Genomic DNA, 72,089 nt, shown 5'->3' with positions numbered 1-72,089 from the left:
CCTTTTATATAAATGAATATCATTATTATTATATATATAATGATGTGTGATAATTATTTTTAAAATTATTTAAATATTAAAATAAATTCATTATTATAAAAAGATATTTAACTTTAATAGCTCACATGTGACACTATTTGTTAATATCCAAAATTTTGTTAATATCATTAATTAACAATTAATTAACCATAATAAATAATTATTTAACTTTAATTAAAAAATTAAGTCATAATAACCATTCATATTAATTATTATTCACTTTAATTACAATAATTAAGTATTAAATTAAAATAGTTCATTTTAATACTATTCATTTATTTATTATAATTAATATTGTATTTAAATATTTTCGGATTAATTATTATTTAATTATTATAAGAGATTATTTAGATTAATAGATTTATAATTAAAAAAAGTAAAAAGGGTAAATGGGTAAATTCTACCCATCATAACCCTCATTCCTCCCACTCCTCAAAAATGAGAGGCATGGAAACTCCCCATGCCTCTCTCACTCGCCTACGCCTCCCACTCCCATTACACCATATCCAAACAAGGGGCTTTTCAATATAAGTAATGATTCTCATTCCTTTCCTTCAAACCAAACACCCCCTAAGTCCTCCTGCCCGCCACTAAAATAAAAATATTTATATCTTAAAGTGTTATTTTAAAATTTAAAAGTTAGTTAAGATTATATAACATTGACTAAATATTAAATTAAAAGTCTTTAAAAATTTTGAATTTTTAAAATTATTATTAAAAAAATTTAAAAATTAGATCTTAAAAAATTGGGGGCCCATAGAAGTGAGACCAAAATATATATTTCCCAAACATCAATTTTCATAAAAGCAAATATATTTCCCTTCGTTAAATTAAAAATACCTATCCAAACAAGAGAAGGGATCACTCTGACCTTCCAAAACCCTCATTTTGCTTTACTTTCCTTCGCCGGCCCTCAATCCAAACATAGCATAAAGCTTTTTTTTTTTATAATGTAGTACTGGTAATTATGTTTCATCTAAAAATTTTGTCTCATTCTAAGTTCAATCAAATTTTAGTTTCACGAGTATTTTGAAAATTTTGCTAATTTACTGCATTGTTTACCAATAACGAGCCGAGCCGAGCCGAGCTTTGCCTTGTTCAAGCTTGGCTCGTTACTATTTAATCGAGCTTGAACTCGAGCCGAGCTTTCTTCGAGCTTCATTTTTTATGTTCAAGCTTGGCTCGTTACTATTTTAACCGAGCTCGAGCTCTAATCGAGCTTCTTTCGAGCATCATGCTCGAGCTCAACTTGTTAAGAAAATTAGAAGCTTAGACTTAGCTAGCTAACTTGATTAAAGCTTGACTATTTTTTTTATATTTTATTTTTTTATTTAGTAAACTTATTTAATGAATCATTATCAAGTGTGACTCAACTCGATTTGAGTTTGATTATATTAATGATTGTTACAAATAAAATTGTAAATGATACTATAAACGAGCTTTTAATTATACAATAAACGAGTTCTTCACAAGATTTAATGAGGCGAGTTTGGTGGTGTTCAAACTTGGCTCGTTTATCGTATGAGCTCATTTAACTTAATGAACTAGTTGACCTGAGCTTTTAATGAGCTAGCCTTCAAATAGTAGTTTATAGCCCTATATGTGTAACTCAAATTGACAACAATGACATAGTCACATATACACCTTAATATACATATACATATACATATATATAATGTAATATATATATATATATATAAACGAGCTTGTTCATGAGCTTGGTCACGAGCTGTGTTCGCGAGCCAAAACGAGCCGAGCTTTTGGATGTTCAAGCTTGGCTCGTTTATTAATCAAGCTTGAAAATGATGTTCAAGCTTGGCTCGTTTACAATATGAGCTAAACACGAACGAGCCTTTATCGAGCAGTACACCGAGCTACTCACGAACGGCTCGGCTCAAATACATCCCTATTTACCATGACCAACTAAACGTAATAACAAAATATGTTAAATAATACAAATTCCCAATTAAACATGACTATGCATCTAACATACTGTGTAAATCTCATTATTACAGTAAAGCAAAAATCTCGTAGCCAAATAGCCTTTTGGGTTTTGATGAGTTTGCTTTTGTTTTGTATGTTTAAAATTAGTAATTTTAACTGAATCCAATGTTTATTTAATTATATTATTATTTATTGTAAGCATGTAATTTAATTTTGAAATCATGATTTCATTAACATCAAAAATTAGTTGTTTTTATTTTATAAATACTTGAACAAGAGAGTGAAACAATAACTAGAAAATAAAAACAAATAGATAGAAAAATGTTTTTATTTTATTGGAAGAGAACCAAAACGGGCTCTAATTTTTTATCACAAAAAAAAAAGGCTCTAATGTGGAAAGAGTTGCATAATTATATTTCAATCAATTATAGATTGCAATCCCTAAATGCGAAAAAAAAATAATAATATCAATCTTGTCAAATCTGGCTAAGACCAAATTTTTAATCCACGAAATTGGACATCCACATAAAATGTTGTATTTACAATACTCCTCCTTTGATGTCCCATTGATAGCTACTGTGCCTCTTTAAAGCCTTAATGAGGAAAACCATGTGGGAAAAAAGTCTTGGTGAAAGAAAACGAGTAAATATCTTATAATATGCATAGTAGTTTACTTCATTAAAAACTTTATTAATAAAACCCAGTGGAACAAAGCCTTGCTTAAAGGAAAATTGTCATGGTATTACTTAATATCTCTGAGTTGACTCATTCCAATCTCTCTGGCGGAAAATTTACCAAATAGGGCTAATAAATATATATATGTTTTGTAGTTAGGGATGTAAATGGGGCGGAGAATCCCTCGTTTCCCGCGGGGATCCGCCCCGATGGGGTGGGGATTTCCGAAATAACCACCCCACGGGGCGGGGAACAGGGGAAAATCCCTCCCCGCTTCGTGGGATGGGAGGCGGGAAGGGCATTCCCTGCCTCGCGGGATCCCCTCCCAGCTCCCCGATTTTTAATAATATATATATATATATATAGAAAATAACTTATATGATTATTTATATATTTTTTTAAAAAAATTCAATATGAATATAAGATTATAAGGACCAAATATTTGGATTTTAAAAAAAAATATATTTTTGGTATTTATTAATAATGTTTTAGACTTTTACTAATACTAGTGTTACTCCCGTGTCATGTACAAATATAATTATATGAAATTTTTTTTACAAAATTTAATAAATTTTTTTATTTTTATTAAAAATTAAGATAAAATTAAGATTAGATAAAATAAGATATTTATCAACTTTAAATATATAATATTTTTAAAAAATTAATTTTATTATATATTATGAGATAAAATAATAAAAATTAGTTTAAAATAATATAATTTAGTATTATGTTATAAATATTTTAATGTTATTAAAATAATATTGGTAAAATTTTTATGAAAAATTGACAAGTGTAAAATAGGTCTTCTATTTTAATATAAATATATATATTGATACATAGTATTATTAGAATTTTATGTAATAAAAAAAATTGGTTGGGGACGGGGAATCCCGGACTCCGCAAGGGAGTGAGTGGGGAGAATTTTTCCCCCTGCAGGGAATTTGGAGGTTGGGAATCCCGACCCATGGGAAGCGGGGATGGGGACGGGGATCCATTCTCCGTCCCGCCCGCCCCGCCCCATTTACATCCCTATTTGTAGTTCAAACAATATAAAAAAAATCTATTGAAATCCACCCTAATTAAAAAAATTCGTTGAAAAATTTATATTTGAAAAAGTATCTTAAATGATTGAAAATAGAAATTAATTTTAAAGTTCAATCAAATTTTTTTGATGTAGCGTGAAAGGTGAGTAGAAAATTTTAATATTTTAATTTTTAAATTAAAAAGATTGACATTGCATGGTGATTTTCTTGGTCTGCTTGAACAAAAAAATTAGGAAGATAACTAAGAAATATTAAAAATGAATAAGACAAAATGTAGATTTAGTTTTAAATTTTCTAAAATTGTCAAAGAAAACAAAAACACAACGAAATAAATGCAGATGTTAGAATGTGTCTTTTAAAACTTTTAATATTTGTATAATGGTTCACATGCTTCTCATAAATTTTTTTGAATATTATATATTTTTTAAATTTACTTGGGCCAATTTAATAATTTTCTCATATATATATATATATATATATATAATTCTAATCAATATTTTTACAATATTTGTGGGGACAATTAAACATGTAGCTCCACCCTGTTAATCTTATATACCAGTTTCTCAAATATTATAATAGGCATTATTTAAGTGAACATATCTCTGCTAAGTTATCAATTGAATCAATTTGTTTAACATCTGTATCACTATTCTTTTGAAGAAATCATATATATGAAAAAAAGTTTAGTGGAATGTGTTTCATTTTCCCCTTTAATCTATACTCCTTTCAGTTAACTTATGCATATAATATTGTTTTCGTATAATATTGTTAGAATTTTTTTTTAAAGCAAATTACACATTTCTAGAATTTATTGGATCATCAATCTTAATTAAACTCATTCTCAACTTACTTTATAATTGTAATTATTTCTGTATGATTTTAAAGAATAGCAACAATAGTTAATTTTGTTGAATATCATGAACTATACTTTATTTGTGAATAAATTATTTATTTGAGAGTAAGCTTTATGTAAATCAAATAGACAAAATACAAATTTGAGACAAAAATTTTAAAATGGTAAATATTTACTCAAATCCAAAAGATGGAAAGAGTAATAGAATAATCTTAGTAAATTACAAATCCCAATCCCAGGCAAAAATCTGATATCAAACTCATTAAATATAGTTAAAATCAAATTTTCAATCTCCTCAGATTTAGCAATCCACATAAAATATTTAATCTATAACAAATTTCATTGTTTTTTCATGACAAATACCTCTTTGTCCACTTGGTATTTAGCATTTCTTTCTCGTATTTTCAAATTTTAAATATTAATTTACCAAAAAAATTATATAATATCAAAATTGTACAATTAAATGCAAAATCTGTAAATTTGGACTTGTGATTTCTTTAACTAAATAAAAATAATTTTATAATACAAATTTTCAAATTCATGCCATTCTAATAATATATGGTTCAAAGTTTGTACTTTTATAATAAGCCCTAATAGACTATTTATCTTTGCATGATAATAATAGTTATAACTTTCAATGAACTAGTCATTTATTCATTTTATTTAAGAATATTAGCAGCTTATATGCATACATTTCTTTAATAATTTTTTTTATGGTGTAAACAAAGTTTATATTCATAAGTGTTTATAGTATGATCCAAATGCACTAACAGGTTTATCTAATAATAGATATGAATGATCTGTGTTTTCTTTTATAAATTTAGTCTTTTACATGGTTTATTAATTATATAATAATTTTATATTATAAAATAAATTTATATATTTATTTATTAGAAATTCTATGATGATAGAAGTGTAATTTTTGAATATCATAAGGGTTCATGAGGGTTTAATTTTTTGAATAATCACTAAAGTTTGGTAAAATTACAATTTGCTCACTCAAGTTTGATTTGTTTCTAAATAATCATCGAGATTCTTAATTATTTCAAATCTGCGATTCTGAACGATTATGAGAGCTCGTTAATTGACGTGGACACAATTTTTTAAATGTTGATTGAACTTTTTACAGTGTCCATATTAGCTAATGAAGCTGATAATCATTCGGGTGACTGGCATTTGAAATAATTAGTAAATTCAGTGATTATTTAGAAACAAATCAAACTTGAGTGAGCAATAATTAATACCTGAAATCAACATGGGCTTGACTAGATTGTCACTATAAAAGGGATTCTCTTAAATTGTTTAAATATTCAGTTGAAAAGCAACTGATAGAAATCAAAATCATGAATTTCCAGTGAATCAGTGACGTGACTAGAAACTTTCATATCCCAATTATTAACACATAAAGTTTTATATTAATGACATGTGAACTAATGCTAACAGAGATAAAAACATCACTCTTTTTTAAAATCTTAAACAGTTTATTTAATATTATTTTTTTAAAAAATAAATATGGACAAATTAGAAGATGAAACTTGTGTTGGAAAATAGAATTGAAATAATAACTCTACTGTTATAATAGTGGTTAAAACTCTCCGGTCAGTTTGACAAATTTGAATGCACTCATTTTTTTAATGTATAATTCATGAAAGTGATGTGGAAAATCCACTATTGATGGGTTGTATTCCACCATATGTCAAGTCATCCATTCAAACAATGGAAATATAGAACAGCCAATGCATAAAACAAGAAACTTGGTTGCATTTTGTGAAGGATTTTGATTGATTTTGATGGAAATGGAGGGGAATTCAAATGGGGCAAGTTTCATTATTTAGTCAGAGTTTGATGGGGTTCACTTACTCATTCACTCACTCTTTGCTTTTGTGATCATGATTATCCGGGGGCTCACAAAAGAAGTGTTTTTATGGTCATTAATAATTAGAGGGGGGCTTGTTGAAATATTGGAGTAGGATCTTTTCATGTCCTCTAAAATCATCCTGTAAATGAGGGTAGGACTTTGTCCTTTGAGCATGAACTGGCTCTCACATGACCCATGTGACTCATTCATTCCTTTCTTTGTGCAAGAACAGAGTTTACCTTCCATTTCAGAAGTTTTATTTATGCTTAAAAAAAAAATCCTTAAATAATTATTTAGTTTAACACATCTATATTCAATAAATAGTTTCTCAGGCTCTTGGCCACTTTGGAGAGCTATTCCCAGTGATTCAGGATGCAGACATGAAATGTTGAAATTTAACCACCAATTATTGTTTCTTGGTGCAATTTCTCCACTGAGACTTTATTGATGAAGGCTTGAGATCTCCATTGCTACCATCCTTCAAGAAAAACAGACTCAGCCATTTGAACATTAAATTTGGAAAGCAAATCGGTTGACTATCATGTGTTTATTTTGAAAAGTTTTTTGAAAGTAAAAGTCACTGACATTTGAATCAGTGTGTCCATGCAAATGTGAGTAATTACTCAAACTAAGAGGTATTTTCTTAACGCTTAAGTGACATGTTCAAGAGTTAAGATTAGTTAATGAATCAAAACATACAATTAAAATTCAAATGGAAGGGTGTCTGTAAAAAAGGCATTGTCCTATTTAATAGTTGTACTTCCACACTCTTTAATTAAATGGCTTGTACATACAATGAAGAGTTAAAAATTCTCAACCGCGAAAAGGTTCATAGCTCACAACATTAGTCCTTCTACAAAAAATATGGTATACATGAGATTTTCAAGTTTTCCGAATTTAAGTCCCATTAAACAAAATGGTGATAATAGGCCTCTGGTTGTGAGTTTGGGCTTGTGGATCATCCTTCCTTGCCGGGTAAGAGAGCGTAGACTAGACAATCAATTCCCAGCCCATGGATCCGCTCCTAACTAACTGCACTTATCTCATTTGTCAAAAAAAAAAAACAACAATTTTCCAATTACCAAAACTAATTGAACTTTTCCTTTAACTCGCTATAGAAAGTTAGAAAAAAGTAAATAAATTTGCAATTCATTGAGTTCAAGCTGCTAAATTCCATAAGCGTTGTACAAAATTCAATATTAACTTAATTGCATTGTGTCGGGCTTACCTATCACATGATTGTTTGCTTCATGGAATCTTATATTACTGTTGAGAATAGGACTATTAAGAATATGATTCCAAAGTCATGTTGTTAACTGGAATATGTGCAACTTTTTTGTTTAGTTGACAATGTAGTAATGTGGGTTGGAAATGTATCATTATAGAGTTTGATTAGTTGGAAATCTTTCATTACAAATTATCTTTTCACAAAGATACCCTTATTTAATTAGTGTAAAATATATCAAAGTTCATAATAATTTTGAAGTAAATATTAAAATTGTTTAAAAATAAATATTTATTATTATTAAAAAATAAATTTAAATTTTCATATCGTTAATTTTTAATAATAGTAATGGTTTAAAATGTAGCATTACTGTGTTTGGTTAGCTGGGAATCTTTTAATACAATTTTCTTTTTTACTAAAATACCATTATTTAATAAGTGTCAAATATATCAAATTTCATAATATTTTTGAAATAAATATCAAAATTGATTAATAATAAATATTTATTATTATTAAGAAATAAATTTTCATTTTCATATAGTTAATTTTTATTAATATTAATTAAGTCAAACTTACTTGTTTTAAAAAGAAGGAAGATAAGTTCAGAGGCTAAGGTTGGAAAGGTAAATTGTTTTATTTTTGAATTTTTTTAGAAAATTGATATTTTTGAGATTTTATTAAATTTGAAGGGTATAATAGGAAAACAATTCACATTCCTTTCGAAATGTGAGATTACCACCTATTGAGTTAATAATCACATTCCCAGTAATATTAGCCGAGTTATCACATTCCTGGATATGATATTCCCAGTCTATATAATCAAATGATGTAATATAAGATTACCTGATTCGCATTTCGAGTGTAATGTGATATTAACCCCAACCAAAAATAATTCTTAAAAAGTTACAACACACCTTGAAGACTTATGCAATAATAACGGTTTTTAAGGTTCGGTCTTTGCGCTTATAAAAGGTTGGGCAAACCTCACCTCCTTGAACAATAATAACAATAATAATAGCCTCAATCTGTATAATTTGAGGGTGTTTTTTATATTCTCATTGATTTTTTTTAGCTTAATCAAATCTTGGTTGATCTTTATGAACATGAATAGCTAAGCACACTTTGGTATTTGGATTTGATAAACTTTGAGTTATATCTTGAATCTTGACTTCATTTTCATCAATTTAATTGTCATTGATGTTGCAATCCAATTAATTGTGGTTTCTTGAATGCTATAAATTTAGGGGTCATTTGGCATTGTATCTAGTTTTTTGTTTTTGCTACCAATTTCAAATTTTGGGGAAAAAACGCATTTGACAAGATATTTTTGTTTCCAAAGATTTTATAAACCAACTCTGTGGTTTCAAAAAAAGTGGAAACAAACTTTTTATGTTTTCCAACTTTTTGAAAACATTTCCAAAACATTAGTTTTCTAATTTTAATCTGACACATCAGAGACTTTTGGACCACTATCTTTTTTTTTTGTCTGTAGACCATGAGTGCCCGATTGTCTAATAGACACTAGTCTTCGGAGATGAGGCAACCGACAATGATCGGCGGAGGTGAGCCGTTGGTGGCTAGTGGCGGGGATGGCATGTTGTTGAGCACCAGTGATTGGTCTGCTGGTGGTGACATGTCACTGGCTAATCGGAGGTGGCCAACAGCTAGTGGCAGTAGGCCTCAGTTACAAAGACAAGACAGATGGTGGTAGGCCATAGGTTGCAGGTGGCCTCATGCCACTGAGATGACAAGTTGTCGATGGGCTGAGGCGGCGAGCCGCCGATGGTTGGTGGGGGGCATCGGCGGGTCACTGGATGCCAATTATATATAGAATAATGGTATTTTTAACAAATAAATTTTCCGAATGACGTGGATGTCATGGGCATCCATGTCAGCATCCACGTCATTCCTTCTTTATCTCTTCTTTTTTTAAAAAAATAAATTTTTTTATTATCTAATTTCTAAATTTAAACATTTAATCTTAAAAGATAAAAACTTGTAAATGATAAACCGAAAAACCCCATGCAGGGGGGTTTGTGTTTTCTAGTTTAGGGTTTAGGGCATAGGATTTAGGGTTTAGGGCTTAGGATTTAAGGTTTAGTATTTATTATTTAGGGTTTAAGTTTTTAGATTTTTATGGTATAGATTTATGTAGTATTTGGGTTTAAGATTTTAAATATAATTTTATAGTTTTTTTAAATTTTAAGAATTTAAGGATTTTTAAGGTTTAAATATAAAATTTATATAAAAAAATAATGACGTGGATGAAGATGTGGATGACAAGTTGGGTGTGTGTGTAACTTTGTTTACTAATATAGCTTAATTTTGTTTACTAATAAAACTTTATAAAAAAATATAAAAATACAAATAAAAGATATGTCTTGGCTTTGAAACAAGATGCTAAAGTATTATAGAAGTAAGTAGACATTCCATCACCACTTTCGAAAAATGCAACCAATTTCTAGAAAGATAATATTTTTGACATTTTATTGAATTTGAAGGGTATAATGGGAAAAACATTCACATTCCACAAGGAATTTGATATTACCACCTATTGAGTTAATAATCATACTCTAAGTGATATTGGCCAAATTATCACATTCCGGGAATATAATATTCTCACTCTATATAAGCAAATGAGGTAATATAATATTACCTAGTCCATATTTCAGGGGTTATCTAATATTACTCCCAACCAAAACCGCACATAGAATGCGGACAATGCAATCTTACGTTATCTCGTTTAGTTAATTAGGGAGGGAATATCATAATTAGCAACATTATCCCGAATGTGATCACCATTTGACAACTATTAACTAAGGATGATTTTTAGTAAAATGATAATTAATAAGGTAAGATTCTCACCTAACCACACATAGTAATGCTACATTCCAACTAGATTACTATGTGTCAACTGAAACATAAGTTGGGCATATTTCTATCAAGCATGTCCAAAAGTCGGGCTACCTGCCCAAACCCAAAGATTCACCCAAAAAATGGGATGGTTTGACCAAAAATATTAGGCCCATTGTTTGCTCCTTGGACAAAGAAAAGAACCCGCTTAAAAAATGGGCCAGCCTCAGTTATGATGTTTTAGGACCGAACTTGACCCAGCCTGGGCTGATTTATGTAAAAATAAATTAATTTTTCTATTAAAATAAATCTAGATTTAATTTGTTACAAATTATTTTTATTTTAAAATATAATTTTTTTAATAAATTTTATTTTATTTTATTTTAAAAAATAAATATGGATGGATTTGTGCTAGCCATGGTCATATCTTTAGAAATATGGATGGGGCTTAGACAAAATATAGGCCCGAATAACTGGTTAGGCGGGCGTGGTCACCATTATTGTTAAGTCTAGGGTTGCCCAAACCAGCAATCACTTCCTCGTAATCCTATTCCAAGTGGTAACGTAAGATTCTGTTTGAACCAAACAATTATTCTTCATGCAAGGTTTTTGTTGGAAATTAGTCCCAAGGATTCGAACAATGTAATTTCTCTTGAGAACATGACTTGGAGAAGATACCAACGTTGTAAAATTAAAAAATAAAAAAAAAAAAGAAAAAATCTTCAAAATAGAATAAGGCCTCTTGGCCTCTTGATACTGGGTCCCTTGCATAGGATGTTCATTTTGAGGAGGACCCAAGATCAAATCGTAAGGCCTACACAAGGTGGGAGCACAAGTGTGTTAAGGTATTAACTCCAAGTCTGTGCTTGTCCCTGATTTCCCTCAAATGAGACTGCTTGTCACCTATTTGTCAAAAAAAAAAAACTTTTAGTTTTATAAAGGAAAGTAAGGTTTTCTCAAGGTTCACAATCATATTACAAAATCCAAGCTTCTTTAAAGACAAAAACAAAATTAATCATGTATCTTTTGAGAAAAATGGTGTTATTGACCTAATCAAGGGACATGTGGCATATGGGCCATTAGTGAGAAGAGAATAGGATTGTTAGGTTAAGGGGATGAAAGAAAAAATGGAGAAAAGGCAGAAGGGGGAGAATTTGGTGAATAGAGGATGACTTGAGAGAGTTCGGAGGAGACTGAAAGTTGAAGATTGATGTATATATCTTCTGTGGTGTTCTGCAGTAGAAGGTTATCATTTCTGATCTATCTCCTCTCTGCAATAGAGGCTATCTCTTACTGATAGCTAGTTTTCAAAATAAGCTGGGATCTTCACTGAAGGCTGGAAGTTGAAGATTGAGGTTTACCATTATCTCCTTCTTATTGTGTTGATCTTAGTATTTTCTTGTATTTGGAATTATGAATGAAGTTGTTGTGTGGGTTTACAGTATTTGAACTTCTATATTTTGGTGTTGGATATAATTGTATGAAGATATGTAAACTTCTTGGATCTTTACCTAATCAGAAACCTTATTACATTGAAGAGTAATTTCTTATCTTTTTGCTTGAATTTGTTAAATGCCTTTGATAAGTGTGTGAATGAACTTATAATGGTATTATATCATTTACATTTGGGATGTTTATTGTATTAAATGTTGCTAAATTGATACTTAGTTTGTTATTTTAATGAATCCAGGGCATGGACATATTGTATAATGCATGAGAGAGCAATATAAAGCAATTCAAGAGAAAAGGAGAACCCCTCGGCAACAGAACATGAAGATTCAGCCAAAGAGTAAGCCATCACCATCCACTTACGGCCAAGCTTATCACTGTAAGTCAGATAGAAGAGCTTGTGGGATGGGCTTACCCTCGTAAGTTAGAGCACAAGGGTGAGACAGAAGAGCTTATGGGTTAGGCTTACACTCGTAAGCTAGATCATAAGGGCTAGGCAAGGAACTCTATGGATTGAGTTTACACTCGTAATGGTGGTCACAAGTCCTAGACAGAAGACCTTATGGTCCAAGGCTTACGCTCGTAAGTTGGACAATAAGACCCGAACGGAAGACCTTACATGTAAGGCTTACACTTATAAGCTGCTCGTAAGTGTCGCGATCCTTCATCTCTAGTTACTTACAACCCAGGGTTACACTCGTAATATACCTTGTAAGCCAAAGAATATAAATATGTTTATTGAAGGTTTTGTGGGGGCTTTTGGCTAAGAAGTAAGAGGAGATGATGAAAAAGGATGGGAAGAGCTACTCTTCACCATTCCAAGTGGGAATCAAGAACACCAACTCCTTAGAGCTTCAAGGAAGCCATTAACAAACAATCTTGGCAGCATTTGTGGAATCTCATCCGTGGTTCTTCGTCATTCCAGAGGGAGAAAACCTTGAGAGAGTGTCTAATGTTTACTTTCATGTTTCTCTTTCCTCTAGATTGGATTATCATTCTCCAATAATGGAGAACTAATTTTCACAGTGTATGGATTAGAAGTGAATTGGAGTAAAAATAGACTAGTTATGGAAGCTCCTTGAATATACATTGGTTGAGCCAAACTTACATGCGAAAATTATGCAGTCATGTACTTTAACTCGACCACTGTGGCAACTTACATGCCCAAGTATTGTAGCAAAACTTAACAACAAATCTCTTGAGAGTTACACAACCCTTACTTAAACTACATGCTTGTGTTACTTTGGTTGTAACAACCCCTGCTCCCTTAAAATTACCCTAGGTATAAAATGCAGAGTTACAATTCAATGAGAGTCTTTTCAAGGATTTTTTGGGGATATTGAGCAATTAGTGTGCCACCCTATTGAAGAGCAAGAGCAAGGATTTGAAGGAGCCACCAGAGATGTTATATCATTCTCTTTTAGAGTTGCATGATAGGAGAGATTTATCCTTAAGAGGTCTATAAGCCACCATAATTGATCGTGCACCTTCGTATCTGCCTATCCTTTGACAGTGCTTGTCGCTTTCGTCAAAAAAAGTTAGGCAATATGAAAACCTTGAATAGCCTTGCACTATAGAATTTTTTTTTGAAAATAAAATTAGACACTATGAAATTCTATGACATGTCTTATGAACTTATTGAATTTCTAAAAATTTATAAAATAGTTACTTTTAAAAGTCCCTTAACGTATGAGTTTATGGAGTTATGAAATTATAGGTTTTCTGAATTTATTAGATTCTAGAATTTCGCAACTTTATTTATTTTTAAAATATGAAACAATGACTTTATGAGAAATAAAAATTTAATGAATATTAATGAATTATGAGAATAAGTCATTTTCTAAAATTTTTTTAAAAACAAGAATTTTGAAAATACATGCCATTTGAGATTTAGGTGTTGTTTGGGAAATTTTTGTAATATTCTATTTGATTTATCATTAAAGGTTGATTTTGACGTGAACGAAAAAGATTTAAATATTTTTTATGATCACTACTTAATTTAGGTAAAACATATTTTGATTTACATCAAATGACCCCATCTTTATATATATTAAAATGATAGACAGAAAATTGTTTACTTATAAATGATTTATTTCAATAAATACATGCTTGTTTGACTTTGATTAATTTTAAAATAATACATGCACATATACATGCATAATACATCTGCATAATGTATTTCTAGCATTTGAACTAAATGGAAAATTATGTTATAAGGATATACAAGTAATTAGGATTTTTATAACTATTTTAATGTAGATACTCCTTTTTGAAAATATGATGTTTAATCAAATGAGATTTTCCATATTTGAATTAGTAATTGTTCAATTTTTCTTTAACATAAGTATGAGTGATTCAATTTTTGCAATGGGTTTTTTAGTGAATTGTCAAGCATATGAATAATTTGTTGATTAATCCTCAGATCATAAATAGTGGTATGGGCTTACTAGTTGATGGACTTAAAAATTAGTTTATACCATATTTCATATTGTTTCGGAGACTTCTTTGTGCTTAAGTTTTATAAGTTAGATTGTATTTTGTTTAATGTTGGATTATTGAAGTTGTTTAACTCAAATAAGTCACTTGAAGATTGAACTTCCAGTTTAGAACATGATAGAACAATAATAATTTTAATCACATTACAGTAAATTCCATATATATGCTTCAGTCACCAAGTAACAGGCAAAGTTGAATGAACACATGCAACCAGAGATCAATTATAATTAGCATATGGAGTAAGTTCCCTTCATTCATAAATTAATAAATAATCCAATACAAAGTGAGATGCTACATGAAAAGGAAAACAAGCATTATTCTCGTAGTAGCAAACATTAAGATCAACAAACCACCATGCATGACGAATGTATATAAATGAGAAATGTTTCAGCCAAAGACGACAGCAATGGGGCTTCGGACCACATGGCCACCTGATGTTGATACCCACTCTAGTTTTCCTTCAGATATTGTGCCCTTGACAGGAGCTGGTTGCCCAATGGTTATCTTGACATTAAAACTTAATTGTTGGTTTTGAGCAGAGAATTGGAGTCTATTTGTAGAGAGGATCAAGTTTGCATTGGCTGGATGAAAAATTCTTGGTGTGTAATCAGAGTTGGCATTACCTACATTGGTCACTGTCCTCATAACAGTCTCATCTGGAGAGTTGGAACTCAAAGTTACCATGATGGAAGGGTAGTTTAGTTGGGATGGTTTGATCTTCTTCTCTTTGGAGCAATCCACTTTTCTACTATTGAAACGTTGCATATATGTGGGATTATAATTAAGAAAACACATGTAGCCAATGTAATCATTGAAGTTACGGTCGTAGACAAGGCCTGGATTCATTGCTTTAATGGGATTGATATGTCCTGCTCCTCGATCAAAGATGTTGGATGGCTTCCAGTTTTTCATGTGAATGAATGGATTTCCAGCGAGATCAACATCATCTGCAGTTGTTATTATTGCTGACTGGATGGCTGCTGGAGACCATGTTGGGTATTTCTTCTTGAGCAAAGCCATGACTCCTACTACATGAGGCGATGCCATGGATGTGCCAGTGTCGAACCTGATGTTTAAATAGAGTGATTAGTGATAGCCAGAAAGAGATGTAATTAATTAAAAAGAAATTTCTTAGGTTTGTAATACTTGAAATAGTTGTTGAAGGGGTTGTCTTTGTGAATAGATGCTCCAAGAATCTCATAGCCTGGCGCGATCACATCCGGCTTCAAAATGCCACCATTCGTTAGACTAGGACCACTAGACGAGTTGGTGGCAATTGTCGGAGCCGGGCGGCGACCGGACACCTGCCCATTAAATATGATGGTAGCATTGGGAGGTGATACTCCAAGCGAGGTATAGTATGCTAGGATCTTCCTTGCATCGTCGGAGTTGACATGGCATACTGGAAGAACATGTTGGTCGTTTCGAGTGGTCTTTATTGAACCCATAAGAATCATGGCAGCTCCACCGGCAGAGCGAACAACACTACCTTTGTTGATGTTTTTATCACCTGCCCAGCATAACACTATCTTATTCTTCACATCAATCCCATTCAGGGAACCACTCCAGCAACCTAAAGTTTCTTTTTTGTTGTTGGCTCCAGGGTATACAATTGGAAGAAAATTGGATGAGTTGAATTGAGTTGGCTGATAAAATCCAGTTTCTCCAATGAATTCATCCCCATTACCAAGCCGCACTGTCGCTGCAAGCCTTCTATCTGGCCAGCTTGCGCCCACCACCATGAGCCAAGGTGCTGAGTGACTTAGGGATTTTGGGGCTCCCCTGTTACCGGCGGAGACTGACACAGAGATACCTTTCTTGGTGGCCTTATAGCCAGAGAAGGCAGCAGTATCAAGGTAGAAGTTATCGGTTGGCTCGGCACTTATAGAGTAATTGATGATATTCACTCCGTCAATCATCGCCTGATCATAACTCTTCAAACTATCAGCACGAGATAAGTTTGTCTTGTAGATGGCCAGGTGAGCTCTGGGCGCCATCCCTGAGGCCGTGTACCTATACTTGCCAACAACCATGGCATCCTTCACAAAATTCCCTGTGGCTATGCTCGCCACATGGCTCCCATGTCCACCTGTGTCCACTGGTGGATCAGTCACTTTGCTGTTAATTCCATATGTCCCTCCGCCGATGATCTTCTTGTTACAAGTGAAGTTGGTGAAGTTGCAGTTTCCCTTCCAGTTGGCTGGTTTTGTAGGCATTTGATCATCAGAAAATGATGGGTGGTTCCGTGGGATACCTGAGTCTATCACTCCGATAACGATGCCTTCTCCCATGTTGGACTCAGTGTGCCATATTCCAGTTGATGGATCACTTAACCCTAAATACTTAGGAGTGTATGTGGTCTCGAGTAGATCTTTCTGAACATCCAGCTCTGCATGCAGGAAGCTATCCATGTGTTGCATGACTTGCACTTCATCAGGTGTTAATTTTGCTGCGAACCCAATCATCACTTCAAAGTAGGAGTACACTAGCCGGGGCTCACCCGAGTCCAATGTCAAGTTTGGAAGGAAAGACTTGTGCCAGCTCTCCAACTCTTTGTAGTCGAGTAACTTCCTGCTCTCAGACTTGGTCAAGTGAATGATGTATGTCTTCATCTCATTTGCATTGATGCTCTGACCAACCTCTGATGGTAGCTCAATATCACTTGTTTGTGAAGCATGACCACTGGTAACAAACAACAAGATGATTAAGGGGACTAAGATGAAACCCTTCATTATCATAAAGGTGGGAATTAATGAAGGACTGAGCTATACATGTAATAGGCTCTCTTTCTCCCCTTATATATATATATAGGTAATGAGAACAAATTATGTGGCCATTCCTTTTGAGGAAGCTAGAAAAGAGGGTATCAATGCCACAGTGGACACTTCAATAATTGATGGGTTAAAAAGTTGATATGACAAAAATAATAACAAGAAAACTACAAGAACTCCAATAATTGCTATTTTTTTTATAATTTTAACACTATGAATTGTGATAATGAAAAGGTGGGTATATGTACTTAACAAGAAACATATACCAAGAGAAAGCTCATAATAGAGTGAAGTATCTCCAAAGTGTTGCAAGAACTCCTTCAATAACTATGATATATGATTTTAGGAGAGAAATATCTATGATTTTTCTCCATCCATCAAAGCGCCAAACTCACCACAAAGAAAGCCTAGGATGCTTTCTAGGGAACCAACAAGAAACCACAATGGACAGATACACTCCAAAGTAGAATAAAGAGGACAAACTTATATGCAAACAAAATCAGTACAATCAGAGATGGATTTCAATTGAAGAACTCACAATTAAATTCTTATGGAATTAACATGGAATGACATGAATTTGGTTATTTTGGCTTTATAAAAATGACTTACTTCATCGTTTTATTCTTTTTATGACGAGCTAGTTTGCTAAAAGTTTTATAGCCAATTGGCACCAAAGATTTCTTGGTTCATAGGTGAGAGGGGAACTGATATTCATTGCTCAGTGACTATGTGTACTGTGGAGGGCTATTAGTTTGTCTATTCCAAGAAAAAAAACCATTTTTCGTTAAATTAACAATTACAAACAAATTTTGTATAATTAATTTAAATTCTCTATATATTTTCCACTGTTGTTGTTACAATTTAATTTAGATTGACAAATTATGTTATATATATATACATTATTGATTTTTGGATATTAAAGTTTTTTATTTTCTTATTTTTGTTGTAGCGAATAAGCATTCTTTTTAGTGCTATAAACTTGCCATTGAAAGTATAGTGTTTGTAAGGTGATATTAAGTTGCCATAAATATTTTGTGAGTACTTTTTTTTTTATGAAAAATTAATTCCTGTAATGGTTTCCTTGCAACTCCGCAATAAACGAGTTGGCACAACACAACATGTGCCTGAAGCTGCCAGGGCCTTGTGCATCCCACGGGCCAGCACGGCCAAATGGAAATTACATCGGGCAATCACAACACATCTGTACTTTGGGGTCGACCCAGCAGAGGACACAACCCAGATTGGTTGAACCGGTGCTGTGCGGAGTTGGTCGCCATGACTCTTTTTTTAATAAACACAGAAAATTTCAAAAAATCCTTGAAAATACTTCAAAAAATATAAAAACAAAACACGTACATAAGCAAATATACAATTATTTTAATGGAATAAAAATAACTTTCAAGACTTTTATATAACGAGAATTATATAAATAACTTTCAAGTATAAATTAAGTCTAAGAACCACATTTAAATATATATATATATATATATTGCAATATTTATAATTATTTAAAATAGAAAATATCCTCAAAAGTCTGTGATTTATTCAAAAGTATAAAAAGTAAGTGTTTCTTTCTAAAAAAAACATAAAAATATCGAATGGGACCTAACATTAGAAAAAAAAAAATAAGGAAAACTATTGAAAGGAACTATATACAAAATGAAATGAATGGAAAAAATAAAAAGCTTTCATTAAAATTTAATATGCAATATTGCAGGAAGACAAAAGTAATGACAAAACAACTTGAAAAAAATTGATATTGTATAATAGATTAATGTTGGAAAAAATAAAAAAAATAAAAAATAGAAATAAAACATTGTCATTTTTATGAACAGTACAAAGGGAGAAAACCCCCCAGATCTATCCCATAAATTTTCCAAAAAATTTCAACTTTGAAATCTTCATTTCTTAAAAGCTTGAAACCTTGAAGTTGTAGATTATGAAGACATGAAATTCTTGACTTAAATATAGCATCAGTGTATTTCTATATCACTATATGTTGAACCTTCGATTCATATAGCACCTTCCCCAGTATTATTGTCTATGCCATGTCCACTTTAGTCTTATAATTTTTCTTCTGTGTTTAACCAATCTTTCAAACATATTGACATTTGCACTGTTTGTTAGTTCAGTCAATTTTTTTTTATCGTCGAGTACTCTTTTCCTGTACTAAATCAAAACTCTAGTGTTAAAGTGGACATCAATGAGTTGTATATCACATGCCACCACAATTAGAATAGGATAAATATGCTCTTGTGCTTGCCATCATGAAAAAGATATTAAAATTATTAATTTACTCTTAATCAAGAAAATTATTTAAAATTATGAATTAAATCAAGATTTAATTCATGTAATAAAGATAAACTAGTACTAGCATTATTAGAAGAAAAAGAAGATGAAGCACCATTGGTAAATTTCCTTATAATCATATTTACAACATGTGCTACAGATTAAGATTAACGGATGAAAAGGGTATTTTCAATATTTGTAGTTTAATTAGAAGCTCATCTAATTACCATAAATTCCATCAAAATTGTAATATATTTCATAAAACAAACAACAATAATTATTTTTATAACAAGAATGGACAAGTCCCATATTTTCATTATAAAAATTAATTAAACAAAAAGTACCATCAATTTTAAAACATCAATCAAGAATCATAGATAAGTTATGAAGAGGTTAAATTTTTTCAAAATATTTTTTTAAATTTTTAGTTCCATGGGAGCAATAACGGGAACAAAATTAGGATGTCTATATATTTTAAAAAAATCTCACTAATAAAATATAATTTATTAATAATCATACAATTAGTATGATAAAAAAACATCTGAAAAATTAGTTGCACCATACAAAAGTTTCAAAAACCCCTTTATCATATTACTACTTTTCCAATCAAAACCATGTACCAAAAATAAAAATAAAAAAAAATAAAAAATAAAAAAAATCCAATCATAACTACTAATTTGAACTTCTGGAAAATGCTCATCACAAAATATTGAAATAGCATTTCTATTATCATAGACACAATCTAGCATTGCATAAGTTGAATTCCACCCATGCTCAACATTAATAATTAATTTCATAATTTTTACCATTTGAATATAATATTTTCCTAAATTTATGTCTTTTATGTGAAAATTTTGTACATATAAAATACATTACCCTAATTTTTCAAGATAGTAATCAAATTATTTTTAAACCATCTTTAACACATAAATTTAACACATGGCATGCACATTGAATATGAAATAAATTTCTAAAAATCATAGGGTTTAAATTCATTTTTAAGCTATCAACCACATTATTATTTGCTGAAACATTATCTAAAGTGATTGAAAATATAAATTTTAAATTTTATATACATAAATAGTACTCATGATATAGGCTACAATATTAATTACTTGTTGTTTGTCAGTGTTTTCAATTCAATAAAACTTAGAATAATTAGTTCTCAAATTGAGAAGTTGAAATAGCACAAATGAGAGCTATTCAAAATGAATTTTACATATTCCAAAAATTAAGCTTTCTTTATACTCATGATAAATAATAAGGCAGTATTTTCTTATAGTATTCTTTGAAAATGATTTAAAATTTTGATTTAAACCTCAAAGAAGTTATTTTATAAACGCTAAGGGGTCATTTGGCATTGTTGCTAAATTTTTATTTTTGTTGCAAATTCTAAATTTTGGAAACAAAACAAGAAAAACAGGTTTGGCAAGATATTTTTGTTTCAACATCCATGTTTACAAAAAGTGGAAACACAATTTTTATGTTTTCAACTATTGTACAAGAATTAATGATAGTATTAAATTATCTAAAATTTAACATAAAAATCAACCAAATTACTAAACTAACCATCTCTTGAAACCATGTATTTTTCTTGGGACTATTAATATTACTCTTTTCATTTATATAACTTAGGGAATTGAAGATGAGTAAAATTGGAAAATATAAATAAATATATATTGCCTTGATATTGTAAAATGACAACAATTTTGGAATAAATTTTTTTTTCATAAAACGACATGTATTTTGGAAGGGAGAGAATACTATATTTTTCTCATAAACATTAATGGCTTAGGCAAACGTTCTAAGATCTTCAACTCTCTTTTTCTTCATAATTTTTTTCTTGGTTTTTCCGATCTCAAAATTTATTTTCTCCTATCTTTTTTTTGAAAGATTTATCTGTAATTTTTTTAGATAATTAGGAAATTTAAGATAAAGATGGTTAGAGATTTGAGATTTTTAAAATCTCCTTTAGTTTTTTTTTTAAATCTTTCCTAATTATCACAAAAATCTATATATCATGTCTTCCTTTTTCACTAATTCAAATTTATAAAAAATTTGACATCTCATTATTTTTATATTTTTTTATAAAAATATATATAAAAAAAACCTTTGTTTACTAATACAATTTAATTTTGTGTATTAATATAAAAAAATTATAAAAATTATAAAAATATAAATTAAAAAAATAACACAAAATTTTAAAAAATACATATATATATATATATATATATATATTTTTGCTTTTGTACTTTTTGCTATCTCAAACATACAACTCTGGTATCTAAACATGTTTTTGTTTTCAAAAAATTGGTAACAAAATAAAAACAAAACAAAAACAAAAACAAAAACAATGCCAAAGGACCCCTAAATTTTCAATAAGGTAAAAAGTTTGTTCATCTTAAATAATAAATGGCATGAAAAATTCTCATTGCATAAGTATCTTTGATGTTTGGCAAGAAAATTTTGTTTTAAATTTTTTTACAAATTACATAAGTATCTTTATTTGGAAATTCAATAGTATCATAAAATTATCATACTTCAGAAGTTCATTTTCTTGAGCTTGTTGAGCCTCGCCGGTAGGTAGTCCCATATTAGGGGATCCAATAATAGGTTTAGCATTAGAATTTGCAAAACTCGTGGGGATTACTCTCATGAAGATAAAATAAAGCAATATCATAAGGAAAGTTGGAAGAACCTAGTTTCCCAACTACTTTAAAAATAATTGAAGAAGTCGTTAGATTGAGTACCCAATTTCCTTTAAATGCAATTGAGGAATTGATAAAGAACTTGGAGCTGAAACTTGCAAATTTTAAATTTTGAACTTGAAGAGGTTGAGAGCTAAGAGTTTTAATGCTTGAGAATTAGAGTAAGAGTAAGTAGTTTGGTGTGGGAGAAATTGTTGGTGTTTGTGGGTATTTATAGTTTTGTTTCAAAAATTTTCTATTCCCAAAATTCACTCATCAACTAGCCATTTATAGTTGTTGGCAAGAGTAAAAAATTCATTTTACCCCTAAAGACTAAAATATCCTGAAGATTAAGTGTTTTATAGTTGCTAGAATGGTTAAAAATGGCATTTTAACCATTTAAATAGAGTAAAAAAAAAACCTTGGCTAGCCGAGATGGTTGTTAATTTATTTTTGCTAGTCGTGCTAATTAAGGCGAGCACGTATGGCCATGCTATGTTGGCATGCATGATGCATACTTAGGCCTACATGGTATGCGAGCTACAAAAATCAAGCCTAGCACAGCTGGGCATAGTCCATGTCATGTTGAGTTGTATCATGCCAAGGCTGACACGGTTCAGTTGACACCTCAAAGGAAACCTAATTCATTTTACATAGCCACCTTTTTTATGTTCTATAAATCATGCACTCATCATAAATCAAAAGCTTTAAAATCAGTTTTTTTAACAAAATCTTAACCAATATCTAAGAGATGTAACTACAATCAAGGTAAATATAAACAACAACTAGCATAGAAGTGTAATTAATAGCCAAAGAAGGTTAGAATAGGACAAGACACTAAGGTTTATATGGAAAACCATTCATGCAGCACTAACAAGCAAGAATTTTGCTAACTCGCCAAGAAATAACATGATCTAAACCTTTTGTTGATGCTTTAATTAAGAAGCAAACTTGTTTTCTTGAAGGAAAAGACCAAAGAACCCCACTTGATTAAGGCTTCAGACAACAGCGTAATGTAGGCTCCTCTTGATGTAGAGGAAAATCAACCTTCCCTCTTCCTTTGATCTACCCCTGTAAACTCCCAAATAGCTCATAAATCCCCTCTTAGACAATCTCTTTCTTGCTCATAAGAGGAGAACATGGTTACCTAAGAATGCCTTTTTTAAAATCATTAGATTCACTCTCTCTCAACTTTTCTTAAAATTTTGTGCAAACATATCTATGAGAGACATAAGAGTGTTAGTCTCAATGGCCTAGTTATGTGACTTTATATACTAAAAAAAATTGTCATTTGCTAACATTTATCTATAGTGGCTAAAATTCCATAGCTATAAACAGTCTATACCAATGGAATTTTATAACTATCAAAATAAATCATACATTTACTGATGGATATTCATCTATTGATATAAATATTGTCATATATTGACGCTTCTTTATAGTGACGATCAAATTTCATAGCTATAGATTGTTTATACTAGTAAAACTTTATAACTATAAAAATAAATGAGACATTTATTGATGTATATTCTTTTGTTGGTATAAATATTATTACATACCGATGTTTATCTATAGTAGCTGATGAGTGCATGAAATATGTATTTTTTATATTATAAACACATGCATTTAGGTTGTCATTTAACATGAATTTCTCTATTTTTGTGCACTATTAGGTATTTTGTGTTTATTGAACATAAAATTAGGTATCAAAGACAAAAGGAAGGAAAATTAGAGTGAATCGGAGTGAAACAAGCAATAAAACACATTTCCAAAGAAGAGCACAAGCATGTTTAGGGTGTACAGACCACTGTTGCGGAGAAATTGAAAAGCATGAGTGGCTCAAACATGGTTGTCTTGCACCGAGCACAATCGTGGTTAGAAGAGCATGAGCGTACTCCTTGGTCATGCTTATTACTGGAATTCTAAATTCATGAAGATTTGAGTCTTGGGTGCTACCAATAAAGAACATGGGTCAATCACACCTTTAATACAAGCATGGATTATCTTTTTACATGTAGTATAAAGCCCGACAACAAGGTTTTTTTTGGGGACTTTTAGCAAAAGCTTAATTGGAGATTAGGGTTTCAAACTAAGATCAAAGGAGGCTAATCAGGGAAAAGTTGGTGCCACTCCTTCGGCTCGTTAGGTACTAGATTGGATTATAACAACTTTGATTAGGGAGATTCCATCATCAACTAAAGAGAAGAATTGAGGAAGTTTTTTATATGTTTTCATTAATGTCTCTAGATTTGAATTTCATTATAATTTCTTGTAATATGAGAGGCCAAACCTTTATTGGTGCCTTAGACCATTTGACCTTGAGATGATTTATAGTTGATTTCCTAATTTAATCATATTGGTTATTTGAGATATTCTTGAGAATCCTCCATGTCATTTTATGATTGTATTTGCTAGTGCGGAAACCCTAAAGACATATCAAATATGTATGATTAGGATTAAGAAGTCAATCATATATAGATCACACATAGAGGATAAAGGTTAAGTGTACATTTAGAGATAAGGTGTGATAGACCTTAATTATACATGATTGATTAGTTTTGAACATCACAGTCCTTGTGTATTAAGTTAAATCTTCTACTCTTTATGGGATAAAGAGAAGGGCGCTAAAAAGGTTTAGTACTTATATACTTAAATAGTTTGCAAATCAAAGAATCTTTAATTAGGTGTTTAAGATTCATAAGGATTTGAATGGCATATACTTTGACGAAAAGTGCTAGTTGAATACTATGAGATAGTGGGAGCATATGTCATAGATGCATTGATGGGATAAGTGTATTCGAACATGACTTGCAATAATCCAAACACATGGCTTTTTCTCTTTGACCATCAATGATTAGGATTGTTGATTGTGATCATATGAGTAGACCTTAAACTAAAGTCCACTCATATGATCACGATATGCTTGTGATGTTTAGTCTGTTAGTAGAGTAGTTAGGCTTAGTTATCCTTTGATAGGGCCAACCTTGAAGTGCAGCTAAGTCAGGCAAGTAACAATTATGAGTGATCACCAAGAAAGAATTCGTTCTCAAGGAAATAAACGAGTTAATATCCCATGTGAACATGAGGAGGAGAGATGAGAAGACCTTGTCCTAGACAATCAAACTAATCATGTGAGATACGAAGGGTAGTTTGATAATCTTACTCTACTATGGTTATTTGCATATGATCGATAATGAGTTTGATAATTTCTATGTCTCTCACTCATTTAGGACACAAGAACGAAAAGTGTATACACATATGATAATCATAATAAAAAATGTTCGTAATGATCTAATCATTTGTGTTTAATTGAGCTATGATATGGGGCCACGGGGCTGACTAAGTATTATCTACGTTTTATGGTATCCTCCCATTGTCAATCGAGACGAACCTAGAGATTCATGCTTAAAGGAATTAAGAATCAATCTCGTTTTGAGTTTAGTGGCAAAATTGTTAATTTAGAATTTTACTTCATAGAATGAAGTGAAATTGTAAATTGTTCTAGGTTTTAACTTAAGTTTTATTTTTTATTAAAGTTGGATCGAGTCGAATAGTTAATAAAAATTACAAGGGGTGAAGACAAAAAAGTTGCTTTGGTTGCTTTGGGACTCATTTCTATTTGGACTTCATATTAAGATAATTTTTTATCACGTTTTATGAAGTTTCTATACATATGACTCTTCTCGCTAGTCTTAAAAATATAATTCTATTCTTTGGTGAGATACACCCCCCGATCTCTCTCTCTCTCTCTCTCTCTCTCTCTCTCTCTCTCTCTCTCTAACCCTAACCGCTATTTAGAGAAGAAGAGGAGAATGCTTATGAATTCGCTGTGGGACCTTTGTTCAACACTAGAAGATGTAGGATGATCCAAGGAACAAAATTAGCTTATTAGAAATAATTTTCCAAACCTAAATTTAATTAAAGAAAAAAAATAAGGTAATCATCAAATCATTTAGTTGATATGACAATTTTGTTTTACTTCCTCATCTATCTGATTTTATTTTATATAATTTTAATTTGTGAAGTTTCCACAGTATATGGGTCATGCAGTAGTAAAGTGTACCTTACAAGTATGGTAGTCGAATCCACAAGGACTGGTGCTCTTAACAGAATCTATTATCCAGCCAAAGAAATCGAGTGGTGTTGCTAAAAATCTAGGCAAGCAAAGAAATAACTAAGACTAGCAAATCTAAGGAAAAATCTGGGTCAGAAGATGGTATCTCTAACACAATCCCCTTATGACTACTATGCAAGTGATTTCTTATACTGACTAATTGATGAGTGTTCTTGTACAGTGGAAAATTCTAATTTAGTTTGACCCCTTTCTCAAGGCAATCAAACCCAAATCCCATGCAACGATGTCCATTTCTCTACAATTGTATTATAGTGCTCCATGAATCCCCTCTATTAGGATTAACCCTAATTTGAAGAATTCAATACTATATACCATATCTCTAGTTTTACACTCAACCTCTACATTCTATCTATGATCTTGATACACCCTTTGCGTATTATAATGCAAGTGCACAGTTTATATGAAGTAGTAAAGTGTAACCGAAAGTTGGGTAGTTAAATCCACATGGACAAATACACTTAGTACTAATTACTTACTCTTCTATTATATAACCGATAAAATAGAATGATGTTGCTACATCTAATTATGACGACAGAGAATCGAGTAGACAAATGGCGAATTGAGGCTCATGTTAGAGGTATTAGCCATCTTCATCTTGGATAGGGGCACAATGAGCTGGAACTGCACTAATTAGAATAAGTGCCAACTGCGAGGCACTCTTCATTGCATCTAATGAGTTACACAGAGATCGGGTTCCATTTGGAATTGTACGATCTTGACTTCTCTAAGACCAAGGCGTACAAGTCGCTCTACATTTCTCGACCCTTGGGCACTCCCCAGAAGGTCTGCCTTAGTTGTTAATTAAAAAACCCATTCATTGTTATTAGACATTCCTAACAAATAATACAACAAAATAAAATTTTAAAAAAATAGTGATACATCTGAGAAGCAATAGGCTTGAAAAATACACAAATTCATTCATCATTAAAAATAGACAATGGGAAGTTATGAATTTCATCCATTCATGGATTAATCTCCAAATCATGTGTTGCATCCACAACCTTGAGAACCTTCTAGACATCATCGTTACACTCAAGTGGTCAAGCCTTACTATAGCTACAAGAAAATTATCGTTTAGAAATGACATTTTTCTTGTTTCTAATCCGTTGCTAATTCAGTTTAAAAATTGATTTGAAACGGCATTTATCTGTTTTGAAAACCCTTGTTTCTAATATAAATAGAAATGGCAAAATATTCCATTTCTAAATTTAGAAATGGGAAACAATATGTTTCTAACTTTTAAAAATTTAAAACGGAATAAATATATGTTGGTAATCCATTTCTAAAATCTGTTGCAATTCAGTTATTAGAAACAAAAGTGTTTTTGTTCCTAATCCATTTCTAATGTTAATTAAAAAAAACAATATTGAAACAAATTAATCCTTTTCTAATTTGTTTCTCACATTCAAGTCAATAAAAAAAATAAAATAAAAATTATATCCTTGAATTTTTTTTTAAAACCTGGTACATTAATTTTTTTTTAACCCTAGAATACCAATAAATAAGATAAATTCATCCGTTCATACAAAAGAAATGTTTAAATATATATGTTCAACCCAAAATAATAATTCTATGCCAAATACAACTATAAATCATGAAGATCAACATCATGATCGTTGGTAAGCTGCAATCGCTGAAGAATCCTCTTCTCAAAACTCATCATCATGCCCTTCATTTGACGCATTATCTCCTCACAATATTGGTCCCTCTCCTCTTTCATTTCAAGCAAACTTTGTTGAAGCTCCTTGTTGTTATCTTGTACTTGGCTAAGCGTCTGTTGAAGCCCCTCATTATCATCTTGGACTTGACTAAGAGTTTGACCCAAATCTCTAACCTCAGATGATAGAGTTGTTTCATCCATAATAGGAAGCTTGTCATGCCCTTCTTGTGTTTGAGATGCATGCTCCACAAGCTCCAGATAGCGATCTCACAATTAATTTATCGATATTTTTTTTATAATTAATGCATTCTTGCTTTGTTGAATGAATGGTCAACTAGAGATAAAGTCATAGATAGAAAGAAGTACACCAAACAACAAATAATTTATCTATTCATGCAAACAAGATATGGTTTAAGATGTTCATTATTAATTAGATGTAGAAGGTATTACTTTAGGTGCAGAGTCGGCAACATAGCCAAACCCTAATTAAGCTTGCACATTATTTATCCTACAATTTGATAGGAAGGAATGCTAAGCATAATATATGTACATCTTTTTATTTATCTAAAGATGGAATCATGAGAATCATAATATAAGTTGCTAGAAGCAGTGAATGACCACTCTTACAATGTAAAAGGGGAATGAATGGATAATAAAGAGGCCATGTGTTACACAACAGAGAAGTAACAGAAAATATCTACCTTCCATCTTGTGGAATATAAGAGAAATATTCTAAGAGCTACACTCTTGTTTACAGTAATAAGACAGTGTAGAATATAGGTATAATCACCAAAATAATTCATGTACTTTTCTCCCTCTTCCCTTTTGGTCCCTCTACTCAGAAATGCTCCAGACTAGTCCATCTACTTTTGAAAATGTGCCCACTTAGTTAAAAATGCTCCCAATCAGTCCCTCTACTTTTAAAAATGTGCCCATTTAGAGGGACAAAGTGGGCACATTTCTAAAAGTAGAGGGACTGGTTGGGAGCATTTTTAACTAAGTGGACACATTTTCAAAAGTAGAGGGACTAGTCGGGAGTATTTCTGAGTAGAGGGACCAAAAGAGAAGAGAGAGAAAAGTAGAGGGACCAACTAGGGTATTATACCTAGAATATACCATTCAAATTTCAGAAAGCATATAATTAACAGAAGTAAAACAGCAGGTTGGCTCATATTAAAAAAAATAATAAGAAAAGCCCATTCTAGTCAAAGCATTGTAGAAATAAATTCTTAGAGAAGAAAATTTAATGGAGAAAATTCTTAACCTCAAGATAATAATGCCACTAATTTGACTGTTAATAGATATAATGACTTGACATAAAAACATCCAAACAGTTGATAGTAAATGGCTATCAAGATTTTTAGCTAGAAACCCACCTCTACAACATCAATAAAATCCTATTTAGTGTGATCTACGGTCCTGGATAAGGAGCAAGTACTTTTAATAACACATACATCATAGAAATTTGGAGGATGATAAAAAGAAATTATCATACAACTATAATAATAGGTGAGAAGAACACATCACAAAAAAAAAGGAAGAATATGAGGGCCAATAAAATTCATATCTACCTACCAAAGAATATTTTGATGAGATGGCAACATATGACAAGTAAATCCAAGACAATGTCAAACTTACACAAAAGAATATTTGCCTACAAATAAATTTAAAACTAACTATCTAATATATGCGAATTAGCAAAATGTTCATGTCAAATAAAAAACCATTCAGAAAATTAAGAACAATCCTTTGCCGTGGTTGAAGAAATATGGCATTTTAAGGATTGAGGATCACGCTTCTAACTATTGCTTAACAACCAAAGTGGTTGATGAGATTGACAAGAATCCACTGAATCAGGTCAAAGGCATCAAGTAATGATGTTGGATAAGATAAAAATAAAGAAGCACAATGCTCAATGACGAAAGCTAAATAAACAACATATACTATAAAATGGAAAAAAAATATGTTCTTAAAAAAATTCAATAGACATAAACTAGCAACTTCTATAACGGATCACAATAACTTTCACGCCCCGAACCCAGCTCGTCAGGCTCAGTGCGCTGACAAACGGACACACACCTAGAAGGCCGAAACCAAGTAGGCGTGCAAGGACTCAAAACCTGTTTCTCAAGAATCACAATATCAAACAAAATAAATGTCAAATCTAGGGACATAAGAAAAAAAAAACTAAGTGTTTTGCATAGTCAATACAAGCCTATTCAAATAAAACCTAGGCCCACAACAAACAAGACTTATTACATGCTAATTAAATCAGCAATTGCCCAACGATCCCCGCTAAGCTATCCGCCACTTATCTCTACTCCTGATCTGAAAAGAGAGAAAAACAATATTTATGAGCTTGACAGCCCAGTAAGCATCTACTAAAAATATAGGGATTATTTAAACAAAATCATAATTTATCAAAATGCAAAATCAATAAAACAAATTTATTTCAAGTAAACACAGATGTCAAAAACTGAGCATATAGGTCCCATAAACAACTATTGGCAAAACAAAATCACAGAATTCATATATTTACTCTCGGTAACCCGAGACAAAATTATCAGAGGTCATATTTTTACCCTTGGTGACCCGAGCCAGAATTATCAGAGGTCGTTATTCTTCACCGACGGAAAGCAGTGGAAAACTATAGTTTCTATATTAGAGTACATGTCTACACGGTCAATGTTTAACCCCTAGTGACAGGATTATTGCATAGTTAATTGGGGACTAGTTTCTATGTCAAAATACTTCATGTTCACAAAACAATAAACTAACAAAATTCAAATCAGGCAAATTACAAGAAATTTGAAGTCACATGATCCCATTTTTATCATATCAAAATAAACCAGTTAATGGAATCTAAACATGTACGGATAATAAAAATAATAATATTAGTTAATCAGAAATTAAATAAAATATCTGAAATTTAGAAAATAAATAATCTGAATTTAAATAAATGAATTAATCATAAAATTAAATAAATATCTGAAATTCAGAAATTAGATAATCTGAATTTAAAGAAATGAATTAAAAATTCAGGAATTAAATAAAATATCTGAAATTCAAAACTTAAATAATTGGATTTAAACAAATGAATTAAAATTCAGGAATTAAATAAAATATCTGAAACTCAAAAAGTTAAATAAATATTAAACCTTTCAGATAATTCTAAACCCAAATAACATAATGTTAACGTGAAATTTAAATTAATTTAAAATAATTCTGAAAATAATAATAAATAAATAATTTAAAATATAAATAAATAAATAAAACCAGTACTCTTCTCAAAAAAATTCCAGATGTTAAAAAAACTAGAGTATATACATTTAATAAGATTTATATGTGGAATACTTATCTGATGTTTGCTAAACTTTCCAAAATCCAAATTGATTCCCACTCAACTCTCCACAAAAGAACCTATCAACATAAAATCAGTTCAGTAATCCTAACTTTACAAGTCATCTAGAATTCCTGGATTTCAACCATAACATATAGACACTATATTTAAGAAGAGATACAGAACTGGTATGAGACCTCAATTAAAACACTACACCTACTATCCCAAAAGGCAAAGTACAACATGAAGATAATTTACCAGCGAAAACACTGCTAATTAACTCTTGAAGGATAATACATATATATATATATATTACAACACACACATCCATCAAAAGTCAAAAGTTGGGATTGCTAACACTATAAAAATGAAAACTTTGGCTTTATTAAAATTCCATTTCTCCACTGCCAGCAGGTCAGTACTATCATAATGGCATACTTAGAATAGCATCAACATGCTTCCCTAAAATTAATGATAAATAAAGAAAAAAAAATTAAACCAAGACTCACACCATACGCAGACAAATCAGATAGTTAAGATGTTCAAAATAAATAAAAATAACATGACCTAGTCGAAACATAGAGATTACCATGAATTTTCTAAATAAAAAATTCTAACAAAACAGAAGAAAAGAACTGGGTAGATTGAAATAGAATTATTACCCCTCTCCCCTCATATAGCCAACAAGCAAAGAGAAGAATAAAAGAATTTTGGTAAAACCCTCAAATCTTACAAGTAGACAACTAATTGATGAACTCCCGATGAAGAACTTCCTGAACCTCATGACGCACACTACCAAGAATGAGATTAGGAGGGCTCACCTTTAGCTTTCTCTAAGAGAACAAAGAGAACCAGTAATTCAAATGGGAGGTTGAAAGGACCGCAACTCACGTTGAGGAGAGTACTGAATTAAATCAAAAAAGAATATCTCAAAAATAACTTTTTACAAATTAAAAATAAAAGGATAAGAATGGATTTTAAAAAAAATAGTGGGGTCCACAATAACCTCAAACAACCCATCGGCACAGCATGCATACATAAAACTTTCCAGTTTAACTATTTCACATCCATGTAAATTTCATGATAATTGCTAAATGCAAAACTGATAGATCAAAAATTCAACACATTAAATAAAAATATACTCAAACTAAATAATTTAAACTAAAGCTTTCAGACTTACCTTGTCCCTTAGTTGAAGCTTTCTTCAACCTTCTCTGCAGCATTAATAGCTTCTCGCTCACCTGGTGATGAAAATGAATCAAAGTAAGCTTGGATAGCAAACACATGCTTGGTTGTACTAGGTTACAAATAATGATCATACTTCACTAAGTAAAGCAAAAGAATGAGTACCAGATCAAGGCTCCTGCCATTGTTTCATGAAAACATATAAAAATTTCTTTGAATCTCAAAGGCATCTATCTATCTAAAAACACAACCATAACTAATCAATATTATATGAAAGAATAGTTTATCTTCTTCATCAATCAATGTTAACAGATTTATGATTTTCTCTCACAATGTATATAATTATGATTTCGACGGAATGGACTTGAATGTGAAATCCATTCTATTACACATCAAACTGACATAGTATTAGATTGAATTGCAGATAGTGTGTACAGTATGCATTATTAATGATGGAAATCCGTCTGAACACTGCTACGCAAAAAGGTTTTCTATAAGCTCTCTGTTTGAAGGTTCAAGGATCCAACACTTCAACTAACAGTGATTAATAATTTCACATAATCATTTCCTCTCACAAATAAACCAACTTCCTTACAAACTTTCTTGCTTGTTTATTGGGAAAAGCACATCCATTGTTCACTTTATCAAAAGAAGCACACCTATTTTTTTCTTCTTTTGTTAATGATTCATCTCTTCTTACGCTTTCCAAGTAAAGAATCAATCCATCAAGAAATCAACCAATGAGTTGGTTGAGCACTTGTACCTGATGATAAGATGAAAGAACATGATCAAACAAAGAACTATAACTCAAATTTACAAAGCATTTGAACAAGTACAACAGATAATCAGTAAATTGACTATAAATCCATGTATCTCTTCAAGCAATTCACAAATGAATATAAGAAACAAACAGCAATGCCCCAAACCACAAGATCTAACAAAATTACTTAGAACCTTAATACATCAAGCTATGAGATAAACAGAAAGGGATCGAGAGACCTGGAGGTTGTGTTGCTTGATGAAATCTTAGATTCCCTAGATGAGCTCCATCTTTTCTACCCTGCCATCGCCGTAGCGGGCCTAGAAGCCATCACAACGTGCAGTGCCATGGGACTTCACGGCTTAAGCACAATGAAGGGGGATGAGAATGGCTTGCCAGAGGGGAATAGCACTTGGAGACGGTGATGGGAAGCCCTGATCGAGAAGAAGACCCGCGTGGGGGCGTCGTAGTTGGCGCCCGGCCATGGCTTCTCTGGCAACAGCGATGCGGAGGAGGCATTAAGGGAGAGGATATCACTGGGCTAGAAGAGTTGCTAGGGTTGGAGCACGAGACACCGGGGTTTGATCTTGGGTCTTTGAATGCCAAAAAGGGTTGCTGGGCTTCCTTTGAGTGAAAGATGTACGGATGAGATTGAATCTGGATATGCATCGAGACGTGTGTAAGTTTGTGATAAGAAAATAAAGGTATAATACTCGAATTGGTCCCTCTACTTTTCTCTCTCTTTCTTTTTAGTCCCTTTACTTAGAAATGCACCCCACTAATCCCTCTACTCTTGAAAATGACCAAATTTAGCCCCATCTACCCTTAATCTCTTTCCATCTAGTCCCTCTACTCTTGAAAAATACAGCCAATAATTGGCTTATTTTAGAGTAGAAGGGACTAAGTATAACTATTTTCAAGAGTAGAGGGACTATTTGGGAGCATTTCTGAGTAGAATGACTAAAAAGAAAGAGAGAGAAAAGTAGAGGGACCAATTCGGGAATACCATGTTAAGTCCTTGTATTTTACTCAATCTACCCCTTTAGTCCCTATCTTTTAATTTGTCCTCAATAGATCCCCATATTGTCAAAATTGGGCAAAGTAGGTCCAACCCCTCACGGTCGTTCTTTTATCCGTCTATTTTTTTGTTGAGGTGGCATTTTCATCAATTAAATATTAATAAAAAATTAATTTTTTTATACTCTGGCTTCTTTTTTGGTTTAAAACGAGTTCTGATCCATGATCGAATCCGATAACCCTCTTATACTCATGTCCCATTTTCTCAATTCACCCCATCCCTCCAGCCGGCCCTAGCCCACCATTCTCCAACGAAGTCCGGCCGATCGCCATCCACAGCCTGTCGATTTCGCTCCAATGATCTTCCCTGATCTATCTACCCCAACATCTCTTCTTTCCAACCATCTTCCATGTATCCACTTTGTTAGATCTTCCCTCCAAGCACAACAACCAAGGCAGTCTATTTAGGTTTGATTGTGTATCATTATCTTTAGATTTGAATGTGCTTTGAGTGAGTTAAAATTCAATTAAGTATTACATCTACGACTATTAAATTTTAATTTGGTTTCATTAGTGTTCTATGTTAATGCTTTTATTCTAGACACTCTTAAAGAAATGTATATATGGACGAATAAAAACATTATGGCTTTGAGGATCTCATGTCAGTATGTGGTAGTTTGCATGTGTTGTTGTTCTTGGTCAATATAGAATCATTCACTATTAAAGTATGTGGCCATCGCCATGAAGATTCCCAACATAAAGTAATGTATGGAGGACCACAACTGACTTTGGTTGCTCTATTTGACAAAAATGCCAGAGAAACATGAATTTTAAAAACCTACACTAACGGGAATGAAGGACCACCATATAATTGAAGGACTAGTCAGGGTAATTTAAAAATTCATTACTTTAATGTTCTGTTTGTCAATGAAAATAGAAAAGGCATGAAAAAAATGGTATTACGGCTGAAAATATCATTGTTGCATTGTATTTACTCTCTTCATTGATGCATTCAATTTCATTTTAGGATAGTAGTTTGATGTGAGGTTCTCTTTAGAGTCTTAAGTTATGGTCCTTGATATGGAACTAATTGACCACCTCGTAATTTCCTTAATGTATTTTAGTTTTTTTTATCATGGTTTCTGCAGTCTTTGCTTGTTTGCCTTAATGTGTTATTTTATATTAGATGAGATGTGTTAATGTAGAGATGACAATGTATACATTAACATCAGTGGAGATGTTAATTTATACAATAATGCATATGGTTTGACTGTTTGAATATGCTACATAAACATTTTGAATATGTTTAATGATGCTCTCCAAAATTGGATCTAGTCGCATTGCATTTGTAAATTATTGAATTCAATTTCTTTTGTGGCCAGTAGAAAAATGTATGCTTTGTTTATTTAAGAACTATATTACATATATTGAAATATTATATGTTCTAAGATTCCTTTGTCAGACCTTAGTCTGGATTGTTTGTTATATAACATAGCATGGATTATCAAGGGGAATTCACTATTAAATATCATCATGGAGGATCACCGATAAAAGGTAGATATTGCAGTGGAAGAATGGATGAGTTTTCGTGTTAATCCTGATAAATTATGTCAGTGGGACTTGTTGAAAGATCTTAAGGAATTAGGGCATGATATTACCAAGTCAATGGATTTCTATTACAAGGATAGTGAGGGTCATTCAAATTAATTTGTGATGATGGAGGGATTATAGGATTGGTTGATCAAATAAAAATTCTGGACATCAGATATATATATATATATGTGTAGTCCTTATGTGGTGAGTAGCAACATACCTTGCCAAAAGTGTTAGTAAATGATATTGTTGGTCCTAGTAATGTTGATGTCAGTGTACACAATGTTGTGGAGATGGATGTTCACAAGGACAATGAGGATGGCAATCTAAAAACTAGTGGGGGTGGCAACTTCAATGGCAATCAAAATTTGAATGGAGATGGCAATGGGAATGTGATTGAGAATGCCAATGATAGTGGGAATGAGAGTAACTCTAGCAAAGAGGATTAAGAAGGGTTGATAGATGTCCCATTTATTGATTATTGCTTAGAAGTAGATGATGAAACAGAAAATGATAGGGAGAAATTGAGAAAATATTTTAAAAGGGCAAAGGAAATGAAAGGGAATAATGAAGATGATGTTGACAGTGATGATGAAGAAAATGATAATGCAACTGAAGATGTATTTAGAAGTGAGGGACAACCAAATGTGGCAGGAACTGGGTAGAGCACAGAGAATGTAATGGCTCCAAGTGAGAACGGGTAAAATGATTGGACATGAGAGTGATTATATTGATTCTGATGACCCTGGCAGTTATGATGATACTAGTGATGGTTTAGATGCAGATGATGCTAAGCGGCACAAGTCCAGCAAGATAATATATAACTCGAAAAGACCTCTAGATGATTTTTACTTGGATCTTAGGTTTGAGGCCCTGAAAGCATTCAAGAATGAACTTATAGAGTTTTCAACTTAGAGAGGATTTGAATTTAAGTTCATAAAAAATGATTCAACAAGAGTAAGGGCCAAGTGTGCAGCAAAAGACTGCAAATGGTTGATTTTCTGTAGTTGGTGAAGTGGCAAAAAGATGTTTGTGGTAAAGCACTATGTGTCAAACCATTCATGTTTGCTAGGTGTCACAAAGAACAGAAGGGTTACAACTCCTTTGATTGCAAAAAAATTTGGTGTGGTGATCAATTCTAAGCTTTCCATTAAGGCCAGGCAATTAAGGGCAATGGTTAGGGCACAATTGGGTGTCTTCGTGACCTACAAGGTTTGCAGGAATGCCAAGAGTTTGGTGATAAAAAAAATTGAGGAACAATTCATAGAGGACTTCAAATTGCTAAATAATTATGCCCTTGAGCTTAAATCTACAAATCTTGGGAGCATAGTGGTTGTTCTAGCTGAAAATGGTAACACAAATGAGTTGCCAGTGTTTCAGAAAATTTATATATGTCTTTATGCTGTCAAAGAAGGTTTTTTGGGTGGCTACAGGAGGATAATTGGTTTGGATGGATGTTTCCTTAAAGGGTTACTCAAGGGCCAGTTACTTGTGGTTGACGAAAGAGATGGGAACAGCCAAATGTTCCTAGTAGCTTAGGCAGTTGTGAAGAAAGAGACAAGTGAAACCTGGGGTTGGTTTATTGAGAAATTGAAGTCAGATCTATGCATGGGAGAATGTTTGGGATGGTCTCTCATCAGTGATATACAAAAGGTGCACAAACATCCTAGTTTAATTTTTTTCATAAGTACTACATTCTGTTTGGAATAATTTCTGTGTGTGCAAAACTCTTAATTTATTTTCTAGTGCAGACATCTTAGTTTATTTTTCCTTGACAAGTGCTACATTTTTGCTTAGCATGAATGTTTTTTTTCATGTACTATGCATCCTATATTGTGTAATATTTTTGGGTGACCAATATTCTTCCAATTTATTTTTTTCAAACAATGCATCCTCATTAGTGACATGAATTATTTTTGTCAAATAATGTTTTGTAATTTTAGTGACAATGCAATCTGTTCTCTTTTCTTTTTGTTGCAGGGCTTAATTAATGTAGTGACCAATCTTCTCCCATTTGTTGAGCATAGGATGTGTGCAAGGCACATCTACGCAAGATGGGGCAAGAAACATCAATGAAGGGATTTACAGCTTCAGTTCTGGAAACCAGCCTGAGGTCAGAAAAATTTAGACCTATTAAGTAAGATGAAAGGAAGAGATGCAGCCATGGAAGAATTATTGCAAAAAAGGGCCTATTCAAGGCTAGTGCCAAGCTTATTTTTCAGATGCAGTTAAATGTGAGGTGGTAGACAACAACATGTGTAAAGTTTTTAATGGAGTGGTACTGGATAGCAGGAACAAACCAATAATTTCTATGCTCGAGGACATTAGGCAATATGTGATGCAGAGAATTGTAGTGAAGAGAGACTATGCTAACAAGTGGAATGGAGAATATGGCCCTAACATTGTTGCTAAAATTGAGATAGAAAGGCAAAGAAGTGCAAAGTGGCTGGTTGAGTGGAATGGGAGATGAAAATTTTGATGTATTTTGGGACGATCTAATGGTGCATGAGAGACAAGCATATGTGGTCATCTTAGCAGAGAAAATTTGTTCTTGTGGCAAATGGGGCAAGACAAGAATTCCCTGCCAACATGCAATGGCAACTATTGCTTTTTGAGGGCTGGATCTAGTTCATTATGTGGCACACTGGTTCCAAAAAAGATACATATTTGAAGGCATATGCCTTTGTTATTAATCTAGTAAAAGGTAGAGCTTTCTGGCCTATAAGTGAAGAAAGACCACTTCAACCACCTTTGATAAAAAAAAATGCCCAGTTTACCAGCCAAGAAAAGGAGGAGAAAGCCACTACAAGGGTAAAAAGCAAAGGAAAAACAAAATTATCAAGGAAAGGCATAATTTTTAAATGTGGTTATTACCATGCTGAAGGCCATAACAAGACCACATGCCAAAGAGGTCTAACAAAATGGTAAGACCCTATGAGTATTTCTTCATTATCTCCAATTTAATTTGTTGGCCTTGATATAAAATGTTTTGTAAAAATAGGTTGCAGGTTCTAACATGGAAAAAACATCAAGCCAGAACACAATAGGGCAAAACACAGAGGCAATCAAAAGGAAGAAAAGACCAACTGTTGCAAGTTCTGGTTCAACAACAATATTGACAGTAAAAAACAAAGAATGCCCTTTCAAACTATTTCATGATCTGTACTAGTTTGATAAGGCTAAAGTAAACTTGCAATATATTTTGCAGAGTGCTAACAGTGGTGGACTTATCATTGGAAAGGAAAATGCATATTTTTCTTCATTCATCATTGCATCTCAATTGATTGTAATCTTATTGCTCACTTTGTAACTATTTTAATAAGTTTTTACCTTTTCTTATTAATCTAATCATTCATTATAATCTCCAGGTAAAAAGGAATATGATGAATTTTGTGGAGAAAAATCAAGTTGGTTAATGAAGCCAGTAGATTAGTACTTCATTGGAGCTGGAAGACTTATCAACACAACAAAGTGTGACAACTACTGTAGCCAAAAAATTCTGATCTACAAAAGATGAAGATTTTATTAATGGTTTTGTTTTTTGGGGTTTATGATGTATTCAAACCAATATGTTTTTAATTACTATTGTTGTCAGGGATTATATATGTGTGCAAAACAAAATGTTTGATGTGATATTTTGATCATTCATTGGAATTTGAAGTTGAATGATATATAAGATGATGCTATGTTCTCATGCAGATTATGTGTTCTAGTGGGTAATTTTGTTGGGTGGGTACTTAACTTTGCCCGTGTTGCAACTTGAGCACTTAATATCAATTTGTAACAAAGTGAGCACATTACTTCAATTTTGTTTCAATGTGAGGGCACAAGGGCTGTTCCGGCATGGGTTTGCTGATGTGTATGCCGGTTTGTTGACATGGACGTTGCCTTTCCATGTCAACTACCCACGTGGGCTTTCCAGGTAGGCTACTTATCCATGTGTCCTTCCCTCCAAGCCACATAAGCACCAGCTGGAAATTCTTCTTCTTTCCCCGGAGAGTTCCTCCTCCATTCTTCATCCTCTATCCTAATTTTTGCCAATCCACCAATGAGCTCCAGTCAAGGATAGCACTCCATCTTTCATACCCATGCACAACCATAATTATTCAATCTCTACACACAAACAAGAAGTGATCAAACAAGGGGAAAAAAGGAGAGAAATTAACTCACCTTTGAGGTCTAGTGTTGAAGCTCCCAATCCCATTCTTTTGTAAAGTAATGGAAAGTAGTTGCAAGTTCCAAGCTTTATTAAGAGAAGGATACAATGATAACAACTTCATATACATCTCATACGTCACCGACCACCCCATGACCTAAACCCTAGCCACCGCCTTCCAATTAGCCACCACCTTCATCACCACCCCCATAAGGCTGCTACTACTGCTCCCCTCATCCTCCACCAATCCCTTCAAATCCCCCACAGTCAACACCAAACCCTTCCCCTTTGAATTCCTTATCATTTCCTCCAAATCCCCTTCATTTCCCTTATCAATGCTCATTGTTTTCACACCGACGCTGATGAGATTAGGGTTATTGGCGGTGGATTTGGAGAGGGCAGATTCAGCAACAAAGATTAGGGCAGAGGATGAAGAATGGGGGAGGAGCTCTAGGGGGAGAGAAAAAGAAATAGGGTTTTCCAAGCTGGCCCTTACATGTCATGGAGGGAAGGACACGTGGATAAGTAGCCTACTTGAAAAGTCAACATGGGAAGTTGATGTGGAAAGGCAACGTCTATGTCAACAAACCAGTGTACACATCAGTAAACCCATGCCGGAACAACCCTTATGCCCTCCCATTGAAACAAAATTGAAGTAATGTGCTCACTTTGTTACAAATTGAAATTAAGTGCTCAAGTTGCAACACAGGAAAAGTTAAGTATCCACCCAAAAAAATTACCTGTGTTTAATTAATGTCTTGTCTTGCTAGAGCTAGTTACATATTGTAATGCAAAAGTTCTGGTTGGATGCACTTTGTTGGAGACACCTTGATTTGGCCAGTCTGGGGCCATGGCACTTCATCGGAGAGGTAGCGATGGAGCTTTACATCATGGAGGAGAGGTTTGCTAGGGTGAAGGGCTGAAGCAAAGTTAATTATTTTTCCACTTTGACGGCGATGGTCAGCCGGACTTCGTCGATGAATGGTGGACTATTGCCAGTTGGAGGGACGCTGATGAATGGAGAAAGAGGACATGAGTATAAGAGGGTTATCGGGTTCAGATCATGGATCCAAACCCGTTTAAACCAAAAAAGAAGCCACAGTATAAAAAATAATTTTTTATTAATATTTGATGGACAAAGGAACGGTCGTGAGGGGCTGGACCTTATTTGCCCGATTTTGACAATATGGAGATTTATTGAGGACAATTTAAAAGATAGGGACTAAAGGGGCATATTGAATAAAATACAGGGACTAAACAAGGTATTCTACCAAAATAAAGCTTAAAAAAATTGGTGTAGTAATTAGTGTTTGGAGAAATTACTTAATGTTTGATGATAACGGTGATGAGACATGGGAGAATGAGAATTTGTTAACATGAGAATATGCTACAACAATCTAATAATATTTTCATAAAATGTGAATTTTTTTTAATCCATTTCTAGTCCCTTTCTAGTAGAAATGGATTGGCAACGAACATTTTATAATATTTAATAATACTTGGATAAAATATTAATTTTTTAATTTGTTTCTGGTCCATTTCCATTGGAAACGGATTAGAAAGAGACCTTTTATAATATTTAATAATAATTTTATAAACTATTATTTTTTAAATATGTTTCTAGTCCCTTTCTATTATAAACGGATTCGAAACAAATATTTTATAATATTTAATAATACTTCTTCTATTGGCAACGGATTAGAAATGGACAATTTATAATATTTAATAATACTTTCATAAATATGAACTTTTACATTTAGTAATATTTAATAATATTTTGATAAAATATAATTTTTTAAATCCGCTTCTAGTCTTTTTTTTATTAGAAACGACTTAAAAATAGACTTTTTATAATATTTAATAATACTTCAATAAAATATTAGTTTTTTATCCGTTTTTAGTCCCTTTTTAATAGAAACAAATTAAAAACGAACATTTTATAATATTTAATAATACTTTCATAAAATATTATTTTTTTATCCGGTTTTAGTCCTTTTTTACTAGAAACAGATTAAAAACAAACATTTTATATTATTTTAATAAATTATAATCGGCTGCAATTACGAACAAGACTAAATTCAATTTCTAATATTGTGTTTCTCAATTGTAATTGTAGTTGCGCGCTGCAAAATCTAAAAAGTGTCATCCTCGGTGGCTCCATGTGCTAGTCAGACAACCCCAAAAGAACTACTCCATCTCATCCAACACTGCCTTCCCTCCTGCATGAATGTGGAAGTCTTTCAAAAGCCAGCTTGAAATCTGTCAGATATTGTTTGACTTTCATCTTCAGAAACCTTTTCCCTAATAGTATAGCAATGAAGAGCAATTGTTCAGATAATGGCAGGAATAGAGGACCCAGTGTGGTTATGTTAATCTTCAGGGCATCTGCAGCAACTCCCCATTAAACCTTTTGATTTGGAAACCACAAGTTTTACATCATCTATCTTCTCTTTGGATTATACATCCAAAGAAGCTCCTCTCATAGGCTCCTTTGTGAGTTCTTTGGGTATTGTGCTTTTCTAATTTTTTAATTTATATGATTTAAATTTTTAATCTAAAATAATATTATCATTTGTTTCATTTTCTAAAACTATCAGTTTTTTTTTTTTTTAACTCAAGTTTTACTCAATCTCTGAATTTGAATTAGGAGAGGAATAGGATACAAACTCTTACCAAAACTTGGTTTAAGTGATTGTACCAAAACTTAGTTTAAGTAATTAGAGACACTAATATGGATTTTTTGAATGATGAGCGGAGTTGTAAAAGTTTAATTTTATTCACTGATGATGATGTTGCCCCCCACACACACATGCACCCACTAAATGAGGGTATGTTCGCCGCAATACCTCATCCGTTGAAGAGATATTAACATGTGTTTGTCGTTTTTGTAAAACTTATCTATTTTTAGCTATGAAATTATCATTTTATCCGTGCCATTTCTCTTCCAATTTATTTATTTATACTTAATTTTCAATCCTAAGGGTTTTTACCCGTGTGGAGTTACTTGCCGAAATATATATTTCTTTTTAACTCTGTTTTGTGTTAACAAATCATGTCACGATTCTTTTACCTTGACCAGCTACATAACATTTACAAAACTCCATATAGATATGCTATGTTCTTAGTACACAGATTAATTAAAATAAATTTGAAAATCAATGTTGAGTATTTTTCTTTTAATAAAATGAATATAAACTTATACTACAGCACTTCATTAAAAGACAAGTAATTATTGTTTAATGATGAACATATCAATCTCAAAGTTAAAATCAATGGTCAATTTTTTCGTCATTGAGTTTTAATTTGTTTCGAAATGCTCACTAAAATAACTAATCATTTTAGTAGCAGGTAACCCGATGGATTAGCATCTTCATTAGCTAACGTGAAAATCAAAAAAAACTTAGTCAGCACACAGTCAAAGAATGATCTATGGCCTCCACGTCAGCTAATGAAGATGCTAATCCATCAAGTGACCCACCATTTAAATGATTAATAATTTTAGTGATCATTTCAAAACAAATCAAAATTTAGTGACTAAAATAATATTTGATCAAATTTCAGTGATTTACCCAAAAAAAAAATTAACACTAAATCAAAATAAGTTTTTCAAAAGGTAAACATGACGTTGCTTACAGAGAGAATTAAGCTAATGCCAGAACTGAGACTTTCTAATACCAGCAACCAATTTTTGCTAAAATAATGTTTCTCTTTTGAACTGAGGTTAAAAGATTTAATATATCCATCAATCCCTCTATCCAAACACCCCACCCTAAAACCAAATGAAGAGCAAAGAGATAGATGAGGCATAATTTTTGTCCGAAGATGACCGGAGTGGGTTTTTTTTAACTATTATACATGTAACCATATTATAAAACCTAGATTATAAAATAAAATAAAAATAAAATAATAATAATAATAATAATAATAATAATAATAATAATAACAATAATAATAATTGGATGCATTTAAAGGAAAACAACAAGAAGAAGAAGAAGAATGGGACATCACAAAACAATGGCCACCTATTCACCTAAGCAGGAGAAAAATCATTCTATTTTTGCTTCTTGTACCTCATTAAAAGGGCTCAATATGCAAAGGAACAATGTGGAAACTGAGAACTTCTAGCATGATGCTTGCAAATAATACAACTATCATTCGCAGGAAGAAAGTGTCTTAGATCTCCAGTATGAATTTGAAGTCTAAATTGCCTCAGAAACAAGGGTAGAATCACAGGTTAAAACAGAAGGTTCCTGAGGAGGAAACTGATGACAAGACTATTTCTTTGAAGGAGCTTGGCCAGTGAACTTACTGAGAACATAGCAATCTGGTGGGGTAATGTTTGCATAATAATTCTGAATTGTGTCAGTGATTTCAAAACCAAACTTCTTGTAGAATGCGATGGCATCATCGTTATTTGTCTGCACATGCAGGTATATCTCGGAGATATTCTGCTTGGCGGACAGATCCAACACATGATTCAACAACTTGGATCCTGTCAGGAAGCAAGAACCAATGACTATCAGAGATCACAGGTACACATTCCCATTGTTCCATTGGCAGTAGTTTTTAATGAAGCAAAAGATGCAAGTGATACAATCACACACTAGCGGTGAGAGTTTTCATAAACAGAGTTCAAATTTCAACAATGAACTTATACATCACAATATACAAGTTATAAGAGTTTAAGCAAGGGTAAAATAGTAACTGTTTACATAAAAGGTTAAGCAAATACTGGAACAAATGAATATCCGATGTTTAAGTTGAATTAAACTTTTTTGTTTAGTTATTCAGTAAAGTTATAACTTAGTATAGAAATCTAGGTTCAAATTGTTAGATCAGGCAGAATCATTGTATTCTGGTTTGGTCTCACGAACTAATCACTAACCTTTGGCAGACGTCAACATGTCATACAATTTACCAAGTCACAAATTCAAGGGGAAGGGGTAATTGGTCAAAAGTAAATTAAAAATTTTAAAAAAAAAAGACAGGAAGGAGAATGAGAGAATATCTGCTCAAGAAGGTAGAAGTTTGACTTTACCAAAGCCACAGATTCTTTTATTCAGCTTATGTCATAGCTAAGCATATCATGAAAAGCAAGCTTCACAATCAAACAAGTGTTGTTACAACACTATATTATAGGAGAAACCCATCACAAAGAACACAAAAAATAAGGCCATACTATCAAAACATCGTGTGCCAAAAATGTAATGAGAAATTAACTATGAACAATTGATAAGTGTTCAAAGGTGAGATTGTCGTGATGCCATATATGGATTATGTATCTGGAAAACAAAAGAGCCTGCCAGAATAATAAGTGGATCCTGCAAATCAAAACTATATTGTTCAACAAATAGAAAATGATCCTGTACAAAATCAATAAAAAAAAAAAATCCATAACTGGTGTTAAACAGATGGACATGTTTGATTCCACAAAAGATCATTTCACTCAATAATTGTAGTTTGAATATCTCATAACAAAAATTGGAAGTTTTATGTCATAGCCAAGGTAAATTTTCCTTGTGGCGAAAAAACTACAAAGAAATAATACACTATTTAGGTCAAATTGAAGCACTTAGAGAGGTGTAAGATATCAAAAATAATTAAGCCTATCAAAATACAGGTTACTTCAATAACAAATTTGATAGCGAAAGTTCTAAATGCATGAAAGCTCAGTTTTCACACAAGCAAAGTGAGAAGGTGACTACTAAGAACAAAGCAAGAGACAAGATATCATGTGCTTGAATGTAAAAACAAATTCAAAGACGAATTATAAACAGATTTGTCCTGTACAAGGCCAACGCCCAAGGAAAGATGAGATCAAGCACTTATAATGCTGATATGTTCTATCAAGCAAACTTCTAAGGAGAAAAACAGGATAGGTGAGCGAATCTCCGAAACGGCGGTTACAAATGATTCAATTATCTTAAGTGCTTATAACAAGGGGAACTATTCATGAAAGGCTATGCTATTAAACAAGCAACAAAGTTATTTGCAAGGACAATAAGTAACCAAGAAAGCTCAGAACAACAAGTATCTGTTCAAGTACTCAATTTCCTGCTTGACTTCATTGTAGCACCTATGAACAAAACCTGATGAAAACCTTAATATGCCAAAGCTCAAAGTATAATGATTGATGTCAAAAGAGAAACTATTAAAAGCAAACAACAAAAGCAGATATATAAAATCAAGTTAGGCACATGCAATAAAGTGCAAAATACAAGATTTTTGCAATGCTCAAACTAACACAATAAATCATACTTTTCCACCAAGAACAATTACAACAGCAATAATTGAAAAAATAAAATGAGATTAATCTACATGAATTTTCTACAAGATGAGCACAGCGGAGTATAATCTTCACCCAATACCAATAATAAATCACACTAATCAACAGATATTGCATAAATAACAGTGCAACCAAAAAGGATTCAAAACTCACCGATTCCCAATCCGCGATACGGAGCAAGAACTCCCAATGTCATGATATACGCACGGATTGAACCCCCTTCATTCTTCTCAAGACGACAAGCAATTGATCCAACGCATATGTCACTATAATAAGCTGTAAAAACACACAAAGATTTCTCCTTTCATTTCAGAAATCCCAAAAAGATCAACAAAAAAATGAATAATCGATAAATAAACACATAAAATTACAGAAAAATGTAAGGGTTTGGGAATCAAACCGAGCTTAGTGAAGTCGCCGGAGGAGAGGGCATCGGAATAGTACTTATCGTTGTAGCGGACGGGGAAAAGCGCAGTGTTGAGCTTCTTGAGCTGCATGACGTTCTTATCGCGGACAGCATCGAGGGATATCGACATCTCTCTCCCCGCCCCCATGTCCCCCCGCTTCTCTTCTCCTTTGCCGATGATGGAGTTTTTCTTTCCTTGTTCTTCTTCTTCTTCTTCTTCTCAACTAGTCTATTTTTGTTTTTATTTTATATTAAATAAATGCCATCAAAGAAAGTTAGGGTTTTCTTCTTCTGCTGCTGCTGAATTATAGATAACCCCCTGTGAATTTTCATAATTATATTATATGATACAGAACTTTAAATTTTCATTTTGGGGCTGTTTGGTTCACCCTGAACTAAACTAGTAAGAATGTAATGTGAACCTGGTTTTACATGTAAAAAGGCTGTTTTGGTTCTCGTGAAATCGGGTTTTACATGTAAATCAGCTTTTTAGGTCATAGATAGTCTGAGATTTTCAACTTACATGAGAATTTTCTCTGTGAAGTTGAAATGCAGAAAAACATTCTGCTTAAAAATCACCATTCTTCACTCTCCAATTTATGCATTAAAAGAAAATGAAAACTTACATATAATCAATTGTTAGTATAATTAAACTTATACTTATTTATATTTTATTAAATTTATTTATTTTTATTTAAAATATACCAATTTGTATTTAATTTTAATTAAAAAAATATTTTTTTTATATAAAATTAAAGAATTTTATATATTTTTAATTTAATAAAATTATTATTAAATTAATTAATTAATTAATTTACATTAGTGTTAAGAGTAGATGGGGAGAACTAAATTAATTATTTAGAGTTAGTGTTTAATTATTTAAGTTTCTTATTATTATTTGGCTTAGTTATTTGAGTTTTTGATTATTATTTTTAAATGTAATAAATACTTTATTAAATCATTTAATTAGTTTAAAAATTAAATTAAATTAAATTAAATTAAATTAATTATTTTAGTTTAAATTATTTTTAAAATGCATTAAATAATTAATAATAATACAGTATATTGGGGGTAATCTTACCCCCTCTACTTACTATACTGACCATATCTTCTAACTTACATCAAACCAAAACAAATTAAAAAGTAATCGCAAGATTTTCAGATGTCAGAAACCAAACAAATGATGACGTAAATAGAAACTGCAAAGATTTTTTACTTACTATCGTAATTTCACTTACATGTAATTTTACTTACAGACAACCAAACAGCCCCTTTGTATATGCAGTCCTTTTTGGCTTGGCAAATGTCAAATTTGCTTCCCATATGCTGTGGCTGGTTTTGAACGCAAAAAAGTATGTTTTTACATAGTGGTCAGTGGACACCAGATTCACACACTCACCCCCCACGCGCACACAATAATTTTTTAACTTTACGGTGGAAGTGGGTTTAGTGCATAAAAATGAGATGTGCCTAATGGATAGTTCCTCAAAATTTACCTACTTTAGTTTTCTATGTACTTTGGGGTGCTTGGATTTTTTTCCCCCCTCAGGTGGCTGGCAATTTGGTTTGCGTTTTTATTTAAATAACCACCAAATTATTTGAATGTTTCTATTTGAATCACCAAATTATAAAGATTTCAATTGTATCATCTAATTTAAAGATTACGGTTATATAGTTATTTTGATAATTAACACATACACTATTAACAATTAGCTGATGTGGAGATCCATGTCACAAATTTCTCATTAAGTTGGTAGAATATGTCACTCATTTTTTATCGACTTGGCATGACAATGTTGCATAATGTGGCATTTCACATGACATTGTTAGTGACATGAAAAATATTGACTAAAAAAATTGTGACATACTGCCACATCAGCATGTTATTAATAATGTGAGCACCAAAACCCCAACTGAATGTAATTTTAAAGTTGGATGATCCAATTATAAATTTTTATAATTTCGTGACTTAAATATAAATACAAGAATAATTTGGTGACTATTTAGATACTTTTACATAATATTTTTCTACTCATCACTGTGTTTGTTTGAGTGTATTTGGTTTTACATGTAAAACCAAATACTTTACTTTATGAAATTCATTGTTTTTTTTTAGTGTATTTGCAAATTCTGATGTAATTCGGATTACATTACAATAGCTTTTTTGGTATATTTGGTTTTACGCCCAAATTAGGCGTAAAACCAAATCCCGGGAGTTGAAAACCAATGTATATATATACATACATACATACACATACATATATTTATATATTTATATAAACATATATAGGTATTTTTACACATATACATACTCATATACATATACATATATGTATATACATGTATATATACAGATATATATACTTATACATATATATCCATATATGTATATATACACATACACATACATATATACATATTTTTACACATATACATATATATACCCATATATGTATATGTATATATGCACATACATACATGTATATACATATATGTATATGTATATACATATACTTATACAGATATATATATATACTTATATATGTATATATATATACACATACATGGACTTATACATATATATATACTCATATACATATATGCATATATACACATATATACATATATTTATACATATACATACTCATATACATATATGCATATATACACACATATACACACGTGATCTTTTCCAATTACTGATTTACAAATCCTTTTCAAACAAAACTATAAAATTTTTATAATACAAGAATTTCGACTACATCCAACCAAACACACATATTTGACTACACTCATATTTTAAAAACCAAGATTTCTAATTACATCAGAATCTAAAATCCACTGCATTTAGAATTACATCCAACCAAACGCCCCCTAATATTATTGAAAAAGTCACTTTATTAGCAGCTTATTGATTAATGAGTGCAAAGTTCATGTCTCTAACCATAAGCCTTGTGTTTTCTAGAAAAAAATAATGCTTTTTTTTAAATATAAATACGGTTTTTAAAGAAAATGGAAATTGAAATAGACATGAAATAACATAAATATAAATTCATATCTAAATTTGCGGATGACCCTTAGGATTTGAGATTTTCAAATTTAAAATTTTTTTAATTTATATGTAAATTTAAATTTTACGAGTTAGTTGCAAAATATCAAAAAATAATATGGATGATGGCCCCCCAACTTGTAGATGATCCTTGAGATATTAACTTTTAAAAACTTTAATTTATATATAAATCTAAAATTTAAAAGAAATTAAGTTGTAAAAGATTTTTTTTTTAAAAAAAACCCCAATGATCCCCTAGGTTTTTATAAATTTGGTTTTCAAAAACTTTAACTTATATATGTATCTAAAATTTATAAGGAATTAAATTGCAAAACATTTAAAAAAACAAAAGCCCTCAATCCTATCCCATGTTCATCCGATCTTTAGCCTCCCAGACCTCCACTGGCCTATGGTGCTTGTCTCTTATTTTTTATCTACAATAGCCCATCTTGGATGTCAATGCTAGTCTTTCTCTCTCTCCGTTGGAGTCAATACTGACTTTGCAGGTGAACTTTATTTTTTAAAATTTTTTTTGGGATTTTGTTTTTGAGTCTTTCGACTTTGATAGTCGGTTTCCAAAACTTATAGTATGTCACTGCTTTTATTTGAGATTCTTTTGTTCTATTCAATGTTGATTTATACTAACTAGTGGGTGGTACATTGATGGACTAATGTGTTCCTATTGATTATGTTAATTTTTATTTCCATTGATTATCTTGCTTCTTATAGTTGTGGTTTTTATAGACATTGTTTTGAATTTTTTTTTTTATAAATTTTATTGCTTTTAGGAGTGAGTTTTTGTTGATTTATTATTCCATATGCTATTGTCTGTCAAGAAATTTTATATTTTTATGTTTGTGTTGAGAATTTAGGGTGTGTTTGGTTCGAAGAATGGGAATGAGGGTAATGGAATTGAAAATAATGAAGATAATGGGAATGTAAATAAGGTGATAGGAATGATAATGAAAACTATGTTTGGTTTGAGTGATAAGTTATTGGAAATAGAAAAAATAAAAGTAAAGAATATGATAAAATTATTTTTATACTCTTTGAAGTAAAAAGATTATACTTATGTATCAAATAGTGAATTATATGTAATAACTTTATAAAAACTACATTTATATTCCTAAACTATTTTAAATATTTATTAAGTAAATTATTTTTTAAATTTGTAAAATATTTGAATATAATTATTATTTTAATTGCCATTATTAAATTTTGAATTCAACTTTTCACTTTAATATTTATTTTATTTAATCATTATTAATTAACTATGTAAATCATATAATAATTTTGGTATTTTTCAAATTATTTTATTATAAAATATTCATAATAATATTATTTATTTTAGTTATTATAATTATAAAAGAAAAAAAGAAAATAGGGGTATTAATGACATTTTATATGGTGTAACTGTCATTACCCCCACTACCTTGGTTAGGGGTAGACCATTACCCTTGTAAGGGTAATGATGACTTATGATGGATACCCATGTTTGGGTATCCATCACTATAGGGGGAACTATTACCACAATCCAAACACACAAGAGTATTTGTTGGATAAGACCAAGTTTGTTGAAGAGATCAAATATGTTGGAGAAAATAATGTTATATCACATTGGTTAGCTAAAGACAAGGGGTGAGATATTCTATGTGTACAAGGAATTGTAAACTATAAATATAGCTTGTATACAGATGATATTTGATAAGAAATATAAGTTTTTATGCATAACCAATCTTTCAATTGTTGCAACATGGTACCAGAGCTCATGCTTTGCGCTTGATTTGGTTCTACATTCTTCTTTGATCTTCAAGAGATGATGACATCCAGTTCAAGCATGGTTTCTCGTGAAAGAATCAATGGCAATCCCGTATTATTTACATCCGAGTGAAAACCCTAGTCTTATTCTCGTCTCGCCATTGCTCACCGGAAGCAATTACCACACCTCTATGAGGATGGCTCTTCTATCAAAAACAAGTTTGATTTTGTTGACGGCACAATTCCAACACCTTTGAAGATAGATTCTACTTTTGCATTGTGGCAACAATGCAATAATATGGTAATATCTTGGATATTTAAGTCCGTTAATCCTACAATTGCATAAAGTATTATTTGGTTAGATTCTACAAAAGAGATGTGGAAAAGAGTTGGAAGACAGATTTGTGAAAGGTGATTGTTATAACCCAGCCGTTACTGTAGCAACTTTATAAAACCCAACACTGTAGCACGGATACTGTAGCAGGCCGAAAATACTTTTCTTCCCTTCTAAAAGTTTCAGCCTCTCTTTCCATTTCCCTATTCATACTTGTTGGAAACCCTAGCCATGTCCTTCTCCTCTTCTTGCTTTTAATGGTTAAAGATAGGTAAGTAATTCTTGTTTCCATTACTTTTCATTTTGTGTTCTTGTTGATAACCTTAGTATAAACTTAGGGTTTGTGTTCTCCTTGTTTTCTCTCTTATTTTTCCTAGATTAATAGAAGTAGAGAAGATGAGAAGAGAAGATGGCAAGGTGAGTGGGCTAACCGAATCATTCTTGATTTATTTTGGTTCTTGTAAATTATTTGCATGTTTGGGTGTTGTTTTGGCATGATGTTGATTGGAAACTTGGCATTTGTTTGCTACAATATCATACTTGTTGTTAATTGGGTCCATGACAATGTAAGGCCTTGGGAGTTATATTTATGGTGAATTATGCAAGTGTAGATTAGTGTGTAAAGAAATCATATTTTGAGTTATGCTAGAGTCCATGGAATGGAATTTGGGTGATGCACATAAGGTGTTTGACTAATTGCCTCCTAGTGTTGAATACAAATATTTGGGGACATAATTGTGAGAATTGTGTGATTTAATTTTGTAATGGCTTCAATGGTATTGATGGGCTTAGTTGTTAGTTTGTATGAGCACTCCTTCATATGAAGGAATAATAAATGTGGATCCCTTGTTTGTTACTAAAGATGAGTTGAAATTCTTAAATTCATTTGATTGATCTCATGTGTGGGTGATAATATGTATATCTTGTGGAATTTGGTTAGGAATCAAGAGGTAAGGAATGTGTTTTTATACATATCATGGTTTGTGTTAAAATACTAGAATGTAAGAATTATGAGAAGATGGACATTTTACATTATAGATTATAAGTATATGTATGTTGGCAAGGGAAATTTGTTTATGTGAGGGAGTTATGTTTATGTAATTATTTTGCTTGGGAATGGAAGAGATTGGAAATGCTTTGATGATATGTCGGGATGATACGAAGGAGTTAGAGAAAGGGGGAGAGATGTATGCTCATAATAGAATGTAAGATTTTGATAAAAACTTATGTGGTGAGAACTAAAGCATGAATGTTCTGAATGAAAATAATAATGTGAGTTGCTTTTGAATCTAGAGGAATGGGGTGGTACGAAGCTAGGATTGAAGACATTTTAGGGTGAGATGACATGACAATTATGGCCGGTAAAAAAATTGAAAAGTTGGTGAGTTGCTTGGGTGTTATTGTATCTTGGATATTAGAGGTGACCTTGACCTAATGTTAATTCAAAAATTGGGGTAATTGCTTTTATATAGCTTATGTTGGTTGATGTTCAAGGGTTGTTTTAATATTGGAAGGGAAAAACTAGGTTCATGCCTTTGAAATGATAACTTGTTTTTAGATGAGCAATTATGATAAGATACATTATTGATAAAAATCGAAATGATGGGGAAAACCAAGGGTGTGGATTGGATTTATAGATTAGAAGTTTTGATTTATTAAAGACTTGTGCAAGATGATGTACTACAGGGAATCTTAAGGTTTAGCTTGATTTTTCTCACTTCTGGGGACAAAACTTTGGGAAGGATTTGACAAGGAAAAATGTTCGAGTATGGTCCTCGATTTTTCGTTCAAGCAAAAATATCTTTACAATTGTTAGTATGATCTTGGAGTTATGTGTTGTGAAATGGAACAGGTTAGAAGTGATATTATGCCGAGACCTTAAGAGCGTAATTTCCCAGGGTGTTTGGTCTTTATTTGATGATTTATTCATTTGGTAAATTTTGTGCATAATTTCTGTTTCTTCAGTTATTTTCCCAAATGTGGGATTCTAAAGTTCCAGATTTGACTCAGGTGTGAGTATCCGGGAAATTCATGAATACTCGCGTTTTGGTATATGATTATTTATTTGTTTATTTTGTTCTTGCATTAATTATTCGGTATTTCCTCTGTCTGTATTTTGTATCTCTGCGGTTTTAGTACATCTCCATTTCTGGCTCGCCCAACTAGGGAGGAGTAAGTCCCTAGCCATGTGCACATGTTTTCTCGTAGTAGCGCTACCCCCGATCGCGGTCGAAGATCCCAGCTACTAGCTGTTGATATTTTCGTTTACGCTCGCTCCGACTTCACGATCGATGATCCGACTCGTCTGTTGATTTCTATTAGTCGTGAGATGTACATGTCTGCTTTTGCGTATTTTTCGGCATTTCCGAGTATCTCCGTATTACGAGCATTCTCCGTATTGCTCCGCTATTATTCCGCTATTTTTGTCATTCCGTATGGAAAGTATTATGTTTGGGAATGTTTCGATAACCAATTTTCGTGATTCTACCGGTATTTTGAGTTTTCTCGAGTTTTTTTGCCCCACTCATCGAGTAACCGAGTTACTCAAACCTCTCTTCTTCTATTTTTCGTGACTCGACTTTTTAGGTTGTGCTTAAGACCTTGTTGATCGACCGATGCTAGGATGGATCCATTAGGGTTGTCGCTTTTTCTTGTAAAAAAATTTTTATAACTCTGATTTATACCTTGGATTCTCGTATCCGAGTCGCATGTTGTATTTTGCATCCATTTTTTTATTGTTTCATGTTCCGCTTGTTAGGGGTTGACTCGACCGAGTCAAATCGAGGCCTTGTACCCAGTGGGGCCCAGCCCCGTTGGATGCGGCCGATCTGTCAGTGGGCCCGGCTTTGGGGCTGGGGCGTGACAGATGTCTTGCGCCTGGCTGAGTTGCATGCTGAAGTTTATACTTTTCGACAAGGTAGGTCTTCTGTTACTGATTATTTTACAAAGCTAAAAGTATTATAGGGATGAGGTGGCCAATCTACGACAGATGCTGACTTATGCAAATGAAATAGCTAGAAAAGACATGTGTAGTTCTCCAGACAGTTCACAGTGCAGAAAATGACCAGGTGATTACTTTTCTTAATGGCTTGAATGATATATTTGTTGGGATAAAATTATAGATTCTTTTAATAGAACCATTACCTGGTTTAAACAAAGTGTTCAGCTTGGTCATTCAACAAGAGCGACATCTGTCTATATCCACGGGGCCCGTTTCGCATGTTTCATACAAGGTGCAAGCATTTCAAGTACAAGCTCGTTCAACAAAGCAGCTTAGTAGGAGTGCATCTTCATCCGCAAAACGTTTGGTGTGCGTTTATTGTGGCATGCAAGGACACTCTGTCGATAGGTGCTACAAGAAACATGGATATCCACCTAGTTTTTGTAACAAAGACAAAGGTGTAAAGCCAATTAATTCTGTGATTAATACCAATAACAGTATGCCTCATTCAAGCACAGCTCCTCAACAGCTGTCAACAGGAAGCGTACAGATTCTGATGTTTTTAAATTGACCAAGGAACAATATCATTCATTATTAGCCTTGTTGTAGGATAAGAAAAATCAAGATCGTAACAATCCAACTGATCATTCAAGTGCTGGGCGATCTAATTCAGCTTTTGCAAGTCTCACGACTACCTTAGGTATTCCTATTATGTCTACTACTATTCAACCTTTCAAAACATCTTGGGTTATTGATTCTGGTGCGTCGGATCATATAATCTCTATTCCAAATTCTTATATTACTGCACATCCTTTGGATGGTGTTTATGTGGATTTACCAAATTCTCAACAAGCAAAAGCCACACTCATTGGACGAGTTCAAATCACAGAGCATTTTTTCTTAGATGATGTTCTTTATGTACCGGGTTTTTCATATAACATGTTGTCTGTTAGTAAGTTGGCTGATCAGACTAATTGTCTTTGTTTGTTCACTTCTACACACTGTTTTATTCAGGACCCGCAGCAGAGGATGATTGGATCGGGTGCTAGAGTTGGTGGTCTTTACATGCTCAAGACTTCTCCAGTTTTAGTTATTAATCAAGTTCATGTTAATAAGGTAGAATTATGGCATCAACTATTAGGGCATTTACCGTACGAAAGCTAAATATTTTGAAGATTTTTGAGCCAACAATTGATTGTAATAAAGACATTATATTTGATGTCTGTCATCTTGCCAAGCAACATCGTTTACCATTCATAATAAGTGACAATAAAACTTCTGCCATTTATGAGCTTATTCACATTGATATTTGGGGCCCTTTTTCAAGCACTACTTATCATGGATATAAGTATTTTTTTCACTATTGTTGATGATTTTAGCAAGAGTACTTGGGTTTATCTTTTACATAATAAATCCGAGGTTGGATCCTATCTCCAAAAGTTTTGCAAATATGTTGCTAGACAGTTTGGAGTCCAAGTTAAAATAGTGCAAAGTGATCAAGGGTGTGAATTCACAATGCCTTCTTTTTATGCAGAAACATGTATTCTTCATCAAGTGAGTTGTGTGTACACACCACAGCAGAATGGTGTGGTTGAAAGGAAGCATCAATATATATTGAATGTTGCTCGTTCTTTGCATTTTCAAGCTGGGTAACCTTTGACATTTTGGGGTGATTGTATTCTACATGCATTCTTTCTTATTAATCGCCATCCTCTTGCCATCCTTCGTAATCGTACTCCTTATGAAATTTTGCATAACATGGCACCTGATTTGACTTCCTTGCATGTTTTTGGTTGCCTCAGTTACGCTCGTACAGCAGCTTCTCCAACAACTAAGTTTGATCCACGTGGTCGACGCACTTATTTCTTGGATATCCATATGCCATGAAAGGTTATAAAACTTTATGATTTGAAGTCTAATACTATTTTTATCTCTAGAGATCAGTTTTATGAGACCATTTTTCCATTTAAAGAAATCATGGAAGTGACAAATGTGGGACCCATTTCTAATTTGCATGTGGGACCCGATTCCAATTTGCATGATATGGTGCTACCACAACCAATTGCGTCTGATGTAGAGGTCCTTTCTCCAATAAATGTTGATGCTTCCTCACATGATGATTCTGATGCTTGTTTGCAACCAGCGCAAGTAATGGATACCACTACAACTTCAAGTGTTTTGGTGTTGCCACTTAATGAAGTTTCTCTTCGTCGTTTTTCTCAATCCTGATCTCAAGCAGATTATTTATGAGATTATCATTGTTTTCTTAGCACAAAATCTTGCCATTCTAAATTCCAATCCCCAAGCATTACACATCCCATCAAATAGTGTTTTGCTATATGATCATTTTTCTTCTTGTTACAGATCATTTGTTACAACAGTTATGTTACATGAAGAACCCCAAAGTTATAATAGGCAGTGCAATTCCCACAATGGAAACAGGCCATGGCTGTGAAATTAAAGCCTTAGAAGCAAATCACACATGGGATTTGGTGTCTTTGCCACCTAGTAAAACTGCTATTGGGTGCAAATGGGTTTACAGGATTAAGTTTACATCCGATGGAACTATTAAGCGTTACAAGGCTCGTTTGGTGGCAAAAGGGTTTACCCAACAACCTGGAGTAGATTATTTTGACACCTTCTCTCCTATGGCAAAAATCACTACTGTTCGCACTTTGTTAGCTCTTGCAGCTGCACGTGGTTGGTTTTTGTACCAATTAGATATTAATAACGCTTTTCTTCATCGTGATCTTCATGAGGAGGTGTATATGCGCTTGCCAGATGGATTTGATGCTCCTTCTAGTCACCATGTCTGTTGACTCCGGAAATCACTCTACGGGTTAAAACAAGCCAGTTGCAAATGGTATGAGAAACTCTCTACTGCCCTTTTTATTCGTGGTTTTCATCAAGCACCCTCCAATTCTTCTTTGTTTATTAAACACTGTGGTTCAAGCATTATCATTTTATTGGTTTATGTTGACGATGTTCTTATTGTCAGTGATGCTCATGAAGAGGTTGCAATAATTAAAGGTTTTCTAGATAGAGAATTCCGAATTAAGGACCTTGGAACTGCTCGTTATTTCCTTGGTTTTGAGGTAGCCCTGTACTCAAAATGGCATCCATCTCTCTCAAAGAAAGTTTACTCTTGATATTCTAAAAGATGCTGGTTTTCTGCTTAGCAAACCTGTTAAACACCGTTGGGGACACGGGTGCATGATCTATATAGTACTATTCCAAAGTTACATGATGCCGAGGAGTACTGTCGCCTCATCAGGAGATTGCTCTACCTGAGTAATACTCGTCCCGACATTAGTTTTGCAATCCAACAACTTTCTCAATTTGTAAATTCTCCAACTAAGCTTCATCTTCAAGAAGTTCACCGTGTCTTGCGCTATGTCAAATCTTCTCTAGCGCAAATTTTATTTTTCCCTGTTACTGCTAAGATTGAGCTAGCAGCATTTGTAGATTCTGATTGGGCTACTTGTCCCAAAACTCGGCGCTCCGTCACTGGTTTTTGTGTTTTCTTAGGTGACTCTCTTATTAACTGGAAATCCAAGAAGCAAATGATGGTGTCCCATTCCTCGTCCGAGGCAGAGTATCGTGCTTTTTCAACCGTCACTAGTGAGGTACAATGGTTGCTTTATGTGCTTTGTGATTTGGGTTGTTCCCATACAAAACTGGTAAATATCTTTTGCGATAATTCTGCTGCTATTCATATAGCTCGTAATCCCATTTTTCATGAATGAACCAAACATTTGGAAATTGATTGTCATTTTGTTCGTCACAAGTTGCATGAAGGAGTCGTTACGTTATTACCAGTTTCAACAACTCACCAATTGGCAAATTCCTTCATGAAGATTTTACCTAGCACTCGTTTTCATTCTCTCTTGCTTAAGCTGGGAGTAATTAATCATCACTCTCCAGCATGTGGGGGGGTGTTGGATAAGACCAAGTTTGTTGAAGAGATCAAATTTGTTGGAGAAAATAATGTTATATCACATTGGTTTAGCTAAAGACAAGGGATGAGATTTTCTATGTGTACAAGGAATTGTAAACTATAAATATATCTTGTATACCAATGATATTTGATAAGAAATATAAGTTTTTATGCATAACCAATCTTTCAATTGTTGAAACAGTATTTTAGCTACAAGGGTGTTTTGGGAAATTTAGAGCATTATCAAGTTAATTACTACAGTCAACCAAACATAGTAACAAAAATTTACCAGTAATATGAGTTTCCAACCAAACATAATTATCATAAATTATCACAATATTTTTGGGCATATAACATTCCCAACCTCATTACTATAGTAATCTTATTACCATGGTAATATATCAATTTTGTGAACCAAACGCCCCCTTAGGGTATAGGTCATCAATCATTATATGGCAAAAAAAAAACATTATTCTACTTTAGCAAAGTATGATAGAATTAAAGATATCTTAGGAATTAGGATTGACAAGCTATTTTTCATGGCAATAAAAATATTGGGTTAGAGATATTGATAAATTTGGTTCAAATTTTATTTATGACCTTTTTCTAATTTACTTGAACTTTTATATGATGAGAGATTAAGCGTATATTTTTTTCATTAGATTTATAGTCTACTCCCCCATGTTTGATTTCTGGTCCACCATTGGTCAAATTTATAAGCCCATCCCTTAACCTGAATAATCTTTTCAATTATCAAATATTTGATAATTGAATGAAGAAACACATTTAGAAATGTAAGTATTGGATATGTTAAAGGCCCAACACTAATACACACAATCCATATAGGGTGTATATGTTAAAAGCCCAACACCAATACATTTTATTTAATTCATCTAATTGTTAGTAATTTGATAATTAAATAAATATATGGGCATTTGTTAACATTTTATTTTCAATATTTATAACATAAATATAAACATATTTTTAATATTTAAATTAAATATTTCAGGGTAGGGCTAGACCGGGGTGAATAAGGTATTCATCAACCTCAGCCCGAAGGGGTGGCGAATCCGGTTCTCTGTCGAGATCAAGGGGGATTGTATTCCCCGGCCCCGTCCTTAACAGGGTGGGGAATCGGGTTTTTCGGTTGATTCCAGAGCACATTAACAACTAATTGTAATAATAAGATAAAAGAGTGATGCTATTTTTACCGAATAAGTTTCCCGAATGAGGTGGATGCCAACCTGTCATCCACATTATTTTTTTTATATAAACTTCAAATTTAAACCATAAAAATCCTTAAGACTGTGTTTGACTGACAACATGAAAAAATAGCTGGAAAACAAAATTTTTTCCATATAATATTTTTCTATGAAAAATGAAAAAATAGTAGTTTGATTGGTATTATTTTCTAGTGAGAAAATAAAAAAATTTTCTATGAAAAATTCAGATTTTGTTGTTTGATTGCTCTTATTTTCCACCGAAAATGTAACATTTTCTATTAAAAAAACCTCATTCGTTGTTTGATTGAATCAATTTTCCCTGGAAAAAGTCACATTTTCAATGAAAAGTTTTTAAAAATTTTATTAAAATTGTTTAAAAAAAATTAAAAAAAACATTTTATATTTATAAACAGTGCTGCGTGGAATTGAATCTTACCATCAAAACACCTCGGGATTTGTTCACTGATCTAGATAAATTTATTTAAAATATTATCAAGTTATATAATTTATCTTTTAAAAATTTTAAAAAAAAAGGAAAAACATTGAAGTTAATCCCTTTTCCCAAATTTGATTTGCCTCGTATATTATTTTTTCACATAGCCTCTTACGTTTTCCTGGAAAACTTTTTCCAAGATGGAGGCAGGAAAAATTCTCCACTTATTTGAGAGAAAATAGGGTCAAATAGCCAATTTAGATGAAAAATGACCCGTAAAAAATTTTTCCAGGGGAAAAAAGGCAATCAAACACAGCCTAACTTCTTAAAATTTTAAAAAAAAAAATTATAAAACTATATCTAAAATTTTAAACACAAATACTACAAAATCTATACCCAAAAAATCTAAAAACTTAAACCCTAAATAATAAATACTAAGAAACCCTAAACCCTAAACTAGAAATCACAAACCCTTTTTGTGATTTCTATTTTAGGGTGTAGGGAGAGAGTTTTCGGTTTATCATTCACAAATTTATCTTTTGCGATGTTAAATTTAGGATTTAAATAATAAAGAGAAATTATTTTTTTTTTTAAAAAAAAAGAAAAGATAAAGAAAGAATGATGTGAATGCTGACATGGATGCTAACTTGACATCCATATCATTTGAAAACTTATTCAGGAAATCTATTCGGTAAAAATATCATTACTCGAGATAAAATCTCCATAATAGCTATGCATTCAATTTTATTTCATTATTATGTTCTAATTTTATAGCCATACATTGTAATAAGGTAAAATCCCCTAGATAGCTATGAAACCAGACCTGCTCTCAACATATTCAAATATGAGTATTAAACTTATCAAGGTTGGTATATTAAAAAGAGTCATACCTTATCAAACAAAGAATAACTAGAAAAAGAAATTAAAATATCATCATAACTAAATATACAAAGAGATAGACTTGGCCACGGTTTAGTAACCGCCGGTTCTAATTCAAAGAAATCTTGAACCTAAACCTAAACACCTAGGTAAGGGTCTTAGTAGTTTGGTTTTGATTCCGGCGATTTAGTTCAATGATTCCGGTTTGACGGTTCGTATGGTTTTTTTTTAAAACCAAATAATCCAATATTTCAAATTAAAATTGAACACACATCATGCCATAAGCAGAGAAAAAATAATATAATATTTTTCAAAAAAATGCTACAATATTTTTCAAAAAAATGCAAGAATTAATTCAATACAGTATTTTATACAAAAAAATAAAAGTATTAATTCAAAATAATAATTTGAAAAAAAAATACAAGTACGATATGAAAAAAAATGAAAAAAATAAATAAATAAAGGGCTTGAACTTATTTATTTTAAGTTACCTATGTATTTTCTCGAGGTATAGAAGAATCAAAGCCCACGTAATTATTTTCTTTTTACTATACACATTTCCCCATATTTCCGAATTGGCTAATTGCCTACTTCATCATTGGAGGAGTTGGAATTGGAAGCTGTCATTGTCGTACCAAAGCAATTATTTACCCACTTGTCTGATGATGATGAATGTATAAGGCCATCTTGACTTTGTAGCCTAGTTTTTTCCTAATCATCGAGGCAAGTTTGCACTTCCAATGATTCTGGACCCAACTTTGATTATCTTTCATTCAAAATCTTGCCTCCATTACTAAATGTTTGTTCAACTGCTACAATTGAAATATGAACTACAAGGAGTTGTTTAACAATCTTAGCTAAAGTAGGAAAAGTTTGTGTTTACTCCACCATTCCAAAATTGGAACATTTGGTCCTGCATTATCACCAAACTAAAAAACTGTTGTTAGATATACTTCGAGCTCTGAATAGAAGCACGATGCTTTGCCTTCTTCCTCCTTTCTAAAATTTTATCACCCCATTCAGTGAATTTAAAGAGGAGGGTGAAAGTAGAGAAGTCTCCGCTTCATCATGAGTAGAAGGTGAAGCAAGTACTTCACATATCTCATTACACAAAGTTTTAATTCTAGTAACTATTAACGTTACATCAATATCTTGACAATAAACCCCAACAAATCCACAATAATAAATGTACAACATCTCTATTAAACCTTCAAATTTACATCTAGGATCAAAAACCATAATTGTAAGATAAATATCATGAATAGTTTTATAATAACTCAACCATTTTTCTCTCATACCATAAACCGTACCATAGATGGGAGGATGTTTAAGTCCCTCTAGTAAAGCACCACTAATATTTATTGATTCAATTAAAAATTTATGAGAAGTTGGTTTGTATATACTACTAAATGTACAAGTAGCATCATTAAAAACACAAAAAATATCTAAAATAATATAACATATTTCTTATTGGGTTGGCAAAAGAGTATGTTGTGCAATATAAGTAGATGCAAAAGAACACAATAAATAAGATTGATCAAGTAATTTAAATGTTGAATTCTAACAAGTAGAAACATCATTTGAAAAATGTTTTAGTTTCATTCAATTTTGTTTACAAAACCTTCACAAAACTTTCCCCGTTCTTTCTTAATTTGTGGATGCATCCAAATCTATGAAATTACTTTTCTTATTGGAGATATATGTTGATTGAGTTTATTAGCCAGAGCATTTTGTACACATAAATTTAAAATATGACATACACAACGTATATGAAAAATTTTCCAACAAAATTCGGTTGACAAGTTCTTTTTAACTCGAAAATGAAAGCAATATTAGCTGATGCATTATCAAAAAAATTGAAAAAAACTATATTAACCAATCTATATTATTGCAAATTATCTAAAATCATTTTACATATATTTTTGGCGGTAAGCCTATCATCAAAATATCTATATGCAAGTAACCTTTTTTTGTAAAACATTATTTTCATCAACCCAATGGCAAGTTAATCTCATATAAGAATGTTCACACCAATGATCACTCCAAATATCACTACAAAGAAAACAATAAAATCATTGTTTTGAAAATATTGTATTAATTCACTTTTACGTTGTTTATATAATTTCAAAAAATGTCTTTCAAAGTATTTCTAGGAACCTTTTTAAAACTAGGATTTACATAATTTAAACAAAAATTGTTAAAACCCAATTTTCACCAAAATTAGAAGATAAATGATCAATAACAACCATCGAAGCTACTCCAATTCTATATTCAATTTCATTATAACGAAATAATTGAGTAGAGTTAGATGGGCAAGCAAACACAATCATTTGAGATTGTCCTTTGCTCAATCCAATCTTAAATGGATGCTTTGTTTGCAAATGTTTGATAAAAGTTCAATAGCCACCTTCTTTTGAAAATTTGTAAACTTTATTGCAATTATTGCAATAATTGCAAGAAACTTCGAACTTGCCATCTCCTTTCGGTATTTTTTTTAAATGCATTTTGAAGATGTCGCAATTTGAATCCCTCCTACTTGCCTCCGTTGATATGATGGTGCCGGATTGCTTTTACTTCCTTGGGTTGGATGTTCTATTAGCATATCACAGTCAAGATCAAAATGTTGTGCCCCACCAAAACCACTTCCGGAGCTTGCCATTTTTTTAAAGCAAAAAATTATAAATGACTAGTAAATTAAAGAGAAAGAAAGTATTGGTGAGAAATTGGAAGGAAATTGGTGTGGAGAAAAAATGAAAAGGTTATGAGGAAATAAAATTGTAGAAATGAATTAATAGTATAGAAAATATTGAGTATACGAGAATTTAGAAAATAAGGTTGCAAGAGAGAATTAAGTGAGCTATTTATAGTATATATATATATATATATATATAATTTAAAAAATAAATAAATAAATAAGCAGGCAAACAAACAATCACAAAAATGGCCATTTTTGCATATGGGCTTGTTGTCGCTTGGCAATGGGCCAAATTTTGGACAGTTGCCAAATGCAGCTTTTAAATGTGACAGCCTTTGGTTCTTTAAACGGTTGAACCGCCGGTTCAACAATTTTGGAATTCTGGAACCTAAACTAAACCTTGTATGAAGATTTAGGTTCCGGTTTCAAGACAATTACGGTTTTGCTAGTTCTGAGTCAATTTTTTCCCGGTCCGGTTTTGGTTTGGTTCCATTATTTTGGTTTAGAATGATCATGTCTACCAGGAGAGGCCCCATTAAGGGTCTACCCCTAATAACGCATATAAGTAAGTTAATACTTTTAGATTTGAAACAATAGCTCTAGTACTATGAATGAGGGGAGTGATCGTCAAGTTGCAATTCATGTGTTCTACAAAAATATGCCCTAATACTCGAATAATATATTTAAATCTTTGGGGTCTTTTAGGACAGAGAAGAGACTATCTCAAAGAAAAGTACACCACATTATCCCAATCCGCAAAATCAGGCTTTTTTTTAATTATTGTAAAAAAATAAAAAAAAATTACCGAAATATGCATGTTCTGGATTATTTACCGAAATGTGCATTTTGGGGAAAACAGAGAAAATTTTCCCATTTTCTTTCTTCTCCCATTTTCCTTTAAAAAAACATAAATAAATGAAAAGTGGAAAAATCTCCCGTTTTCCACTTTTTGTTTTAAAAAATATTATATATATATATATATAATATCTGTATTAGTCAGTGGCTGTTAATAAGTGGCATTCCCTTCTAACGGCTATAAAAAAAATTTTATCATTGCATTTTTTTATCATTATTTTTTCTTATATAATCCCCACTTCCTACTATCTCTCCTCCATTCTCATTTTCTCCCCTTCTAATCTTATTTTAACTTCTAATTGTCCGATGTTATATACTTACGCGTATACAGGATTTTTGTTGATAATTTTCGATGGTGTTCTTAAGATTATAGAGTGATCACATTTCATCCATTTTGCCTTAAAATGTAATTTTTTATACTTAAATAACCTTTAGGTTAATTATTTATTAATATCATTAGTTTCTATTAATAATTGTATTATATCATAATTATTAATTGTATTAATAATTATTTTATTAGCGCCCTAAGCATGTTTAATTAGATAGCCCACTACAGTTTAGGATATTTTTTTATGATTATATTATGAGATTAGTTTTTATGAATAATTGTATTATATCATAATTAATTATTGTATTAATAATTGTTATATTAGCGCCGAAGCATGTTTTTTAGATTACCAAGTATATTATTATGTGAATTTTTTATTAATAATTATATATAGTCATTAGCTTATATTAGTAATTGTATTATGTCATAATTATTAATTGTATTAATAATTGTCTTTTTAGCGGCCCAAACATATTTAATTAGATAACCCACTATGTTTTTAGGCTAATTTTTTACTACTAATTGTATTGTCATTAGTTTTTATAAATAATTTTATTATGTCATAATTAATTATTGTATTAATAATTGTTATTTTAGTGTCCAAGCATGTTTATTTAGATTTGTTTATTAACCTAATATATTATTAGGTTAATTTTTTATTAATAATTGTATTAAGTCATTAGTTTATATTAATAATTGTATTATGTCATAATTATCAATCGTATTAATAATTGTCTTGTTAGCACCCCAAACATGTTTAATTAGATAACCCACTATATTTTTAGGCTAAGTTTTTATTAATAATTATATTATGACATTAGTTTTTATGAATAATTGATTTATGTCATAATTAATTATTGTATTAATAATTATTACACTATGGTTGAAGCATGTTTATTTAGATAACCTAGTATATTATTAGGTTAATTTTTTTATTAATAATTGTATTCAGTCATTAGTTTATTTTAATAATTGTATTATGTCATAATTATTAATCGTATTAATAATTGTCTTATTAGTGCCACAAGCATGTTTAATTAGATAACCCACTATATTTTTAGGCTAATTTTTTATTAATAATTACAATATGTCATTAGTTTTTATGAATAATTTTATTATGTCATAATTAATTATTATATTAATAATTGTTATATTAGCATCGAAGCATGCTTATTTAGATAACCTAGTATATTATTAAGTTAATTTTTTATTAATAATTGTATTAAGTCATTATTTTAGATTAATTGTAGGTCAAAATATCAAATTGAACCCTGTATTTTGCTTTTTCAGCTCTTTTAATTCCTCTAATATAAAATCTGCCCTTTTGGTCTCCGTATTTGCACATTTCCACCCTTTTGGTCCATCTATTTAACGGACATTGGTTTGGGTGTTTTCTGGCGCTGATGTGGCAACATTAACATTAAATTATTTACTAAAAAGCCCAAAAATGTAAAAAAATTAATGAAAAAAATATAATGAGGATTCGGATCCCTTTGCTATCATCACATATCAAATCTAAGTCTTGTGTCCTGTTTTTATTTTCAACAATGTTGTAAGAATAAAGGACAATGAAAATTATGTTAATGTAAAGGTTATTCTATTAAGCTTCAAGCATGTTTGCATTGAGTTAACAACAGTTAATGAATAACAACAATTAAACTTATATTAAAATTTAAGAAAGTAAAGTCAAAATAATAACAACAATTAAAGTTGTATTAAGAGTGAATATCTTCCAATATCATAGTTAATGAACAAAACATTAGAAGTCATCAAGTATTATATAGTTCTATCTCAAACAAGCATACACATTTTGAAAAAAAGAAAAAAGAAAAACATCATACAGTCTGCCTAGTTCCTACTTTCAAGGCTGAGGGTCTTTTATAAGCATATCACTTGTCATGCTTTGTTGTGTTGATAAGTCAATTTCTTCTATTGTGGAGCTCATCAAATTTTCTCCAATTTGGTTGTTAGTTGTTTAATCCTTGCATTCCATCTAGCCTGGCATCACAAGCAAGATATATATATATATATATATATACATAAATGCATTCCTTCTTGGTATAATACCCGAATTGGTCCATCTACTTTTTTCTCTCTTCCCTTTTGGTTCCTTTACTCAAAAATATGCCCCACTAATCCCTCTCTATTCTTGAAAATGACCCAATTTAGTCCATCTACTTTTGAAAAATACAGCCAATAATTGACCTATTTAGAGTAGAAAAGACTAAGCAGAACTATTTTCAAAAGTAGGGGAACTACTTGGGAGCATTTCTGAGTAGAGGGAACAAAAAAAAAGAGAGAAAAGTAGAAGGACCAATTCGGGTATTATACCTTCCTTCTTCTATCGTCGTTGTCACGAGGGTGGAGATCGTCGGCGCACTGGCCTGACATTTGTTTGCTTAAGAGTTGGGGTTGCAAGACAAAGGTTGAAGACAAGGAAAGAGATAATAGTGGATTCGAATCCCTTCAAAGGGCTCCGAATTCTCATTATATTTTTTTATTAATACTTTTTACATTTCCAGGGTTTTTTATTAAATAATTTAATGTTAATATTGGCACATCAATGCCAACAAACAACTGAACCAACATCCGTCAGACGGAGGGACCAAAAGGTCAAAAATGTGCAAATACAAGGACTAAAAGGGCGAAAAACGCAAAATACAAGGACCAACTTGATATTTTGACCATTTTTGGTATAATCACCAAAATAGTCCCTGTACTTTTCTCTCTCCTCTTTTGGTCCCTCTACTCAGAAATGCTCCTGACTAGTCCTTTTACTTTTAAAAATATTCCCACTTAGTCAGAAATACTCCCAACTAGTCCCTCTATTTTTAAAAATGCACCCACTTAGTCCCTCTAATTGGGTCATTTTTAAAAGTAGAGGGACTAGTTATGAGTATTTTTAACTAAATGGGTACATTTTCAAAAGTAGAGGGACTAGCTGGGAGCATTTTTGAATAGAGGGACCAAAAGGAAAGAGAGGAAAGTAGAGGGACTAATTAGGGTATTATACTTTAATTTTTATTAATAATTTTATTATGTCATTAGTTTTTATAAATAATCGTATTAAGTCATAATTAATTATTTATATTAATAATTATTATATTAGCGCCGAAGCATGTTTATTTAGATAACCTAGTAAATTATTAGGTTAATTTTTTATTAATAATTGTATTAAGTCATTAGTTTATATTAACAATTATATTATGTCATACATTAATAATTATATTATTAGGTTAGATAAATAATTTATTATATAAATAACACACGAATGTTTATGGTTTAGTGTGCAATTATATTTAATTTTTTGATGATATATGTTTAGATTTATGATTTATTTCATGCCTTAAATTTTTTCAGGTCAACCTATTTTATTTTTCTGTTTGTGTTATTTATTATAAAATCGATTAATTTGTAACTTCTTACAACCTGATCAGGTTCTAAGGCACAGACATGTGTCTATTATAAAGCCTCCTTTTGAAATCATAGGTCTTTTAAGAGAAGGTGGATTCTATGATGCGGCTCACATTCTTAATTTCCGAATTGATGTCGTTCTTGTAAGCGCATTAGTGGAGAGATGGCGGACGAAAGCACACTAACCATCTTACATACGGTGAAACAACAGTCACGTTAGAAGATGTGGCTCTATTACTGGGCTCACTCATTAACGGTCACAAAGTCATTGGGCAGACTTCTGATTTAGAAAGTGCTGTCTGTGCAGAGTTGCTCGGAGTGGTCCCACCAATGAATCAAAGGAAAGGTTAGTGTATAACATTAACGTGACTTAAGGAAACATCTGGCTTGTTGTCATACATTGTAAGTCAACGAGAGAGAATGTTATGCATGTACCTATATCCTAAGGCTTATCAGATTCGTCCTCATGCCAGATATGTCCTTGAACAGGGTTCATCAACTTGCTCCAGTTTGCATTAGACCTTTGTGGAATGCGTTTACAGCATTGATTTGCTTTAAAGTTGTTAAGTGGCACTAAACCGATCAGGTAACAAGACAATTTGCCTTCACCGAAGGTGTTCCGCTTGCTCCAGTTTGCATTGGACCAACCTATGATCATGATTTTCGTGGTAGAATCGATACAGGTCCAACATTGATACACATGAGATGGATTGGATACTGAAGAGATAAAAGCTCATGTTGCCTCACCCTTCATGTTCCTGCCGGAAAACACAATGTCGACGGAATATTATGAATGGTATACCACTAACACCATACCTATTTTATTGATTGATTAGGACCTTTTGGATCCTCGTACGAGAGGGAACACTCTTCCAATGCCACTCATAGTGTTTCCAATTGCAGTTGTAAACGTGTCTCCACTGAGTCCTCCTGTATGAAGATGTTATCGGCAGAGTTCTCAGGAAGAACGTGACGAGGCACATATTCCTCGTCAACCATAGCACAATGGGTACCAGTTATTTCACTCATAATAAATTAAAATATTATTATTTAATAGATCTTTAATAATGGAATTCCAACCCTGAGGCCGGGGTTAAAATTTTAAGTTTTTTTTAATAAGGGAATTCTAAGTTTTCTAACACAGATGCCGGGATTAGAATTTAAATTTTTGTTTAATAAGGGAATTCTAACCCAGATGCCGAGGTTAGAATTTTAGGTTTTTTTTAATAATTATTTTTATTTAGATATTTCATATTTGTAACATATATATATAGGGTAAACATTATCTGGGACGTTCGTAGAACGTCCGCAGGTGAGCACAGTAACTTTAATTGCGCTACAGTGAGACGAAATTTTGGTTTAAGGATGGGTTGATTAGTTTAATTTGGGTTTAGTTTTGGTTTAGATTAAAATATTGTGCATCCCACTTTTTACTGTACTTATAAATAGTACACACAGAACGGTTGAGATTGTTTCAATTACTGTGCTGAGATTGATTATGTGGTTTAGATTAAAATACTGTACATCCCACTTTTTACTGTGCTTATAAATAGTGCACAGAAATACTATTAATTTAATAGTGCTGAACTGTTCGATTAAAATCGAACGGTTGATACGAACGTTAGTAGATTTCAAATCTACGAACGTTCGCAGATAATGCAACCCCATATATATATAATATTTAAATTAAATATTTATTATTTTAGGGTCGGGGCGGGAGAGGCGGGAAGGATATTCCCCAGCCTCGACCCCGACCCCAAGAAGGAATTTTTTCCCAACATCAGCCCAAGCCCCGACCCCGAAAAAATTTCCCAACCCCGACTCTGAAATGGGCAGGATATTGGGTTTCCCACCATGGCCAGAGTCTATTGACATTCCTACTAAGTACTTCGTAATAATTTTTAACTAGTTAAATTTGACCGTCTTATTTTCTAATATTTTTGGGATATGTAGTTTTTTTTAAAAATAAAACGTAAAAAAATATATACAACTTAAATATTATTTTCTAATATTATAAATATTAGAAAATAATAGTTAACTCTTAATGACAACCATGCAACATCTATTAAGAAATTATATTTTTTTTAAAACAAAAATTATCTCTCATTTTCATTTTTTTCATTAAAAAATAAATAAAAATGAAAACTGGAGATTCTTATTTTTTTTAATTAAAAAAAATAGAAAACATGAGAGCTTTTCTCTTTTTTTCTATATTTAAAAATATTAAAAAAATTGAAAACGGGAAAAAAATTTTCCGTTTTCCACCAAAATACGCATTCTGGTAAATAATCCACAACATGCGTATTTTGGTTTTTTTTTACAAGATTTATAAAAAAACCTAAAAAATTAAGAGTTGAAATACTAAAAGATTGAGAACATGTTAAACGTTGTCACATTTGAGAATATATTTGCTTTTTATACTCTTGTATATTTAATTTAACACTTGCATTAACTTCTACAAAACGGATCTTCTAGATGTTTTGCAATAATCCTTTCCAAATTCCAAACTTTTTAGAGTAAAAGTCAATAGAATGGTGCATGTTCCAATCCACACAAACATCATCCATTCATCGATAGATAGCTAAGACCATGGAGAACCTTATAAACTAAACCAATCTCAATTTCAATATATATGTCTTTCATCCAACACAAACAAGACACCATAGATGCACGTGAAGATTACAACAACCAGCTCTTTAGTTGTAAGAAATCTTTTCCATGACTCCTACGAACATAATCAGTCAAAGTTTTGTAAGACCAACATCACCACACCTTTCCTTTCAAATAATCCAAATGAAGAATAACACTTGACATTGAATATAATAATCACATGTATGAACTTTCATCTTAGTACAATGTGGGCAGATAATCTTACTTGTATGTATTAGCTACCCTTGGAGAATGCATCAATTACAACTTAAACAGCGCACATCTCATTCCTAGTACTAGAGCTATTGTTTCAAATATAAAACTATTAACTTACCACCCCCATGATGATATTTTAATTTCTTTTTTCTAGTTATATTTTGTTTAATAAGTGATGACTCTTTTTAATAAACCATCATTGATGACTTGAATGGTTAGATTTGAATATCTTGAGAGTAGTTCGGGTTTAATACCTTAAAAGTAGCTCAAATGTTTCATATGAAAACCCTCTATGTGCAAATCACTATCTGCAAGACCAAGTACCTATTTTAGGGTAAAAGTTTCGTTCAGGGACGAAGTGTCAAATGGTGACCTGACTGAGACATTTAGGATCTATTCATAGTTGAACATGGTTTTCCAATCAAATGAGAAGGGAAAAGACCTTAGTTCATCATGTAGAGAAACAACCTGTCAAAAGAAATAGATATTATCTTAAATGAAGGCCATACATAAAGGATCTTGTTGTTTATAAGTGATTTTCCTACACTTTTATTAGTTAGGGCCTGTTTCCTGTAAAAATAAAAAAATATAGCATAATTTTTTTATGTAAAAATTGCAAGTGATTATTACAGAAATTATGACATATTTTATTCTTACA

General features: G+C 31.9%; 2 protein-coding genes across 2 annotated transcripts; both read right to left on the bottom strand.

The window, feature by feature from the left end:
* Window positions 1-14,662: 14,662 nt before the first annotated feature.
* Window positions 14,663-17,198, bottom strand: LOC120256242 (subtilisin-like protease 4). Its single transcript, XM_039263969.1, has 2 exons — window positions 15,582-17,198; window positions 14,663-15,501 (listed from the first exon to the last, which is right to left on the bottom strand). The coding sequence occupies exons 1-2, from the start codon at window positions 17,171-17,173 to the stop codon at window positions 14,823-14,825; spliced, it is 2,271 nt and encodes a 756-aa protein (XP_039119903.1). The 5' UTR covers window positions 17,174-17,198; the 3' UTR covers window positions 14,663-14,822.
* A 26,814-nt stretch (window positions 17,199-44,012) lies between these two features.
* On the bottom strand, window positions 44,013-46,950 carry LOC120256243 (probable N-acetyltransferase san). Its single transcript, XM_039263970.1, has 3 exons — window positions 46,715-46,950; window positions 46,468-46,590; window positions 44,013-44,520 (listed from the first exon to the last, which is right to left on the bottom strand). The coding sequence occupies exons 1-3, from the start codon at window positions 46,866-46,868 to the stop codon at window positions 44,303-44,305; spliced, it is 495 nt and encodes a 164-aa protein (XP_039119904.1). The 5' UTR covers window positions 46,869-46,950; the 3' UTR covers window positions 44,013-44,302.
* Window positions 46,951-72,089: the final 25,139 nt, after the last annotated feature.

The sequence above is a fragment of the Dioscorea cayenensis genome, unplaced genomic scaffold (genome assembly GCF_009730915.1).
Source record: "Dioscorea cayenensis subsp. rotundata cultivar TDr96_F1 unplaced genomic scaffold, TDr96_F1_v2_PseudoChromosome.rev07_lg8_w22 25.fasta BLBR01001349.1, whole genome shotgun sequence".
Taxonomy (NCBI): domain Eukaryota; kingdom Viridiplantae; phylum Streptophyta; class Magnoliopsida; order Dioscoreales; family Dioscoreaceae; genus Dioscorea; species Dioscorea cayenensis.
This window is presented reverse-complemented; position numbering and strand designations above follow the sequence as displayed.

Bases quoted from the DNA above. Each gene is read 5' to 3' on its own strand.
- LOC120256242 (XM_039263969.1), bottom strand. From the start codon at position 17,173: ATGATAATGAAGGGTTTCATCTTAGTCCCCTTAATCATCTTGTTGTTT. The intron at 15,502-15,581 runs GTATTACAAACC...TTTAAACATCAG, and splicing joins CCCTTCAACAACTATTTCAA to GTTCGACACTGGCACATCCA.
- LOC120256243 (XM_039263970.1), bottom strand. From the start codon at position 46,868: ATGGGGGCGGGGAGAGAGATGTCGATATCCCTCGATGCTGTCCGCGAT. The intron at 46,591-46,714 runs GTTTGATTCCCA...GTGTTTTTACAG, and splicing joins CGGCGACTTCACTAAGCTCG to CTTATTATAGTGACATATGC. The intron at 44,521-46,467 runs GTGAGTTTTGAA...GCTTCCTGACAG, and splicing joins GTATCGCGGATTGGGAATCG to GATCCAAGTTGTTGAATCAT.